The sequence below is a fragment of the Microtus pennsylvanicus genome, chromosome 3 (genome assembly GCF_037038515.1).
Source record: "Microtus pennsylvanicus isolate mMicPen1 chromosome 3, mMicPen1.hap1, whole genome shotgun sequence".
NCBI lineage: Eukaryota > Metazoa > Chordata > Mammalia > Rodentia > Cricetidae > Microtus > Microtus pennsylvanicus.
The window spans coordinates 120696586-120767807 of NC_134581.1; the positions used below are offsets into that span (position 1 = coordinate 120696586).

Sequence of the window (71222 nt, forward strand, 5' to 3'; positions counted from 1 at the left end):
GGCTCATGCAATTCTCGGAGGATCTGAACTTCTCTAAGCGAAATTCCTTTGCCTTAGGGTTCTGAACTCAATCTCACTCTCATTACTCTACAAGAGAATAACTATGAACACACACAGAGCTACCAAAGTTACTTTCAAAGGGTTTGGATGGTGTGAGAGCCAAAGTTACATTTTAAGTTTTAATTACTGTGCCTTAGAGATCCGTGAAACAAAAACGCCTCGGATCTGTGTGCCCCTTGCCCAAGGACAGAGAGTTCCTGAACTGCTGGAGGCCATTGTTTTTGGGGTGATAACAAGCACGTGTTTTCACTCCCCTAAAGAAGTTTGTTTGACCCTTCTGTGCTGGACGTGTTTGATCTCACGGGGGTAGGAGGTTCACAGGCTGGAATGACGTCAGGATGTATGCTTGCCCCCGATTGGGCCTAATGGGAAACACAACGAATTATAGGTTTTCCTTCTTAAACCGCAGCAAACTGTGATTCTAGGCCTTTTCCCTGGAACCTGGGTCTGAATCTGGCCAGAGCCCATCCACCTGACTAGTATTTAATTAAAGCTTGCTTCAATTTTGGCTTTAAATTGTGGTAGTGGTCTTATTCTCGATTGGTGGGATTAACAATAGGAAGGGGCCCAACGGAGAGGAGACAGGACTGGAGACTTTTGAGCCCCGCCAATATAGGACCTTTTCACAAATGAAGTAAGGGTCTGGGAAGATGGCTCAGCAGGTAAGGGTACCTGTTGCCAAGCCTGATGACCGAGTTTGATCCCCCAAGCTCACATTGTGGAAGGGAAGAACGGAGGCAGGCAAGCTGTCCCCTGACCTCTGTGTATGTTGTGGTATGTCTGCACGCATGCACACGCAGAGACAGACATGCGGGTGGACACACTCACTAAATATTTATACTTGAAAAAGTAAGAAAAGGAAAGAACCAGTATCAGCTCTTCACAGCTGGGGAGGGCGTGTGCCAGCTGTTTCTCTTTGGGGCTGGTGGCTGGGGGCGTGTCTCTGAAAGGCAGGCAGGACTGCCTGTGTTGAGAGGTGGACAGAGAGATGCCGAGGCTAGGAAGGATCTGCCTTGGGTAGGTCACCGGATAAGCTGACTGGGAACAGAATTAGGCAGGCTTAAAACGAGGCTACAGCAGCAAAGAAACGCTGGCCCAGAGACCCTCCTGTTCCTAGAAGACACTGTTTATCTCATACCATGTCATATACCAACTGTCTGGACGCATGCTCCTTCAGCCTTCTGGGCCTGTGGATGTTGTGGGAGATTGTTCGTTCACTCCTGGCCGTTCTGACTAGAAATAATCACACAGAAGCTGTATTATTTAAATCATTGCTTGGCCAATCACTTAAGCATATCACTGCTAGCTCTTGTATCTTTGGTTAACCCATTTCTATTAATCTGTATATTGTCACCTGGGTGTGGCTTACTGGCAAGGTTCCAACGTGTCTGTCTGGTGGCGGCTAACATGATTTTGTTGGGGGAGACTGCTCATTTGTTCCCAGATGTCCAGCCCTGAAATAATCACTCAGAAAATGATATTTACAATACTGTTTGGCTAATAGCTTAACCTATTTCAAGCTAGCTCTTATATACTAAACTAACCCATCTCTGTTGATCTGTGCATCACCACAAGGTTGTGGCCTACCAGCAAAGTTTCGACAGGCATCTGTCTCTGGCAGCGGCTATAATGGCTTCTCACTGACTCCGCCTTCTTTTCTCTCGCTCTATCTTTTCCAGCCTGGCTATATTCTGTTAAACCCACTGGCTGAAAGCAGCTTCTTTATCCATTAACCAATCAAAGCAACACCTATACAGAAGGACTTCCCACACCATGTGGATTTTTTTCTTTTTCTTTTTTTTTCCAAGACAGGGTTTCTCTGTGTAGCTTTGGCTGTCCTGGAACTCACTCTGTAGACCAGGCTGGCCCTGAACTCACAGAGATCTACCTGTCTCTGCCTCTCGAGTGCTGGGATTAAAGGCATGTGCCACCACTGCCTGGCATAGCCTGTGGATTTTTGGGTGAAATGGAGAAGCTGGAATCACGCCCTGGTGTTCTTTTCCAAGCCATCTTCTCTCCATTGTTCCTCTGCAAAGCCCACTGAGAGAAGGAATGAAATGTCACCAGCCATATAGTGTGCACCTTAAGACACCCATGGAGAGGCCGTGAGTTAGCCGGGCGCAGCTGATGGCCTTCCTGCCTTCTCCTCACACAGTGCTTCCTTCTTCTTGGTGCTCTCACAGTTGGAGGCTTCAGCAGGACTGAGGACTGGTGCTGTGGCTGGGGAGAGAGTTTCTAGGCCCCCACCTAAGTGGCAGTTGTTAGGGAACCAGCAGCATGGTCTGGGGTGACTGAGAGTGGTGCAGGTGGATGTCTGTGGGGCTGGAGGACACGTGTGGGCTCCTGGGTCCAGGGCATTTCCTACGTCTGGAAAGCAAGATGCCAGTCAGAACATTCAGCAAGGGCCTTGAGTTTAGCGTCTGTTAGTGGCAGATGGCAATATGCACTGGCTCGGCATGAGGACGGGACTGAAGGGACTTAGCTCCTGGCATCCAGTCCTTCTGTAGGGCAAGAACACGAACGGTGGCTCATGGACAGAGGGAGAGGACTCTGAACTGTGCAGGACCTCTAGCCTGTCTGTGCCAATTTCTGTAAAATTTAGGGTAGATACCAGGTAAACAGGTCTGGTCTTTTGGGGCAGAGGGAGACTTTCTGCTTTTCTACACTGCATTTTTTTATGCACAAAAATGTGAGTATCAGATAATCATTTTTTGTTTTCTGCAGTAATAAAATCTTAAAAATAAAACCTAATCACTATACCCTTGGAATGTTTGTGCTGAACACGCATGTTCAAAGGTCACGAAGATACGGTTTCCTGGCCTCAAATGCCTGTCAGCACAAGCCTACACTCCTCTGCCAAGGCCAGAGCAATTGGTCTCCCATTGCTTCAGGCAGCCGAGGAACCACTTTCTCTCTCCTGCTCCGTCTTAGATCCTCAGAAGTGCTGCAGGAACAGATTCCAGAGGTGAAGGCGAATTCTTCTAAGGTGGCTGGCTTCAAGTGCATCTGGCCAGAAAGTGCCACCAAAGCCTCCCCTAACAAGATTCAACTAAGCAATGCTTATTCTTTTTGCCTTAAAAAACAAAGTTGTGTGGATTAGAATGGGGCTTTTTTACCCAGTGGGAAAAAAAAATAGCCATTGTTAACAACAGCAGGTAGAGTTGATGAGAAAATAAAATGGAGGTTTTCCCAAGAGACCAACGTCAAGAAGGAAAATGTGGTATTTGGTGCAGGTCTGCCCCCTATGGACCAGATTCTCAATTTACGGGGTTAACTGAAGGGCTCTGACTGCTATGACCTTGATGCCACCCTTGCCCCTTTTTACTGCCACCTGATGCCACTCCCCAGGTTAAGGCAGCCTCAGGGACTTTCTCCTTTCCTGGCTCCCTTGGCTTGGAATGTGACCTGGGGACTCAGCCATGTACCCGCTGCAGTGAGAATTTTAGACCAGGAAAGGGGAAGTTTTAAGAGACAAGCTTTCCTTTCCTGTCTGGGAGCAGTGTGTATTTCTAGCCCATACTGACATGTAGCAAGGCAGTTTCCATCTTGGTCACATTGGAACAATGATGAGCCACAAGATGTCTAGAGTTGTCTCCCCAGGTTGTGAAATAGCGTGATGCTTTGTCTGGTCTGATTTGATTCTGATGTCTGGTTATGATTGAGCCAAAGACACTGGCCTAAAAGACCAATTACGATAACTCCTTTGGAAATGGCCTGTCTTACTAGCCCGACTCCTGCCTGATCACCAGTGGCCCTGGGCTCTCTTGCTAGACACCTGGCACAGGATGGTGAGTATTTAAACACATTCCTGTGTGCTTTGAGTCCTTTCTAAGGGTCATGTTGGATCTCCTGCTATCAGACGAAGCTTGGTGGGACCATGAAGCAAGCCATGAGGGGCAAGTCAGTAAGCGGCACCCTCCATGGCCTCTGCATCAGTTCCTGCTTCCAGGTTCCTGTCCTGCAAGTTCCTGCCCTCACTGCTTCTGCTGATGAACTGTTATCAGGAACTGTGACTGAAATACACCTTTTCCTCCCATGGTTGCTATTGGTAATGGGGATTCTTCACAGCAAACCCTGTTGGGAGCATTTGGAGTCCTGGCCTCCAGCTGCTCTTCCCTGCTGGAGATCTTTATTTTCCTTCTGATTTGAGTTACTGAAAGCTGTGTCAAAGTTGTTTACCGGCTCTGCTGCACGAGCACGAGCCCGCGTTGTCTTGGCCTTGAGGATCAGAGGATAAGGTTTTCACCTGTTGGCCCACCTGACTGTTGGGTATGTAATCCTCCATGGTGCTATTGAATAGAGGGCTTCTTACCAGTGACTAGAGGTCTGTGTCCCTGTCTCTCTGTCTGTGTGTTTGTATGTTTCAACCTCCAGCCCCTTGCCCGAAGCTCACGAACTGTACGGTAGCAGATAGAGCACAGACAGGCGTTGTGCACCGCAAAACCCTAAAACACTAGTCTTGAGGCGTGGTGGTGTGCGCAGCGGAGCTCCGCTCTGCCTGCTCTCGCCCTGACTCACTGCTGTTTGCTCCCCGCCGAGGAACAAGTCGGTCTGGAAGCCCCCACCGCAGCATGGCTTTCAAAGACACCGGGAAGACGCCCGTGGAGCCCGAGGTGGCCATCCACCACCGCATCCGGATCACGCTCACCAGCCGCAACATGAAGTCGCTGGAGAAGGTGTGTGCCGACCTGATCAGAGGTGCCAAGGAGAAGAACCTGAAAGTGAAGGGGCCGGTGCGCATGCCCACCAAGACCCTGAGGATCAGTACGAGAAAAACACCTTGTGGTGAAGGCTCCAAGACGTGGGATCGTTTCCAAAAGAGAATCCACAAGCGCCTCATTGACTTGCACAGCCCCTCTGAGATAGTTAAACAGATTACGTCCATCAGTATTGAGCCAGGCGTGGAGGTTGAAGTCACCATTGCAGATGCCTAAGTCAACTGTTTTAATAAATTGACTAAAAAAAAAAAACCCCACTTAGTCTTACAGTAGAATAAATGAAATAGCAGGGATGCTGGGCCTCGCTGCAGACAGATGAATTAGGCTTCTGAACTTGAGGCCTGGGTACGGCACTTCCGAATGTTTTCCTGTTGACCGGGTCTAAAGCCATCTTACTGCAGGAAAGCATCTTACTGCTGGGGTAAGCCGAGTTCTTTACTGCACAGCACTGCGGGTTGGTGTGAAACCGACATTACAATATTCTAATGTGCCTTCCTGTATTACAAAGACTAAGTCATGAATGGTATATGTTCCCGTGTGGGTTATCAGGCTTTGATGGCAAATGCTTGTACCCCGCACCACCGCAACCAACCAAGATTAGCCCCTCACCCCCACGGTGACACAACTAAGTGTCAGCCTTTTTCTATTTGTCATTTGTGTTCATCAGTGTAAATGTTCACACGGTGCAAAAGTAAATCAATGTCTGAGTGCTGTGAAAACAGATCTGGAAGCTCTTGGGGTGGATTGCACTTTGAGAACTGATGTGTCTAAGAAACACCGCGGAAAATGAGTTGCAGAGACAGAGCAAGATGAGGCAGTCCAGCAGAATGCCATGTGTGCCTGAAAACTGGCGGGCAGGAGGAGGGAAGGGCCGGGGCAGAGGCACCTCAAGATAGAATGGAACCAGGAATACCTTCATGGCGGCTTCTGTAGGTTTAAGTCGCCCTCAGCAAGCCATGAGAGCATTTTTCTACACGGTTTAGTTGGTGTGTATGTTGATATGTAAGACTTTAAGACAATCCTGAAGCCATTTTGACAATTCTGAATCCTCTCAGCCTCTGTGCCACAGTGCTTCCCCTCCTCCCCTGGGAACCAAGAACCTAACAGCTACACTCGTACATACTCAGTTCCTGAACAATTACCCATATACGTATGTTTTGGTTTGGTCCCCTGGGAAACAGGGTCAAAATGACCTCTTACCTCACCTGATCTGGCAACAGCTCTCCAGTCAATTATTGGTAATAGCCCTTTCGAATAAGCCAATCAGAATAGTCAAAGAACAACCCCCCTTACTTCTGTGGCCCCTTTAAAAGTAGACTGTACCAGCTATTCGGGGTCCCTCGGCTTCCCGAATGCTGGGGGACCCTGTCATGACAGAATTAATAAAATCCTCATGCTTTTGCATCGGCTGTGGTGTATGAGATGGTCTCTGGGGGCGACTCCTTCTCGGTGTTTGGATGCTAGAGTCCAACAGATATACTAAGTCAGGGTCTATATAGTCCTGGCTGTCCTGTAACTCATAGAGATCCTTCTGCCTCTGCTTCCTAAGTGCTGGGACTAAAGGTGTGTCCACACCTCAGCTGTGCTGTGTGCCTTTCAACAGACTATCCCAGAGTTCAGGGTGATCTCTGTAGGTTAAAAGGCAGCCGGAGTCACATGGTAAGGCCCTGTCTCAACGAACGAAAACCCAAGCTACGATTTAAATAAAGTTAAGGTGGCCACGTTACATTCATTAATGATGAAATCCAAAGCAGCAGTGCTGATTTTTCTTATGGGGAAGATCTGCGGGAATGAACGGCTGCTACGTGATTTCAACAGATGGAATTTATCTCCGAAGGAAACAAAATGCTGTAACCAAACACTGTGATTGTCACTTTCATGTTCCATGACTTAGGCCTAGCAGCAAGCTCACATAGAGACGCCACTGTTCACACAGACGGTCCGCAGGATGCCCACACTCGAGCAGCACTGTGGGAACCCGGTCTCAACCCTGGTTCTAGAGTACTTCACTTATTACAGAGCAATTCAGGGAGGGGAAAGTTAACTGGCCTACATACCTGCGTCTATATATCCTATGCAATCTTTTTAAAACCCTTTCAATCTGATCACAGCATGTAAAAAGGAATCACGTTTGTTTGTGCGTGCACATATGTGTTTGGGTGCACACCTGCTATTGTGTGTGTGTGTGTGTGTGTGAGTATGAGTAGGTCAGAGGACAGCATAGGTTGTTAGGTTGGCAGCAAGCACCTTCACCTGCTGGCCCATCTCACTGCCCTACTTTCCTTTGAGACAAGGGATCACACAGCCCAGAATACAGCTGATCCTCTGTCTACTTCTGCAGAACTGGAACTGTGGTGTGTGTCACAGTGTCTTTTTACGCAGAGATGGGACTCAGACCCAGGGTTCCGAGCATGCTAGACAAGCACTCTGCTGAGCAACACTCCCGCCATCATTATGGCCTTCCCATGTGTGTACATTTGCTTGGTTCTTATTCCCCGCCCAGCCTCCTCCATCCCTCCTCTCCTCAAACAGCCCCCCTTTCTGCTTTCATGCCACCTGTATTCCTTTATTTTGTCTTGGTCCCCTCCCCACCTTCAGACCAATGTGGTCTTTTAAATGTGGCACAAACCCGAAGACAGACGCCGTGAGGTCTCCACGAGACACTGAAGATGCGTGAGGTGACAGACACAGTGCAGTCCTGGGGAGCAGTGTCTCACTCTGTAGGCCGGGCTGGCCGTGAACTCACACCCTCTTGCCTCAGTCTCTCAGGTGCTGGGCTTACAAGTGTGCACCACTGTGCTCAACCTTCATGAGTCTGAGGGCATACATGCACGGGGGATATGCTGTCAATCAAAATTTCCATGTTTATTACATAATTACACAGAGATATATTTTTGAGGAATAAAAAGATTTAAAGATAAAACTTGTAAATATATCTTGATACAAAAATGAGGGCATCAGCCATTGAGATTTCTTTTGTTGCAACTAGAGTTATTTACAAGTGCATAAGTGTGTCACAGTCAGGAAAAGCTTGCTTTTCTTTCTTTCTCTCGTTTTGTACTGCTGGGAACGACTTAGGACCTTGCCCATGCTTTGCCAGTGCTCTACCGAGCCAGACCCCAGCCTGGGCACAGGCTTTTAGCATAGAGGGTGCTAGGTGGCTGGAACAGAGCTAACATAAAACCAAGCAGCTCAGATCTGTGCTACAGTTTACATCCTTCAGAGTGCCCTGTGTCACACACCTACACCAGATAACAGACACACAGTAGGGTCCTTCAGAGTGCCTTGTGTCACACACCTACACAAGATAACACACAGTAGGATCCTTCAGAGCGCCCTGTGTCACACACCTACACCAGATAACAGACACACAGTAGGATCCTTCAGAGCACCCTGTGTCACACACCTACACCAGATAACAGACACACAGTAGGGTCCTTCAGAGTGCCTTGTGTCACACACCTACACCAGATAACAGACACACAGTAGGATCCTTCAGAGCGCCCTGTGTCACACACCTACACCAGATAGCAGGCACACGGGGAGCAGGCACACAGTAGAATTTTGGCAGACTGGGAACAAAGCAGAGATACTGCATTTCTTGAACATGTTGCGGTGACACAGTTCCTCCCCTCTCGGTGTGGCCAGGCAGGAGCCCAACAGGCTACCACTGGTTAGCTATGCTTCAATAATGATGTATCAACCTGATCGTACTAGAAAAGTCTACAGTTGCCTGAAAAGGTTCCTGTTTATGTGATGGAATTTTGGAGTTTAATTGAAAAACCCAACCCAACAACAGTCCTACTTATTTGAAGGACTTTAGTCATTTTAGATACACCGAAAATCTTTTATATATAAATAGATATTTACTAATATAAAACTAACTCGATATGTCAATGAGCACAGGAGGGGACTATACTACAGTGGAGATGTTACTATTATTGTCACTATTGTGCATAATACTGAACTGAGTGAGAGACACCATGAGGCACAGATACGCAGCGCACCAGTGGCCATCTCTTCTCTCTCAGGTTGAACTCATGGTAAGAGCAGAAACCATGGGCACGTGCGACAGTGACCTCTCTGCCCTGGCCAGCGGGTGTCTGTCAGCCATGACACACGAGAATGCGCTAGAGAGCGTGAGCAGCCACTGCTGCAGCTGCGATGGAAAGGCTGTAAATTTGCACAAACTGCCACAATTTAAATCTCTAGCAGGAGACAGGCTAGTAAATTCAGGTATTTTAACCTACTAAGTAAGACGCCTGTGCCAAAAGGAGTACTGTCCTGGTGTCCTGGTGTCCCGGGATATTATTTTCTGATGAGCAGAGCGTGGTCTCAGAAATGCCGCTGTCGGAAGGTGGACGGCCTGCGCCCTCAGTGTTTACCACACACCCAGCGGAGCTGATGCTCTGTCTGCAGGTCCGTCAGCTCCTCAACAGTCCTCCAGCTACACTGGCAAGCATATGCCCGGGCTCCTTTCTTCTGGACCAACTTTGCTTTCAGTTTGTGGAATTCCGGCATGTTGTTCCTATGGCAAAACAGGCAGGCTTGAGCACAGTGTCTGTGCTTGGTGTTTCACGACACAGAAGAAGAAAAGTCCTGCTAGGTGGTCTGTCACAACTGTGTTCTCGGGCCGCAGTACTGCTAATGGCAATCTTCGAGATGCGACTGCTCTGAAGGATCACCCGTGTCACTACTCAGAGACGACACGGATGGGAACGGAATGGACCCCTCCCCTGTGCCATAGAGGCAGTGGCAGGAAAGGCGGGCTGCTGGCTTCTATTACTTCTATTACAGCACACTTCTATCACGAGGGGAACAAGCCCTTCTCTATGCTGAGCTCATTTCCTTCACTTGTTTAAATCACCTGTTTATTTATTATATCATCAATAAAATACCTATCCTGAAGTCTGAATAATGCAAAAAGTAACTGAAGTTATTAAAATGATAACTATTGGCTTTGATTGTATTATAAGAATATGGAAGTTACTGTAAGTTTAGTTACTAAAGAAAATCAATTATGATCTTTATGCATTATGTTTATGAACATAAATTATTGGAAAATAAAACTGGACAAGCTAAAAATAAAATATTGGAAAAAACCCCAAGAGAAATGATGAAAGGCAGAGCACACGCTAACGATGCATGACAGTCTCCACACTGCCCCCTGGTGGTCAATGTGTGCTAACTCAGACACTTCAGACGGTGAGAACCTAAGAAAACCCTAGAGACTTTCAGGGCCAAGTCTAAGCTTGGAAAAGTGACACTTCTACCAGCAGTAACCTAGCTAGGGTTATGAAGATCTAGGGCAATAACAGAGTAATATGGTTTTATGAGAATGAAAAACCCAATAAAACTAAGTCAATGAAATGAGCTAAAACATCTCTGCACCGGCTTCTTCCAAGCTGCCCTCTTGGGTACCCACAGCCAATCCCATGGGTTCAGATGAAATTCCTCCCAGAACTTCAGAGAGAGTTTCAACAGTATCTGCAATCCAGTGTTTAGCCCCTTCCATCTGTGAACTAAGGCACTTGTCCTAAGACGCTGCCGGCGATGTCTCTGGTACATCTGCTCCGTTCTGCCATCCTCACTGCTGTGATCCACAAAATGTAACTGTGTTACTGTGCCATCTCTTCATCAATCCTAATGATTCTCCACTGGCCTGCTTTCCCTGCACAGTAGTCCATTATCCCTTAAAAGCTAAGGGATAGAAACCCTTATACCCTATAAACTGATCACCAAGGAAACAGGCAGGAAAATGCCACAAGTTCAACATCTTGGTCTGCTAAGGAAGTTCCAGGCCAGCTATAGCTACACTGCAAAACTCTGTCTCAACATACAAAACTGATGTTTGCATAGGCCTCTCTCCAAATGAAGTTTTCAGCTGTGAGTTGAACTCCTCATTATTGCTGACCCCTACACTGCGCCAGCCCTTGCCATCTCTGCTCTTGTTCAGACTTTTCTGACTCCCACCATGCCATGCGATTCACCTCTCTCTGTGCCTTTAAAAACAGCCCGAGTGCCACGGCCACAGTTGTGCTCAGAGTCTGGATGCTGCAGGTGAAGTGCACCCACCATCCTGCCCTCCAGCTCCACTGTCACCCTTAAGTGCATGTTCTCTGCCCATCTCCCTCTTAAAGCACCCCGACAAGGAGCCAGAGAATGCCTGTTGGTAAGAAACGCTAAGGAGTTACAGGACACAGACGCACCAGTGGCTGGGCCTTGGCTGAGATAACCAGATTCTCTAGTTGTTTCGTTCTCGTTTTCTAAACATACATACTCTTAAGTATCTTGAGGACTCGGGTTGTATTTTTCACTGATTTATGTAACTAGCTAGCTTATTATAATTATTATTAGTTTCAATAATTTAGTATAATAATCCTAGTAATCACTACTTTAAGTAAATTATATGTTAAAATGAGACTACCAAACATCTGGAGTAAAGTGACTGGTGTCTATTTTTTTGTGACAAAGTCTGATCTTGAATTCACTGTCGTCCTGCCTCAGTTTCCAGAGAGTACCCATGTCTGCCATTCTAGAAGAGTGAGACCCCACACATTTCTCACGTCCCAAGTCAGTCACTTACAGTCACTTTGTGCCTGTGCTCGCTTCTGTTTAGATGTCACACACACCTTACTATCCTAAGTCTATAACAATTCATGTTCATGTTCGTGACTTATGAGAATCAGACACTTGTTAGATTAACCAGCAGACAGTGAACAGCAAAACCCAACCAAGTGAACAATGGCATTCTCAGAGCTCTGCCCTGGTGTGGAGCACGCAAAGGTTGTGGGCACAGGAATCAATGAGGCAGTTCTGTGTCCTTATTCAGAACACACCCTTATTTAGGCTGACAGCAAACAGAGGGAAAGGAGGTGAGGAGGAGGGGAGCTAGGCCCACATGACTGGACAAGCAGACCAACAGTACAACAAAGTGAGACACAAAAAGCCGTTGGTACATTTTCAAGATGTGGTGCTTTGAGAGAAAATGGCCCCCAAAGGGAGTGGCACTAATAGGTGTGGCCTTGTTGGAGGAAGTGTGTCCCGGTGGGGCAGGCTTCCCGCAGTATGACAGTCAGTTCAACTTCCTGTTGTCTGCAAGGATTCTCTGCTATTCCTCCAGCACCATGCCTGCTTCTATGCTACCATGCTCCCAGTATGATGATAATGGACTGAACCCCTGACATCTGAGTCCCCTCAACTAAATATTTTCCTTATAAGAGTTGCTGTGGTCATGGTGTCTCTTGGCAGCAATACAAATGCTAAGACACAGGATGAAATTCTTCAGAAACATACCTGAAGAACAGGTAATCACATGATTTGTCCCACATATAGTCATTGTAGCTCACTATCCGGAAATCACAGGCTATACAACGCAGCTGGTCACATGCTCTGGTCAGAGAGAAAGAAAGATGTGTTAAAGATGAGCTGTTTAAATAGGAAAATACAGTGGCATGCTCCAGATACCGAATAAGCAACAGAAAGGTCTGGATTAATGATTGCAATTGTTTGCATCAGAGGACTGTTTATGTGTTTAAGCTTTCTGGCTGGATATGGTGGCACATTCCTCTGATCCCAGCACTTGGGAGATATCCGGTACTGAGTTCAAAGCCAGCCCATCTTTCTATAGTGATTTCTAAGCCAGCCAGGGTTATACTACACAGCAAGACCCTGTCTCAAAAAAATTAAATAAAAAGCTTCCAGGTTATTTCTCACATCTAGCTTATAAATATTTCATACAATACATAGACAAATGAATATTATATGGACATACAGTGTCAGATTGGCAGATAGAAGAATATAATTGCCACACTGAGAAACTGTCTTCAAGAAAGCACCATTTCTGGAGCCATCACTGGTTTGCTTGTCTTAGATTCTAGTGAGAGGTAAACTAAGTAGCACTCACTGTGAATAAGTCATTAGCTTGTTAGAAGAGCAGGGCAATGAGATTAGGAGTCCTGGGAGGAGATGGGTAGGGATTCTGAACAGGGCAGCCTGGACTGGCCTCATTCACAGGGCATATCTGAACACTGTGTACCGACGGCAAGGATGCAATGAAGAGCAAGGTTGTGAGTGTGCTGGACAGCAGGAGCAGGCAGAGTGGCCCTCAGGGACTGTCAAGAAGACCACGTGACAAGCAAGTCTCCTGGAGGTACCATGTTGTAGCATTATGTGCAGAGATGCTAACCATAAGGAAAGTGGTAACATATAGTAAGTTTAAAAAGAATTATGAATTGTTGCTGCAGCAACAGAAACAGCTATTATTTGAAATATTTAATAAACAAATTCAATGGATACATTTAATAAAAACTAAAAGTTGATGAGTTGTTAAGACACACCCAGGGAGAGAAGAGGGAAGAGAGGAAGAGGGAAGGAGGGAGAGCGAGGGGAAGAAAGAGGAGAGAGAGAGCGCGCATGCACCGTCAACTGGTTCACTCCTACATACTAAGTACTTACAAGTGACAACAAAGCAAACAAGATAATTTCTGTGTGACTAGTGAGCCAGTGCAGACGCTGGCTGAGCACAAAGGAATAGCCAAGGAATTTCCTTGTGACTCATTTTTTCTTTTTATATTCCAATTTTGCTTTTGTTCTTTTCGATAGTGTGTTGTTTCAATATATTTTACTAATATACTTTTTCAGTAATATTTCTGTAACAAAACAAACCAATTATTAGACTTTTTACTTTGAAATTAAAATACAGGCTAGGAAGGTGGCACATGCCTGTTGCCCCAGTACTTTTAAGATGGAGGCGGAGATCATCATTGGCTAATGGTGAGTTCAAGGCCAGCCTGGACTGTATGAGCCTATCTCAGACTTTAGATACGTAACTTCTAAACTGAGTAACACTGGAAAACTTTTGGTCTCAAAGCTTCCTTGAGAATGAATATTTCTAAGAGTATCAGTCACAACCAAAAATTTACAGTGTTTTACAGGAACTCCTTTTACACTCTTTGTGGTTGCTGAGGCTGTGCAGTTCCTGTGGCATTTCAACCCAGTTGCATTCTAAGCCTTGAATGATGGTCCCCATGGCTCCCGTAACTGTGTTCTTATGCAGATGTAGTTTATTACATGTTCACAACAGAGTGTTAACTTTAATGCCTTAATACATATGTGCAATTTGGCTGAATTATTGCTATTGTGGGAACCATAATTTAGATTTTCATGACATTTTATGTGTAAAACCCTCAACCATTATGTTTAATATCGTTTTAAATTTAAATTTTATTGGTTTATCAAATCTATTCACACTACTATATTTCTTTACAAACACTGGCTTTCATAGGACAATGTGCAGCTAAGACATTACCCTGCTGCCGTGAGCACTGTGATCCTAACCAGTGCTGGGGGAGGGGGGTAACCCAGCTTTGCAAGGAGTTTACAAATATATCAACCTACAAATAAGGAGAGAACTTATTTGGCTTGAAAAGGATGCCTCAGCTGGGTGGTGGCAGTGCACACCTTTAATCTCAGCAGTGAGGAGGCAGAGGCAGGTGATCTCTGGAGGCCAGCCTGGTCTACAGAGTTCCAGGACAGCCAGAAACCCTGTCTCAAAAAAACCATAAACAAACAAATTCCCCAAAACAGAAAAAAAAAATCAAAAACCAAAATTAGCCACCCTCCAGTCAAAATAAAAACAAACAAACAAACCAAAACCAAAAGGAAAGGATGCCCAGTCTTATCTAGACCACTTGTCCACGACACCACGTTCCCACCACATTCCACATCCTTCCCACCCGCTGGGCAAAGACTTCAATGTCCGCACTCTGCTCAGAGTCTGCATTAGCCCTACACTGGAGCTCAGTGCAGGAATCCAACGAGGGAAATGAACAAGCACATCACAGCTGACTCCCTTTATGCCCTGAACATGAAAACTGTACACACACACATATGTGACTACTCACTTTATGATAAGGTCATGTTCCAACACAACCCTCCTAAGTGAAAATGGCATGTAGCATATGTAACTATCATACATCACAATACAAAATAAGCTTATTGGTTGCTAACCTTGTGACTGGTTCACTGTCCCTGCCCAGCACCCAGAGAGAATCACACTATATACTGGGAAAAGACAAAAATTATTAAAAATTAAAATATGGCTAATGAACTGAATGTGTTAGTCATGTTGGAGTCATTTTAAGTCAAATATCTGTTAGCATAAAATAATATAAAATTATGATTCCAATAAAGAATAAATTTAGTATTTTCCCGTAAAATATGAAGGGACTATATATACTAAGGAGGTGTTTTTATGTTTATTCAACTGCTAGGCAGAACTGACCATTTTATGGATGTTTGTAGTAGGAATGTCCTGAATAGTTCTTCCACATATCCGCCCAGACTCTACAGTTCTTAGTTAAATCCAATCCGATCTACACAGAGGGCTAGAAAGGCTTGATACTTGGACAGTTTCAAAGTAATATTGGCTGGCTAGGTATGGCATCACCTGCCTGTAATCAGCACCTGAGGGGCAGAGGCAGGAGGATCAGGAGTTCTAATTCTTGTCTGTATGGTGAGCTTGAGGATAGCCTGGGCTACAAGACACTTCACATTAAAACAAAAGCCCAAGCAGCAGCTCTAACAGTGGAGCAGCTAAGAGCCTTCCTTTTCACATAATGGAGTCTGACACAAGAATCCGGTTACCAACGTGAGCCCTTGCTTTCTAACAAAGCATCCACTGATGCTGGGACATCACCTGGGAGCCTTTATGTCCAGGGCTGGGGGAAGAAACAGGATTTTGCTATGTAGCTATGGCCGGCCTGGTCTTACTCTGTAGTCCAGGCTGCTCTCAAACTTGTGGCAAGCCTCCTGCCTCACACTCTCAAGTGCTGGCGTTATAGGCATATAACGTCATAGGTTAGTAGACCAGGCTATTTGGAAGGCATTCTTCTCATTCACGTATCTATTTCTGTGTGTGAACGTGTGGATGTCAGAGGACGAGCTCCAGGATTAGTTCCCTCCGTCTACCATGTGGGCCCTGGGCTCCAGGATTAGTTCCCTCTGTCTACCATGTGGGCTCTGGGCTCCAGGATTAGTTCCCTCCGTCTACGATGTGGGCTCTGGGCTCCAGCTTAGGTCACGAGGCTTGGCCGCAATGCATTTCTGTCCACTGAGCCCTCTGCTGGCTCTGTTACTCACTGCCTTCTCTACCACAGACATTTATTCTTCAAACTCTTTCAACTCCACACTCTAAATCTGAAATCTGACTTCCTTTCCTTACAGTCAGTCACACCCAGGTCACAGCTAGCTCCCTTTCTCTTTCCCTACACTGTGGAGAATTCAGCCCCAGTGACTCCTTTTCTGGACCCTCTTCTGCTTTATTTCCCAGATTCCACGTCATCTGGCAGCCTGTGACTTTATCCTGTGGTGCTGTGAAAGGTCTCACGATATCTGCAAGGAGTATGTTTGCTTTTTAAAGGCAAGGATCCTGAGCAAGGCTTTAGAAGATACACTCCTTCTCAAGGGATGGGGTGGGCAGGAGCAAGTGACGGGCATGCTGCCCCCAGAGCCCGCCCTTCCCTTTCAGGCTCTGCACTAAGCCTCACCCTTCCCTGCTTCTCCACTGGTCACTTCGCCTTGGTCAACTAGCACAGGGCTTGGGTATGCATTCACAGCATTTAGATGAAGAAACAAACAAGACAGACATTAAAATGGAGTAAGAAAATGAATCTGAGTAACTAATGTGAACAGAGCATCTGAGACGAGGGGATGTGTGTTAGGAAGGCGCACCCTCCCAGACGGACAGATGCTAAGATTCTGGGAGGCAGCACCTGCCTCAGGGTTTATTCAGGGAAGAAACTGGAGAAAAGAGGAGGACCACACACTTTAGTGAGCACAGTAGTGAGCTTAGAGTGAGAGAGGCACAAGTGGCAACTCGGCTGCCACCGGACAGGAGACAGGCATCTTGAAGGCTGGATGCGTGTGAGCTTTGAGAAGTGGAGTGGGTGGGAGCAGAAATTGCAGCTGTAGTTCCCGGCAATGTGACAAAAGTCGCCTGCAGGTGACACAGCTCTGAAAATGAGTGAGCACAACCGAGCTAACAGGCAGACCATAGCTTCCTCTAAGGTCTCTGCGGGGACACAGCTCTGAAAATGAGTGAGCACAACCGAGCTAACAGGTAGACCATAGCTTCCTCTAAGGTTTCTGCGGGGAGACAGCTCTGAAAATGAGTGAGCACAACCGAGCTAACAGGCAGACCATAGCTTCCTCTAAGGTCTCTGCGGGGACACAGCTCTGAAAATGAGTGAGCACAACCGAGCTAACAGGTAGACCATAGCTTCCTCTAAGGTTTCTGCGGGGACACAGCTCTGAAAATGAGTGAGCACAACCGAGCTAACAGGTAGACCATAGCTTCCTCTAAGGTTTCTGCGGGGACACAGCTCTGAAAATGAGTGAGCACAACCGAGCTAACAGGTAGACCATAGCTTCCTCTAAGGTCTCTGCGGGGACACAGCTCTGAAAATGAGTGAGCACAACCGAGCTAACAGGTAGACCATAGCTTCCTCTAAGGTCTCTGCGGGGACACAGCTCTGAAAATGAGTGAGCACAACCGAGCTAACAGGTAGACCATAGCTTCCTCTAAGGTCTCTGCGGGGACACAGCTCTGAAAATGAGTGAGCACAACCGAGCTAACAGGTAGACCATAGCTTCCTCTAAGGTCTCTGCGGGGATAGGTCTCAGTGCGCGATGACTAACTGCTCTCAGTTCTTTAGACAGCAGGCAGCACTCAGCTTCCCAACTTCACTTTGGTCCTATGGCTACTCCTTCCTGGATTAGTAATCCAGGCTGGCATCACCCCAACTCCCCATTTCTTTTTGTGGCCCCACTTCTATTATTCAGAAGTGTAATCAATATACAATCACTTGACCTAGGTTTTTCTTCTTAAAAATGAATAAAAAGAAAAAAGTGCTTTAGGAACAAGTAGGAAAAAAGATAATGAGCAATTTAGGCAAGTGGGCCTCTGCCGAAGACAGAGTCAAGCGTAGCAGGCAGTGCAAACATTTGCTTACAGTCAGTTTTCCCCCAGCCTGTGAAAACGGTGAAGGAGTGTGCTAGAAGGGACAATGGTTTGCAGTGAGTGGCACCTTGACTCTACGTGAGGGCAGGGTCTTAAAGTGGGTGGGAAGAGACAAGAAATGTCAGGTTTCTGTTTTAGAAATGTAAAGCCCAGCTTGAGAACTCTGTTAACACAGGCCTTTACTTTCTCATGTCTTCTGGCTCCATCAGTGAGGACAAGGCACTGCATCTGCTATACAGCTGCCTCAGTTTACCTACACGAGCCAGCCTTTCACATCTGCACACGCCCCTGCTGCTCTGTAAAAACGTGGGTAGGACTCAAGTGATCCAAGCGGGGCTCAGAAAAAGGCAGCACGACAATCAACAATACATACCCGACATTACAACAGTTTTTAAAAAATATAGGTCTTGCTGTGTTGGCTCAGGCTGGCCTGGCCTTGGATTTCTAGTGATCACCCAGCCCCAGCCTCCCACAGGCTGGGATTACAGGCATGTGCCACCTGCACAGCTCAGCCTTGAAAGTTACTTCCCAAGGATATTAAATGAGTTACCAGTGTCCCTGGACTGGCTGGTACAATGCACAGCTCTCATTGTAGAGTGGGCTGGTGCCAAGGCAGCACACTCTGCCACAGGACAGCCCAGCACACGCACACTGCATTTCCTGCAGCCTACCTCGGCGAGGTGTTTGTTCCAATCCCACATGGAATGGCGCTTCCACTGAGATACACCGGACTGCAACTAGATGTGTTCAGCAGATGGAGAAAAACAAAATTACAACAATAACAAAGAAACATGAGAAGTCAGCTGGTCTCCAGTCTATGTTCTAGTGATCGTGTTCTATGCCTCCCGCAGCAAGCCAACCATTTCAAGGAGGAGATATTTATTACAGCATCACCCTCCATAGGATATAACCTGCATCCAGAAACACTCAAGGAGTTAAAATGAGTCACAGGAAAGTGAGTGCCAATAATGTAAGGAATAAAGTCAATACTAAAGCATGTAACAGAACATTAATTTTGAGAAACCGTTGACACTTTTTTAACACAGCAGAAAATTATTTATAATAGCAATAATCTCCTATTTAATTTCCTTTACACTAAGTGGGCCATAGATCCTAAGCACACCCCAGATATTGCTAGTGGTCTTTTGTCTCAAGGCCAGCTGGCTCTCTGTCCTAATGCCAATGCTGTTGAAATGGCCACAGAATCTACTGGCCCATCCTCACGGTGTCTGCTCACTCAGCGGGGAATTCACAACAGTCTCCACTTACCTCTTACTGAGGCCTTGAACGGAAGCTCTGACAGATGTGTTACTTGAAGATTTAAATTTTTGCTAAAAAACAAAACAAAAATAAAAGACCAAAGGCTTAGAGAACTACTTTATAACAACAGTATTTTAAAATGATGTACTAAGCATTTGGTGGTGTTTTTTCCGAACACCTACAACAGTGATGGCTACTTTCTAAAGGCAGGAGGAAGGAGAGTGCCTGAGGAATTCGCCGTCTAAGAACTGCTCTGCTGCCCCAGCACACCGAGACTTACCGTCACTTTCTACCTCTGCAGTGATTTCATATGAAGGACCTGCTTAAAACTTTATTCTGGAAAAACTCAACTGAAGAGGGGGGAACAACCCCAAGCCCATTTTTAAAGGTTTTGAATGGTACTTATCTAAACTAAAATTAAATTCCTGTACAACTTCGGGATTATTAATTCTGATCAATTGTAATGATATCAAGCTACATATGAGCATGGAAAAGCCGAGCTACCTGGTCATAGCATACAGTAGTTCCTTATGTTCCGATAACATCGCCGACATGAGTAGGCATTTATTAAGTGTTAACTATATGAAGTAGCAGACATCATAAACCAACCACATACTAGGACCACTGCCAGCAAGAGAAAGCAAGACAGGGAAATGGCTCCAAAACTATGCACAGACATGCCTTCATTTCACAGGGCGGCTGAGAAAGTTTAAGAGGCAAAAAATTTCATTTATCCATCTCTCTTAATTTTGACTTGATGTTACACAGGAAACTATTTTGCTGCGCCCATAAAGCTTCCACAGGCGCTCAGGCAGCACGCTCACCCCTTGCATGGTGCAGGATCACAGTGAGACACTAAGCTGGCCACTAACACTGACTGTTGGTTCCTGGGGTTTATGTCTGTGTCCAAGGGCAGCTTCAAACTGCAGTGAGAGTGCAGAAGCCAGGGTGAAGCGCAGGACTCCCAGGACACAGCAGATGCCCTCCTGACAATGTGGGGATGCAAGTCACTACGATTCCCGCTTTCTTTAGCTGGTAAATATTTTATATAGACTTACTCTCTCCTTTATCCAGTTGGAAAACCAGATATATCAGCAAAAACAAAACAAACAAAAAACCAAATACAGAAACTCACATTCACTCAGGACTTACCAAGCCCACAGAAATAAGCTGTTTGTTAAGACAAACATATAGTTTATTGGTACAAATTTATATATGCACCTTACACTGTACTTAAGACATTTAAGCTATACGTGGATACAAAGAACAGGGGTTCTATCTGAGAAGGAAGGCATAATAACATCACGTTGAACATCTGAAGATGCCAGAGAAGAAGGGGAGGCTTGTCTGGAGGGGGTCTTAGAACACAGGTGGTACGAAAACAGAATGGGTATTACAGGGGCAAGGTTTAAGCAGGGTGGCATTGAGGGGTGAGGAGATGAGGAGGAAAGGCAGGCAGGGTTAAGCAAAACAGTGTATGAAAAAGCCACATGGAAACCTACTACACTGTATGCCAATTAGGAAGGGTCAGTTAATTTAAAGAAGTTCAGAGAATAAAATAGAGCAAAATACCGCCATGTTCAGAATGATGGGTATGAAGAGTCCCTCACACAGCAGTATACAGGTGGCTGTTACTTTTGGATGTTTACAAAGCTAAAACAGACGAACATCTAAAGTATTAAAGTACTTACAGTTTAGTCAAATCCACTGTTTTGGGATGACACTAATGTCATTGTAGTCTAGACACTAAAAACGTTCCTGTACTGACAGCCAACTGCTGTAGGCCTTTGAGAAATGCATTCTTAGACACTACCTAAGACATCTAAGAGACAGCTTGACCTGTGGAGGATGACTTCTCCAGCAGCAGCTTTTCCCATTTCTTACTCTTGCTGGGGCGTCAACAGAGACAGTTTCCAACATATTACCCTCTCCAATTGTTTAAGTGGAATAACTTCATGTGTACTTCTCAGAGTTCAAGGATTACATCTGGACGGCTACTCTGCCTTACTTTCGAGACTATTCTAAGTATCTTAAATAATGACAGAATTACTGTACAATTAAAACGTGACTTACAAAAGGTTTTTTCTCAAAGTTTGGCTCCTCAAATATCTCATTAATAAGGCTGTCAAGGTCATCTTCTTTTTGACATGTTTCTGCTGACCTGAAAGAAAACAGGCACAGAATAAACCCTCAGGACAGACAAGTCAGAGAGTGGAAACACCACCTCTGGAGGGATAACACAAGGGTGTTTTTCAGGTATGGACATATGTCACACCCTGCATGGCTTTGGGACTGACCTGATCGAGGTGACTGGGGGATGGAGAAATGACAGACCTACACACAGAAAGGCTGGGATCGGGTGGGTTGTGTGCTTCGAAGGAGACAGGCCACCAACATGTGGAACTCAGTGCCCATTACAGACAGCAAGAAGAGGGGGTGGCTGAACAGCTTCTGTATGTGCTGGCTCTAACAAGATCAGCTGTCATTCCTGAGGGTCTGAGGCACTAGGATCCTTGACATGGCCAACCTTGTGTCACTAATGTACTTTCGGGACTTCAACCAAACCCACAGAATAAGCTGTTTGTTGAGAACAAGATATAGTTTATTGGCACAAATTCACATATGGGCCTTACTATTATGCACTTAAGATATATAAGCCTATGCATTATATTAAAAATGGGAATGCACTTTTCTAAATTATGTCAAGCACTTATACAGAGAATATAAAATATATAGGTTATAAATTCTAACACCATAAAGGGTTCAATTTTAACTCAAACAACTCTTTCTTTCCTAAAGAAGTCAAAGTTCATGTCAGCAAATGATCCAAAAGTAGAGATCCCTCCCCAAAGCCAAAGAACCATTGCTATGTGTCAGAATATCTCAACTGCACCAGGTTCTTCAAGGGTAGCCACCATGCCATTATGAATACAAATGGCTGCCACACAGAACACCCATCTGAGGGAACTCTGGGCTGAGGGTACAGCACACAGCACAGCAATGGGTAGAGTACCTGTTTAGCATGAACACAGTCCTGGGTCCTAATGTCCAGCTAGCACTGCCCAGTCTCCTGCCACTACCCCCCAAAAGTAAATATTTACTATCTGTCAGGCAGCCAGTGTCTTAAGGCTTTCATTGCTTCTGTTTCAGGCGAGGAAAAGACACTGAGATCCAGCAGTGTGTACAAGGCCGTACTAACAAGGGCAGTTCACACACCACATGTTATGAGACAACTGTTCTTACTGTTTTTATGTTGTGGATGCTGTTGATCCACTTCAGAGTTCACTGGACCATTTTATGATTTGTCTTAGAAGATTATTTCTTTGGTTCAAATTCTTTAGAAATGCATTTACTTTGAAGATTATTTCTTTGGTTCAAATTCTTTAGAAATGCATTTACTTTGAAACTGAATACTAGGAATGTATCCCTTGTGCCAAATGGTTGATACAATTACCTGCAGACTTAGTTGTCCCTGCTCTCACTTTTATCCTTCATGCCTTCTCTGTCTACACTGGCATTTTCCTCTGCCTTTCAAGTATGCTAAAGACTTTCCTTCCAAGACAATAGCAGCAGTAGCAGCACAACTCTGCCGCTCTTGCTCACAGCCGGGGCAGTCTACAGCTATCGTCTGATTCACTACCGGTAACCTACATGGCTGCCCAATCTTAGAACTACTGATACCGGGTCAGATAACCCTGTATGTTGAGACAGGGTGCTATTGGACATTACAGGCTGTTTTATAGGGTTCCTATCTACCTCCTAGGTGTTTATAGTATACTTTTTCCCAGTTGTGATAACCAAAAGAACTTCTCTGGCCGTTGCAAAATCATCACTGGTCTAGAGATACTAAGCTAGCTGAAGTCATTTAATTTCTCTGAATTGAAGCAGCATCTCTCCAACTGCTTTCAGGTCTAATGTTCTATCTCTGGCTTTGTCTCCACATCTCTCGACTACAGTGCAATTCTTACCTCAAATCACTACATTCAGGTCTTTCTCAGTTCCAATTCTTCTTAATCTTTCAGAAGATGTATGATGTATTTAACTTTCTGTTTTTGAGAAAGGGTCTTACGATGCAACCCTGGATGGCCTGGAACTCAGAGATCAGTCTGCCTCTGCCTCTTGGATCAAAGGTGTGCGCCACTGGACCCAGGCTATAAAGATGGCCTCACGAGATTTCCTTTTTTTTTTTCAATTGTTTTATTTAGTGTTTTTCTTAAGTGAAGAAATGGGTGGGTTCCGGGGAAGCAAGGCTGAGGGACAAATCCGAGCACCTCAAGTTATTTGGGAAAACAGCAACAAAAGGCAAAGGTGAAATCCCAGCAAGGGAATCTAGCAACTTAGCTTCTGCGTGTTTTGTGGGTGGCCACATCCTCCCCTTCCTTTAGTGCAAAGAGGTATTACTACTGTAAACGATTCTTCTAGCCATCAACACCTCAGTTTGGAATCCACCTGTCTACTTTCAAAGCTCAGGGATAGAATGAGGCAGATACCCACAAAACAAACACAGAACCTCACAGCAGAACCCTCAAACGAGGTCAAAGGTTGTCCCCAAAAGCGCCTCAACTGAAAAGGCTAGACCATAAAACATTCAACACAATGGTGTGTCCAGGACCCAGCCAGGTCACTTACCCTCTATGGCTGATCCACTTCTCCAGCATACAGACAGACAGAGCTCCTAGCACTGCTGTTTCCAACCACTGACACACTCCCGGTCCTTTACGAGCTACCTGTCACACACGGCTGAAACCACTAACCCATCTCTGCCCACTAAGGCTAAGAATACTGCACCTGTGCACAGATGGGAAGCTGCTCACGTGCTCCATCACGCTCACCACCAAGTCCACTGATCCTCGGGAGTTACCAGCCAGCTCTGCACTGATGGGCCGCCACTGCATGCTTCGTGTGTCTTTAGGTCTTTTCACGTTAACCTCAACAATTCGCAGCTGGTTCTGGTTACTCAGTAGTAGTAGTCCATGCGTGCGACTAAACAAGAGCCCCAAACTACAGGGCAGCACATGTGATGGGGATTAAAGTGTAGGGAACGGAGAACTACCAAGGGGCAGCTCTCACAGAAACCTCAAGGAGCCCTTCTCCACCTAGCGCAGAAAGCAACTCACTAACTTTTTTCCCAATTGCCCCTATCCTTGAACCTCAAAGCACACTGGGTGCTTTTTCCTTTGAACTTGGGGTCTCCGAATGAGTGTGCGAAGTCCATGAACACAACCTGGCTGAAAACAGATGGCCCAACAAACGTACACTAACTGTCTGACAGTTAAATTCATGTTACAAAAAAACTAACTTGAAGATTTATTTTTGTAACATCTCGCCCAGCTCAAAGGTGACAACCTCCTCTTGGTCGTTGTCAAAGGGGTTATTCTCTGTCTCCTCAATGAGCTCCCAGAAGTGGCTCCTTCATTGGGCCTGGCATTTGCCTTTCCCAAATGTTCTAGACAAGTGACAAGTTTCCAAGACTCTAGCAAGGGTTCGTGCCGATCCTAAGCCTTCACTTGAAAGGATAATTCACTGATGTTTATTTTTTATTTTTGTTGAGATACCAAATACTTAAGTGTCCTCAAACTTCGACCTGGATATCAGACATTTGCTGGGCCCCATAACTTGGTGCCATGGGCAATGGGCAAGCAACTGGGCTATTTAATCCCGATGTTTACAATGGATACTTATTTGATAATCAAGTCTAATCTTCTCTAACTCCTCCTTTCGCTTACATCAGACAACAGTAAGATGGAATGGTGTCCTAACAACTGGCCTAGGGTTGCCTGGTAACGGGGTGAGGCAGGACGTTTCAGTCCCGGCACCGCAGCCTGGAAGGGAAGGCTGCGTGGTCGGGGCAGTATGGCCCTCAGAGGGGCTTAGGGGAGGAACACTGCCGGATCTCCCGTTGGGTGAGGGCCATCAGGTAGGGTCTGGGCTCCCTCGGGCTCGCTCAGGCGCGGGATCCGAGCAGGGAGGGGAGGTAGCCTGCGGCCAGGCCGCCCCGCGGCAGCGGGCGGCTTTGGGCCCAGCACGTCCGTCCGCCCGCCCGCGTTCACCTGGGATCCTCCTCCTCCTCCTCGGCTCCGTTCCGGTCGTCGCTGGTGGGCCGCTCGCCCAGGCCCAGACTCAGGGGGTTGGGGCTGCAGAATTTGCTCTCGACTTCATCCAGGAGCGCATCCAGGTCTTTCGCCATCTTGAGCGGGCGCGAGCGGGCAGGTGGTTTCCACGGCAACACGGGAGCTCGGCGAGCCCGCCCGCCAGTCTGCATGCCCTGCGCGTGCGCAAACCGCCCTCCGCCAGGGGACGCGAGTCGCCGCGGCGCTGACGTGCTCGCACTCGCGGCAGCGCGGGGGTCGTGGGTTGGGGCCCGGGTCTGCAGCCATGGGTGGGTTCCGTGGGCGCAGCCTGTCCGGGCCGCGCTCCCCTCGGCTTCGGCGCAGCCTGTGGGCCCCTCTCTACCCTCTTCGATCCCGCTGCGGTGCCTGACCCCAAACCCGGCGTCACCCCCCGCCCTGTCCCGACCCCGGGTCGCTTCCGCGGCTGTAAATGTCTTTAATTATTCTGGTGGGAATCGGTAAAAATCTGTGGAGCCAAAACTACGGCCTGTGACAAAAATAAGTTCCTTCCCGTAGTCGGCAGGATTCGAACCTGCGCGGGGAGACCCCAATGGATTTCTAGTCCATCGCCTTAACCACTCGGCCACGACTACTAGCGGTGCTAATTTTGGCAGGGAGAGTCTATGTAGACTCTGCTCTTGCCGTGCTCACCCCGGCCGGGATCGCAGGAAAGCACCGCCAGGGCCGTGTCGGTAAACTGGGCTTCGAACGTTACAGCGCCGGTCGTGGAGAATTCTTAGAACCCTTTGGATTCTGTCACGGGCGAGTCTGGGATGGAGAGGGGAAAGGGAGGGAGGGCTGGAACCGCAGGCGGCTGGCCAGCCTCCCACCTTCCCGGCCCCCTTCCCGGGTTCGCCTTTCTCTCATTAGCCGTTTAATGTGGCACGCATGGTGAGACTGTCTCACCAGGTTGTAAACCATTTCTTTGAAAAGGAATGTAAACCCACCGTATTTTCAATTGCTATGCTCTGAACAGGTCGTTCTCTGTTTTGTCCGTTTTTGACAGTCTCACCATTAGCCCAGGCTAGCCTTAGAACTTGAGCTCCCTCCTACGTCAGCCTCCCTGGTGTTGGTTTGTATCATAGCCCTGTTTTATAAGGCCACTACGTCAACATAGCTAATTGCATTTCTCAGTTCTAAAGTTAAGAATCTGGCACTCTGAACTCTGGAAACATTTGGGCCAGATGATTTAATAGTTTCATTTAATTCTTTCGAGATATTTCTAATTTTCTGAGAGCAAGATGCAGTGGTGCGCATGAGTGAACGGTAGGTGGTAGCTTACCGGTGGCCTTTAGTGCAGCCGTTATTTAAACGAAATTCTCTAAATCTACAGTTCTAGTAAAGGTAATGTTTAGCACACTCTAGCTATCTCTCTGAATGGTTTTCTTGCCGCTGAGGCTGCTTACATCATAAAAGTCTTAAGAACTATGGGTTTTTCCTGGGCTTGGACCTGGCAGGCAATCTGTTGTCACCAGGACTGCCTCTGTGGATTAACCTGTGGTTGTGGCTTTGCGTTCATCCTCACAGGGGCCCCGGGATGGTTGAAGCTGTAGACAGTTTTTTACACACCTCCACGCCCAACGCATTTCTTTTCTCCATGCTTTTCAGCTGTCCTGGCAGCTCTTTTTTGATTGCTCTCCCCGCTTTTCTCAGACTCATCTTTTCTTACTTCTAATCCAGAGGAAACTTCTAATCCACCATTTTACCTTCGAAGTCTTTTTTTTTTAAACGGAAAAGCCTTTCTAAAGATGTACTTTATTTATGTATATGTGAGCATGGCTGTGTGAGTGTGTGCACTCGTGTTCAGGTGTCTGGAGCTGGAGTTCTGGAGTGGTGGGCGGCAGGGTGTTTGGAGTAGGACTGCGGTGGGAGGAGCAACCTCCACCTTGGATGTCTTCTCATCAGTTTTATAAAACGTAAAAAAAGAACAAGGTGTTTTGTACACTCTCATGATTGTACATGGAATTGACTCCATCAGAACAGAGGAAGAAGCCCCTAAAAAGGCCTCGCTTAGGGCTGCTGTGAGGCTCAACTGTGAGAGAGTCTGCTCTTCCTGAGGACCTGGGTTCGATTCCCAGCAGTCATTTTGTGGTGTGACTGACACCTGCCACCAGGTCTAGGAGGATCCAACATCGTCTGACCTTCACAGGTGTTCATGTGTGTGTGAGTGCGCGGGCGAGAGAGTTAAAAAATAGTAGAGCAACTTTATTCTAGGGGAAGTAATAACTAGTTGATCTCCAACTGATAGAATTAAATTAAGGATTTGTGAATCCTTGTCCCAAGGTTTTGAAAACATTCTGATCTTCATATTTCATTAAGGAGACTAGACGAGGGCTGCAATCTAATTCACATGGTGAAAGGAGCATGTAATATATCATTATATGTATTTAGTTTCCAAAGATGCTTAAAAAGGTTTTTATATTTTTGAGAATCTCATACAGGATTTTTTTTATCATATCAATTCCTGTCCCTCATGCAACTTCATGCTTTTTCTTTCTCTTAAGAAAACAAAAATGAAAGAAGAAGCTACTGAAAACAATGTGTATGTATGGTTTGTGTTAGCCACCTTCTCCCGAGCATGAAGCCTACGCTAGAGTATGGTTGATGTACTCAGTGTCGTTCCATTGAAGGGAACGGATCCCCCACCCAGCAGCTGTTATCTTGAAATGTGCTCTTGCGGCTGCTCCATGCTGGGACTTGGTCTGGCTTGATTTTGGGCAGGTGCCGTGTGTGCTGTCACAGTCTCGAGAGTCAGTGTATGCGTCCACCCCGTTGGGTCTGGGCACCCCCTCTGGTTCTTAGACTCTTTTCTTCCTTGTACCGGCTATTTTATGGCAAGTTGACGCAAGCTAGAGCATTGTTCCCAACCTTCCTAACGCTGCAATCCTTTAATACAGCTCCTTAGGTTGTGGTGACCCCAGCCATAAACTTATTTTTGGTGCTACTTCATAACTGTAATTTTGCTACTGTTATGAATCATAATGTAAATATCCGTGTTTTCTGATGGTCTTAGGCGAAAGGAGGGAACCTCAACTGAGAAATTGCCCCCACAAGATCCAGATGTAGGGCATGTTCTTAATTAGTGGTTGATGAAGGGGGGCCCAGTCCATTGTGGGTGATACTATTTCTGGGTAGATGGTCCTAGGTTCTGTAAGAGAGTCGGCTGAGCAAGTCACGAGGAAAAAGCCAGTAAGCAGCACCCCTCCATGGCCTCTACATCAGCTCCTGCCTCCAGGTTTGAGTTCCTGTCCTGACCTCATTCAATGGTGAACAGTAGTTTGGAAGCATAAGCCAAATAAACCCTTTCCTCTCTATGGAGGTTTAAAAGAAAATGATCCGCATAGGGAGTGGTACTATTAGGAGGCCTTATTGAAGTTTGGTCTTGTTGGAGGAAGTGTGTCACTATGGGAGCAGCTTTGAAGTCTCTTGTTCTCAAGTTATGCCCAGTGTTGTAGTTCACCTGTTACCTTCAGCTCCTCCTTCAGCGCTGCCGTAGCACCGCGTCTGTCTGCAATGCCACCATGCTTCTCTCCATTCTTGCCGCAACAGTAACGGACTAAACCTCTGAAACTGTAATCCAGCCCTAATTAAATGTTTTCTTTGTTAGTGTTGCCATGGTCCTGGTGTCTCTTCACAGCAACAGAACCCTAACTAAGACACCCCCCGCGGTTCAATTGGAGGTCCCTCAGAGATATCGGGAACTAGGGAACACTGAGAGGTCGTCCTAGGAAGGTGAGGGTGAATTGGGGTATATGTTTTGTCCTTTGCTCGGGTTTCGGTTCCAGGCCGTGCAGGCAAGGCAATCCCCCCCCCCCCCCCCCCCCCCCCCCCCCCCGCTCCCGCTCCCGCCGCCGAGATAAAGAGGTAAGCGGACGTTCCCGGCCCAAGCGGACATATTAAGGAGTTAAGATGGGAGCTGTTGGCAGTATCTTTTCTTCTTTGTTCAGAAAAGAGTTAGTAGTTAGGGAGGAGTTTGATGATTTAGAGTCTGTGAGGAAGTGGATGCCGCTATGAATGCAAGACCCCAAAAGGTGGATGGAAGAGTTGTGGAACCTAAGGGAGCTGTGCCAAGAGAGGATTCTCAGAGACCAGGTGCCCACTTAACCGTGAAGAAGATCTTTGTTGGTGGTATTAAAGGAGACACGGAGAATGTCATCTGAGAGTTTATTTTGAGTAGTATGGGAAAATTGAAGTGACTGAAATCATGGCTCACAGAGGCAGTGGAAAAAAGAGAGGTTTTGCTTTTGTCACCTTTGATGACCATGACTCTGTGGACAAGATTGTTATTTATTTATTTATTTTTTTGGTTTTTCGAGACAGGGTTTCTCTGTGGCTTTGGAGCCTGTCCTGGAACTAGCTCTTGTAGACCAGGCTGGTCTCGAACTCACAAAGATCCGCCTGCCTCTGCCTCCCAAGTGCTGGGATTAAAGGCGTGCGCCAGCACCGCCCGGCTCTGTGGACAAGATTGTTATTCAGAAATACCATACTGTGAACAGGCACAACTGTGAAGGAAGAAAAGCCCTATCCAGGCAGGAGATGGCTAGTGCTTCGTCCAGCCAAAGAGGTCAAAGTGGTTCTGGAAACTGGTGGTGGTCAGTCATAGAGGGCGGACAGAGTTAGCTGTGCCAGCAGGAACTCTGAGCGTCTGCAAGAGCTCGAGACCAGCTAGCCACTCACTTCCCTTTCTTCCCCACTCGTCCGTACTTAGATCTTTTTTTGTCTTTGGATTTCGTTGGACTTCTGCTTCGTTCTCTCTTTCTACTCCTTTCCCCTTCATAAGGATCTGTCTGGTACTTGGGTTTGTGGCTGTTACTATAGTGACCATCCCTTTCTCGAGATGGGCTACGACTGCGGTTCTGACGTCGGTCTCTCTCTTCACTTTTCTGTTTCTCCCAACAGCTTTCTTCATCTTCATAATGGCCAAAGCCCCTTTCCCTGTAGATATCCTGATTAAGATTTTTGATTGGCATATATTCTTCATCTTCCTTTTCTTCAGAGCAGGGACGGTTTTTCTTTTTGTGTTTTTTACGGGTGTGTAAGTGACTTGACTTTGAGTCTTCTGCCTGCTCGTCTAGTATAAGATCATATTTTGCATCCTGTTTTGGCTTTACTTTTTCTTTCAAAACCAAATTGGATGGTTTATCCCGTTCCTTTTCATACTCCTTGAAATCATTCTTGGTGTATTTCCCACCTTTCCCTTTCCATTTAACCTTTGCCACAGACTGGCTAAAATCCACATGTATTCTCCTGTCGTCTATAAGTACATTGTCCACAGACTGGCTAAAATCCACATGTATTCTCCTGTCGTCTATAAGTACATTGTCCATTTTCTCGCAGTCTTCTTCCTTTTCAAATTCAGTAAAAGCATAACAGAGGGACTCTCCTGTTTTCCAATCTCGGATAACTTCACAACTTCTTATTGGCCCAAATCTCGAGAATATTACCTCCAGGTCCTCATCTGTGGTCACTGGATTCAATTTACACACAAACAAAACATTTTCTGGAGGTTTCATGTCTGCATCAGGTAAGTCTCCCACCATCTCTAGAAGAATAGCTTGAGTTTTAGCCTCTTTTTCTGCCTTTATTTCTTCTACTTCTTCAGCTGATCTTCCTTTGAAGTCATCAATTTCTTCATCTGCCCCTATTCGACCACTATCTGATTGTTCCCTTGTAGGTTCTGGTGATCGATCAGGAATTAATAAATCAGGAGGGTCATCAAACGGATCATCTAAAATCACTGTATGATTTATCCTGATATCTTGATATGGTACAAAATCCTTGTCAACAAATGTCTCATTGATTTTCTTAACTATGTCCATGCCTTCTGTCTCCTCACCAAACACTGTATGAACACCATCAAGGTAATCTAGATTTTCTCCTGTAGTAATAAGAAACTGAGATCCATGTTGATCACTGCCATTGTTCACCATGGACACAGCGCCTTTCTTGTGTTTAATCCGTGGCACTTTTTCTGCCTCAAAAAAGCTTGCTTGATCACCATACAGTTGTCCAAATATAGACTCTCCTCCTCGGCCAGTCCCTGTAGGATCTCTTGTTTGTATGATAAAATCCCTCTGTACATTGTGAATAAGGCAATAATTGTAATTTTTTTTTTTTTGCACAACTTCAGAAAATTCAAGCATGCACACGGCCGCTCCTCGGTGTACAAGTCGATAACCACGTCTCCCAGTGTGGTCTCCAGGAGAACCGCCATGGTGCCGGCTTCTTCTCCTTCCCGTTATCCTGAACTAGTTCCTTGATGGGCCTCTTTCTTCCTCATAACCTTGCCTTTTCATTGCCTTTATTAAGCATGGTGTATGCTGAGGGCCTAAGAAAAGAACGAAGAAACGATTTGAGCATTGAGTTTGCGGCAGCTATAAACTTCATTAAGAGTAATATTCCAAATACTCACTTCAAAATAAATTAAAATATTTTCTGGTAGAAATAAAATTACTTAAAATAACAATACTATAAAAGGTTAAATGGAAAGGGAAAGGTGGGAAATATACCAAGAGTGATTTCAAGGAGTATGAAAAGGAACGGGATAAACCATCTAATTTGGTTTTGAAAGAAAAAGTAAAGCCAAAACAGGATGCAAAATATGATCTTATACTAGACGAGCAGGCAGAAGACTCAAAGTCAAGTCACTCACACACCAGTAAAAACACAAAAAGAAAACCCGTCACTGCTCTGAAGAAAAGGAAGATGAAGAATATATCAATCTGTCAATCTATGGGGACGTGATCTCTTAGCAGAGATGGGGGCAGTCTTAACAACACAACCTACAAAGGTGTCCCCCCTGAAGAGCCACCTTGGTGATGAAAGCTACGGATGGCTAGCCTGTTGGCTAGGGTGAGAGGAGCTGTTTGTGTTTTCCCTCCAGGAATGGACAAGCCCATTTGGGTTTGTCCAGAGTGATATATGTTCAGGCTGTGGAAAATGATGGGAAAGGATCCTGTGATGAGCCTGAGAATGACACCTGTCGTTCTCTTGATGAGCCTCCTGGTGAGTCCCGATCAAGCGGAAAGCACTGTGTGAAGCCTGGTAAGGAACCCCCTTGTTCTGACCAGTGAGCCAAGCTAGTTCTTTGTATTCATCTTTCTATTTCTCAAACTATACAGCTGGAACTGCTTTAAGCAATATGATGATAGAACAGGCTTCTATTAATCAGACCTTTTCCTTTGTGAATGCTTTATGCTTTGTTACATATTTTGGGCTATGAATATTACTTTAAAGGAATCCTATACTAGTGAATGTAGTTCCTATCTTTCTTTTTTGAAATATTTCTCTGAGAGCCCAGGTACTATTAAATCCGTGTTTGTTTTAGTTTTCTTTCTTTTTTCTTTTCCTTTTTGTAGTATGGAATAGCACCTTTTGAGGAAAAGATATGCTTGGTTGTTCTTTCAGAAACTGTGGCCTGAGCGACTGCTGGGATGACAACCCCAGGGCTGCCTTGTTGGTTCAGGTACCAGCCATCATACCACTGCCAATTACCAAAAAGGCTAAGCAGACTGAGATGACCCTGTGTCGAGAGAAACGAGATTCTGGAGAGACAGCTGCAGTGGTTGCTGTCATCGCGGTGTCTGCTGCTGCAGCCATGGCTGCAGGACTGGCAATGACACAAACATCGTTGGTGTCAGACACCGTGGATAGACAGGTGAGACAAGTCAACGATGCTTTCCAGACTCAGAATGCCCTGAATGTCCACATTAAATTTGGACTTTCGAATTTAGAGTTAAAGGCCATTTTCTACAGCTCTTTGAAGTGGTTGAAGATTATCTATCTATACTGAATATAATCTCTTTGTATCTAAAGAACCTGATTAGTCTAATTATAAATGACAAACTTAGATGACTATTGATCTATATAATTCTTAATACCTATCTAACTTAAAGACTAAGACAATATAAACAACTGTGCAATAAACGAGGACAATATGACCTCCAAATATAAACAATGTACAAATATACATCGCAATATGGTAAATATATATCAATATATAAACAATATATAAGTATCTTAATCAGAGATAGAAATCAAAAGCAAATCCTCTTCTCCAAAGTAACATACCTTTTGGCTTCAATTTTGAAGCCAAGGTATTTTCAAAATACCTATGTTGGATTAATTCAGCAGCATTCATAAGCAAATATCTTTTAGTAGCTGTTGCTCCTTCCTCAGCATTAAAACAATTCAAAGAGAGCATAATAACATATAGTATCAAGATTCTCTGTGTATTTTTCATCTTTACATGGCTTTATTTTAACCTCTATTTGTTTTATTTTTACTTTTTGAGACAGAGATCTGCCTGTCTCTGCCTCCCCAGTGCTGGGATTAAGGTGTGTGCTACCACACCTTGAAGTCACAGAGGTTTGTCTGCCTCTGCCTCCCAGGCATTCAGATTATGGGTGTGAGCTACCATGCCTTAAAGTCACAGAGGTCAATCTACCTCTGCCTCCCAAGTATTGGGATTAAAGGTGTGTACTACCACACCCAACTATTCTCTCTCTTTTTTTTTTAAGAACTTTAACCTTTAGCCTACACAACACACTGTAAACCATTTAGAGGTTTTCTTCGACTTTGATTCTTTTACTGTATCTCTTTTTCTGACTACATGAGTCTTTAATTTATCAAGCAATATGGTTAGAATTAAAGCCGTGACTTTGATGGCTAAATCCAGCCCACTTCTTAGCTTTCCAGCCTCGTGGTAGAGGCACCAGCTGTAGCCATGTTACCACCACAACTCCATGGCATTTCAAGGTCCTTGCCAGCAAGCAAGCTGCAACCGTGTGTCCACAAACAACACTCAAAAGCTCCATAGTCAGGGCTGCTTGCTTGAAAGAGTCAGAGTTTGCCCTGGCAGGACAGCCCAGAAAGCCGGCATTTTAAAGCGGCACAGCTTTTTTCCTGCTACAGCTAAAAACCAAAAATCATGTGTTCAGCTTTTTATCAACTGTTTAAGTGTTTTGTGGAAGGACCTCTTAAAAGAGCTGCAAGGTTTTGCAGCTAAAGCTGAGTCAGGAAGCCTCTCTTAGATGAGAGTGCTTGCTTGCCTCTAGCAAGCAGAGCAGACCTGAGAAATTGCTGCTACCAAGAAAACATGCTTTATTCTTTCCCAAGCTTTCTCAGGCTTTCTGTGGATGTAGTTAAACACGTGGGTGCCAGATGAAGGCATAAGTCACAAACAATCCCACACCAGTTTGGAATTATGATTAATAGAATGGTTATTCATTTAAAGGGGGAAAACTTACAGATCACTGTCCCAGACAACTGTCCTATGTAATCAGGAAGGGAGCCTAGTCACTGGAAGCGGAGCAGGAAGCCAGACAGCAAGTGGAGGGCAGTTGCTGCTTTTTTAAAGAGAGAGAGACCACGCCCCAATGGGTTGGTATCTTAGCAGCTATTGGCTGAAGGAGCAGAAGGAGCTTCCGCAACAACCACATAAACAAACTGAAATAAAAAAAAAACCTACATGATCATTTCACTAGGTGCCAAAAAGTCTTTGACAAAATCCAACACCTCTTCGTGATAAAGGTCTTGGAGAGACCAGGGATACAGGAACATACCTGAACACATTAAAAGTATTATGCAGCAAGCCAATAGCCAACATCAACTTAAATGAGAGAAATCGAAGTCATTTCACCAATATCAGGAATAAGACAAGACAGTCCACTCTCTGTAGCAATTCAACACAGTCCTTAAAGTTCTAGCTAGAACAATAAGTGAACCAAAAGAGATCAAGGAGATACAAATTGGAAAGGAAAAAGTCAAACTTTTGTTATTTGCAGATGATATGATAGTATACATAAGCAGCCCCTCAAAATCCTACCAGGGAACTCCTACAGCTGATAAACACCTTCAGTAATGTGGTGGGATACAAAATTAGCTAAGATAAATTCAGTAGCCCTCTTATATTTAAATGATAAATGGGCGGAGAAAGAAATCAGAGAAACAACACTCCCTATAATGGCCACAATAATATAAAATATCTTGGGGGTAGCTTCAACTAAAAAAGTGAAAAATACCTGTATGACAAGAACTTCAAGTCTTTGAAGAAAGAAATTGAAGAAGAAGCAGGAAATGGAAAGACCTCCCATGCTCTTGGGTAGGTAGTGCAAATGTTATAGCTCTGGAGGGAAAGCATCATGACTTGTCGGGAAGTCAGGCCATACCTGCAGCTGTGAAGGGAGGTATCCTGGAAAGGTATCCTGAGTTTCTGGGTGTCAGGCTGTAACTGAAGCTGGGCTGTGATGGGGAATAGTCTCTCTGCAGGATGTAACAATCCTGCTCCTCTTCCAAGAGAGAGCTGTTGCAGCTGAGCTCTGCTCTGTCCCCACAAGGGAGCTTCTCAGTAGAGGTATCCCATTTCTTCTTCTGCGCTGTTCCCCTAAGGGAAAGTCCCAGCAGAGGTATCTGTTTCTTCTCAGCTCTGGTCCAAGATGTTATTGCTTCGTCTTCTCTCTGCAAAAGGGGAACCCCCTGAAGAAATGTAGCGATCTCCTCTGGATCCAGCAATAAGTTGTTACATCTGCCTGTTCCCAAGGGAGTTTCTCAGCAGAAGTATCTATTACTTCTTTCGCTCAGCTCGGCTAAGGAAAGAAGGGAATGTGCCAATAGAGATTCTGCTCCACACCAGCAAAAGATCTTCACCCAAAACTCTTTCAACAAAGATTTATCTGGGAAGGAGAAATTTAGGAGAGTGGCTGCTTCTTGCAGGGTGGAGAAGGACAGCCGATAACTGAACAGGCAGAGGGACTTATATAGGGCTTCTTAGGGGTGGAGTTTTTTCAGGGAGCGGATTTTCAGGAGGGGAATTGGTCAAATTTTGATCCCCTTGAGCTTGCACAAGCTCAGATTGACTAGTTTTCCTTTCAGAAATTGGTTGGTTTTGTGTTCAGTTGGCCAGTGGCAGATTTGGCTCTGGTTTTAGGATCAGGGTGTATTTCTTTGGTTATGGCTTCAGGGCTAAAGTGTTTCTTTCACTGGCTTTGGGTTCCAGGGCCAGGGTGTGTTTTTTGGTTCTGGGTCTAGGGACAAAGTGTTTTTTTTTTTCACTCACTGGCTCTGGTTCCAGGGCCCAAGTGTGTTTCTTTGGCTCTTGTTTCAGGGTCTGGGTGGGTTTGTTTCACTGGCTCTGGTTTCAGGGCTAGGGTGGGTTTCTTTGGCTGGCCCTTTTACCCTACAGGTAGGATTAACATGGTAAAAATGGCAATCTTACCAAAAGCAATTTACAGATTCAATGCAATTCCGATTAACATGCCAACACAATTCTTCACAGATCGCCAAAGAACAATACTCAACTTCCTATGGAAAAGCAAAAAGCCAATCGCAGTGGGTTTTTGATCCTACTGCACGTACTGGCTTTGGGGGAGCCTAGGCAGTTTGGATGCTCACCTTTGGAGACCTGGATAGAGGTGGGCGGTCCTTGGGCTTCCCACAGGTCAGGGAACCCTGATTGCTCTTCAAGCAGATGAGGGAGGGTGACTTGATGGGGGAGGGGGAGGGAAATGGGAGGCGGATGAGGGGGAGGAGGCAGAAATCCTTAATAAATAAATAAATAAATAAATAAATAAATAAATAAATAAATAAATAAAAAAGAAAAGCAAAAAGCCAGGAAAGGTAAAACAATCCTGTACAATAAAGGGACTTCTGGAGGTATCTCCATCCCTGACTTCAAGCTCTACTATAGAGCTTTAGTAATAAAAATAGCTTGGTATTAGGACACACACCTTTAATCCCAGTAACCATGCTAGTTTGCCATAGAAACTGGATGACAGTGGCACACACCTTTAATGCCAGCACTAGAGAGGAATATAAGATGGGAGGAGACAGCTCTCAGTCAGTCTCATTCTGAGATTCCTGGAGGCAGGATCTCCATTTTGGGCTGAGGTAGTGGTAAGAGCCAGTGGCTGACTGTTTTGCTTTTCTGACCTTCAAGTTGAACCCCAATATCTGTCTCTGGGCTTTTATTAATCATGCTTCCTTGGTCCTGCCTCATCTTGATAGGCCATGCTTTGTTGACTCCCTTGGGAAGCTTTATCCTTTATGAGGAATGGATGGGGGGTAAAACGGAGGTGGGGGAAGGGATGGGAGGAGAGAAGCTAGGGGAAATTATGCTTGGTATGTAAAATAAATAAAAAATTGCCTTCCTGAGTTTTTCATTTAAAATTTTATTTTAGTTTGGTTTCCTTTAGTTACTCTATTTCTCTCTTAAACTGTACTTTTATACTTGAATTGTTTTTATTATTTTCTTCAACTGGGATTTCATGGTCTTGAGCCAGGGATTTACTTATATCTTCTTTAACTTTCTCGAATGTATTTTTACTTGCTATATTGAAGTCCTTGTCTTGTGCTTCAGCTAAATTGCTTTTATCAGGGAATATTATAATAGAAATGTTTTCTGGAGAAGACTTGTTGTGTTTTTCTGTGATGGGATTTAGGCACCTGGAGTTATGATGTTTGTGGTGTGTCTTAGGGTTTCTCCTGCTGTGAAGAAATACCATGACCAAGGCAACTCTTATAGAGGAAAACATTTCACTGTGGTGGCTCACTTACAGTTCAGAGGTTTAGTTCCTTATTGTCATGGTGGAAAGCAAGACAGCATGCAGGCAGACGTGGTGCTACAGAAGGAGCTGAGAGTTCTTACATCTTGACTCCCAGGCAACAGGAAGTGATCTGAGGCACAGGGTGTGGCTTGAGCTTAGATGAGACCTCAAAACCCACCTCCACAGGGACACACTTCCTTCAACAAGGCCACACCCACTCCAGCAAAGCCATACCTCTTAATAGTGTGCTTCTTTCAAATCACTTCATGTTGTTTCTTGGTGGTCATATCTGGTTTTGCCTTTGTTGGGTGGACATCTGATTCTTTGGTTGCTGTTATCCTAATTTTATCAGGTTGTAGATCAGCTGAATAATGCTTGGTTTTCAATGCAGGGGCCATTCTGAGTTTCAGGGTTCATGCTCAGATTGGTCTCTGGTATGAAGTTCTGGTTGGAACTCTGGGTTCAGACTTAAAGCAGTCCTGGATCAACTCAGCATGTGCTGAGGTGATAGGCTAGCATTCATGGGAAGGGGAGTGACTTTGGGGGTCTCAAGTAGGGTTTGGGGTCTGATTCCATGGAAGGTTCTGGAAGTGGAATTAGAGGTGTCCTGAGTCTCATGGGAATGGAGTCGGCCTGGGAGTAGAGGCTGAGGCTGGCTGCAGGTCCAGGGGAACCTTAGGAAGACTGGAATGGAGGAGGAAAAGGAGACAGGTAGCCTACCTGGGTCCCAGGAAGAGAGCGGGATGGAGATAGTGGAGAATCCCAACGGCTAGGAGAAGGACTGAGGGTGGTGGCAGACACATAGTCAGGAGCGCCCTATGTCTGTGTCGTGTGTCCAGGGAAGTACTTTTGCAGGAAGGTGTCCAAAATAAGAAAACAAGTCCCGGTGGACTTTTCCAAATAACTGGAGAATGTCCTGAGCCTGTGTCCAATGAGTCAGAGGTGGTGAGGCAGCTGGTTTTGTTGTCCCTTGTAGCTCCAGGCCAACCCCCTCAGTTACAAGGTGTTTAATAATCCTCCTGACTATTCACATAATGAATTGCAAGGCCTCTTTGAATTCCCACATACTTAGGTTTAATTTCCCAGCCCCACTGTTCTCCTGACACCACAGTCCCGCTAAATAAATGGCTCCTGCTGGGTGGCATTGGCGGGGGAGGGAGGCATTGGTGGGGGAGGGAGGCATCTGCGGGAGGGGGGGTAGGCATCCTCAGGGAGCTGTTGCAAGGCCAGCGTCAGATGCTAGGGAAGGTATGGGGCAGCGTGTTAGCAGCTCTTTCAAGTGGTTCTGGATGTCGTGTAGGCAATGTCACGTAGGTAAATTCAGTCCAGAGCCTGCAGGCTCTCTTTATTGGAATTTGTACATTCATCTCTCACAGCTGTGGAGAGTTTAGACTAATCACAATTCTCCCTGGGATACTATCATCCTGGTGATTTGAAAAAGAATCAGGAGCCTGCAGGCTTGGAACATCTTGAGAAAACCCTGGGTCTGAATTACGTCCTCACACGTGGGGGCCACTACTACCAGCATCTCTGTGGAGAGCTGCAGTGCTGAAGCCAAGCATTTCTCTGGCGAGATTTCAAATGGCTTGAGAAATCTGAGCGCTCTCTCTCTCTCTCTCTCTCTCTCTCTCTCTCTCTCTCTCTCTCTCTGCAGAACAGATTCTTTCCCCTCCGTCAACCCTGTTGCTGTCAGTGTCCAGTGTTAGAGGCCAGAAACGAGCCTGCCTGCCTGCGATAAGGATGCCAGGTTAACAGCCACCAGGAGCGGTCAGGGAGCAGCCGCGCTTTGATCCCCAGACACGCTGAGAAGGCCTGCACCTCTGCAGTCTCTCTGGTCTCTGTACATTTCTCTTTAGCAGTCAGGATAAAGCCTCTCACTTTCACTAGACGTGCTCGTGCGTGGGACCCTCAGACACCATTTTTCACTGCCCCCGTGTGTCGACCTGGGAGGACTAGGTTCCTGGCTGGCACTGGGGAGCAGCAGTTCCTGACAGATGAGGGCTGGTGAGCGTTGGTCACCTGTTCAAAAGGCAAGCTTTCACAGATGTGCTAGGAGTGCAATACAGATTTTTTTTACTCCACCCAAATGAACATTTTAGCCCCAACCACATAACAAGCAACATACAGGGTAGCCCTAGGAGGCAGGAGGTAAGCGTGTACCTCAAGACATCAATTCTCTGAGAAGTCAGTGGTCTGGCCTCTCCCTGAGGCTTTTGCATTGAAGAGTTCTTTTCAATTTGTTTTGCGAGCATAGCTCCTTCTCCATGGGACATGTGTGTGTGTGTGTGTGTGTGTGTGCGCGCGTGTGTGCTTGTGTGTGGTGCTGGGGACATAGGGCCTTGTGCATGCTAGGCAAACTCTATACTGCTGAGTTGTATCTCCAGCCTTCATATTAGGTTTTGCTTTTTATTTTTTTTTAACCCTTAGAAAGTCAATCAGATTCTAGAAATACAGGAGCCAGAGAGGAATCCCAGCCTCCTATTATAGTAAAGACGGAGTGAGAACCGTATTGGTGGAGGTGCCTGGAGATGTCTCCTAGGCCTCAGCTCGGGAGCGAGAACTGTCAGTTACAGGCCGTGCGGCCTCTCGTGGAGAGTTCCACTGTGCCTTACTTCTTCCTCAGCCTCTGCGTGGTCATCAAGCTTTATGCTTTAAGGAAGATGTTGTGTATCTTACAGTGAATCATCCAAGGAATATTTGGGGGCTGGGTAGGTATTTGGGGTAATGCATACATACCTTCCATCTCACAAATGATGTAATCTAAGGCCAGAGAGGTAAAATAATTGAGACATTCTTTTTTTTTCCCCTTGGAGACGGTCATTGACCATGCATCGCATCCTCTTATTTCAGGATCAGGCTGTTCACTTGGGACAAGATGGTTTACAGTGGCCACAAGATAGATGACATCAATTTAATATGAGATTGCCATATTTTGGAATATTACTTCTGCATCTTAAGTCTGATGACCTGTGCCACTCAGCTATACCCGTGGTCCTGGAGATTAGGGACTGGGTAGACCTCATATGATGGACATAAACAGGAGCTCCTGAAAGACAGGAGCTGTGGCTGACGTCTGTAGACCTCACATGATGGACGTAAACAGGAGCTTCTGAAAGACAGGAGCTGTGGCTGACGTCTGCGGACCTCATATGATGGACGTAAACAGGAGCTTCTGAAAGACAGGAGCTGTGGCTGACGTCTGCAGACCTCATATGATGGACGTAAACAGGAAGACAGGAGCTGTGGCTGACGCTGCAGACCTCATATGATGGACGTAAACAGGAAGACAGGAGCTGTGGCTGACGTCTGCAGACCTCATATGATGGACACACAGGAGCTCCTGAAAGACAGGAGCTGTGGCTGATGTCTGCATGAGTTTTCCGTGTTGCTTAGACATGAGCAGCACATATGTGGCTTTTGAGAACCTCTGGACTGAGAACCCATTTTGATACTATTTAGGCCTAATGGGTGGTGAGTCCCCATTTTATGCTGACTGTGGGAATTGTGGATCAGAGCCTTACTGATAGGAACTGAAGCACAATTAATAACACCTCAGGATCTACAAACCACTTATGAGTGAGTCCATATGATAATTGTCTTTCTGGGTCTGGGTTACCTCACTCAATATGATGTTTTCTAGACCCATCCATTTGCTGCAAATCTCAAGATGTCATTATTTTTTTCTGCTGTGTAGTACTCCATTGTGTAAATGAAAAATTTAAATTGTGTAAAGAAAAAAATTTTCTTTATCCATTCTTCGGTCAAGGGGCATTTAGGTTGTTTTCAGGTTCTGGCTATGACAAACAATGCTGCTATTAACATAGTTGAACACATGTCCTTGTGGTACGATTGAGCAAAGAAAAACCAGCCTACAAATCACAATCCCAGAGAAACTAGACAACAATGAGGACCCTAAGAGAGACATACATGGATCTAATCTACATGGGAAGTAGAAAAAGATAAGATCTGAGTAAACTGAGATCATGGGGACCATGGGAGAGGGTTGAAGGGTAGGGAAGAGGAAGAGAGGGGAGCACAGAAAAATGTATAGCACAATAAAAAAACAAAAACACCCCTCAGGGTCAGAAATTGGGGTTCAACCTGGAGATCCGAGAAGCAAAACAGCTGGCCACTGGCTCTTACCTCGACCTCGGTCTGAAATGGAGATCCTGCCTCCAGGAATCTCAGAATGAGATTGTGTGAGAGCTGTTCCTCCCATTTTATAATCCTCTCTCGGGGTTAGGATTAAAGGCGTGCACCACTGGGATTAAAGGCACACACCACCCGATTTCTATGGCAACTAGTGTGGCTACTGGGATTAAAGGTGTGTGTTATCATAGCCTGGTCTCTAAGGCTGACCAGTGGGGCTGTTTTACTCTCAGATCCCTGCAGGGAAGCTCATTAAGACAGAAGGTAAACACAAAATAGCTTCAGTAAATCCCTGAAACTGATCAGATTAACTAGGCCCCTTTTCCCTAAGCATAAACAATGAAGACTTTGGAGAGTCACCCTCAGACCAGCTATACTGCAGAGAAGATTCTGAGGCCAGACCAGCTGCCTGAAAGAAGCAGACATCAGCCTACCTGCCTGTAAGAGTTTTTATCAACAGAGTAGCTTGGAAGGTACACTCCAGCCTGAAGAGCTGCCTGCAGGCTGTGCAGTGCCCTCAGGTTCTCAGCTTTGTGAGCTGTCAATGGTGTGGGCTTTGGTGACTAGATAGAGCATTGCCAAAAGTGAGCCGCCTTCGCCTCGTCTCCCCCCCCCCCCCCCTTTCCTTCAGTGTGCTGCCCTGTGTTCACAGGTGGAGTCAGCAGTGGGCTGCCCCACCTAACTATCAGATCTCCTCAGTGTGAACAGCGCTCTCCCTCTACCAGCGACAACAGCTTTCCCCAGGACTCTTGGAGGAATGATGGATTCGTGCAGATTCCCCAGCAACTTCACCCCTAAAAATCAATAAGTCCATCAATCATTGTAGGGCAGCTGAAAGTTTACAGGCCCAATATTTCTCTTCTGCTTTGTTTTATCTTAATCATGTTGCGATCCCCCCCCCCCCCACTACCACACCCTCAATCTTCTCTGCGCTATTCCCTGACTCTACTTTAACCTGCTAGGACCCCTCTCTTCGGTAACTTGTTCCATATGTTGCATACGTGGGGTGCGCCGGGACCCATGGCTGCTTCTGCTTCCTCATTGTTGTGTGACATCCCTCCGTGTTTGCGCCATTGGAAATGGCTCAAGTGGAAATGTGCTCTGCAGCTCCCATCCGGGTGGGACCCTTCTCTTTGGCATGATTGGTGTGGTCTGCAGTTTAAAGAGTTGCGCCAGGGATTTGTGGGGTTTCTTTAGTGCAGTGGGAAGCAGCTACTCCATCTTCACAGCTCTCCTGTTTCCTCTGAAAGCCACGTAAAGGAAGGCACTACCTGGATAAGAGAGAAAATGCCAGTGCCATTCTCGCTGGGGTCCAAAGAGACCCTTTTAGCAGAGGATATATATCTATGATTTTCCCGTTCATTTTCCTCTCTGAACTGCTCTGAGATACCAGCATTTGAAATGGAAGCCGATGGTTTTAAAAACTGCCCTTTCTTGTTTCCTAAACAATCCCAGCCACATCTGCTCAGGTTTTTTTTCTGATCCTTACCCACTGCCATCTCTCCCTCTCACTTCTCACGACTAATTCTGCCTCCCATCCAGGTGGCTCGCGGGTCTCTGTGATTGAGATATGTGTAGGCCGCTGGCAGGCCTTCCTCTTGGTTCTCGTCACCTCCTCCCACCTCTCTCCGAAGCAGGAGAGGTGGACTCTCTCTTGCCCCGTTTGTTCTGAGGCTGCCGCGCCGCAGGTCCCAGGAGCTTCGACCCAGTGTCCAGTGCCTGGCAGGGCTTCGGTGATGGAGAGTTACACTTCTTTGCTGTAGGTCTCTGAGGCCAACATTTCCTACACAGCGGACGGGAAGCTGCCTTCAGGAGGGTTTGCCAGAATCTGGGTCTTGGAGCCGGGTGGTGGTGGTGCACTCCTTTAATCCCAGCACTAGGGAGGCAAAGGCAGGCGGATCTCTGTGAGTTCGAGGCCAGCCTGGTCTATAAGAGCTAGTTCCAGGACAGGAACCAAAAGCTACGGAGTAACCCTGTCTCGAAAAAAAAAAAAATCCCGGGCTTGGAACTCGGAGGATGTGGTTAGCCCAGAATGGCTCTGCCAAGGCTCGTGAAGAGGAGTGTGATGTATAGTAAGTTCCTTCTCACAATGTCAGCTGCTTCCCAGTGTTCTAAGTATGTCCTCTGAGAAATGTCCACACAAGTCCCTAAGACCACTGTAAGCAGGTTTCTATTTTCCTTTATTATTAATTTTGTGCATACATGTTTGTGCGGGTCCATGGCTGTGTGACGGATGTGGAAGCCTTAGGCTGGCGTTTCATGTCTTCCTCAGCTGTTCTCCAGCTTGTATTTGGGACAGGGTCCTTTCACTGACAGTGGAACTCACTGAGTTGTCTAGAGTAGGTAGCCAGGAAGCGCCAGGAATCCTGTGTCTCCTTCTCAGAAGGCATATTACAGGAGCGAGCTGTTGTGCTGGACTCTACATGGGTGCTGGGACATCCTTAAGACCCTCTCCCTTTCCTGACAGAGCCATCTCTCAATCCCTAAAACTTTAAGAGTTGCTTATATATTTTGGAGGTTACTTTGTTACAAAAATACTTCACAGTTTACTTTCTCCCATGCCTTAGGTGGAGGCTGGGCTTGTAAAGTTTCAGAGGGAAGCAAAAAGCATTTTATTTTTGACACTTTATAATAAGAATCACCAGAAGTGAAAACTTTGCTTTACTGGGACAATTGATTCTAGTTATCTGGGCTGAAAAATCAGCTATGATAAGATACCAGCCTCATTGATGCAAAACAACATTGTCTCAGAGTTACCACACAGACACTGTGGTCCAGAGGCTGCATCGCTAGCTGGCATACAAACTTAGTAAATGTGTAAGAGTTTTCCCACACGGTACTGATTTTGGTAGCATGGGCACTGTAGGATTGAAGGGGTCACAAAGAGAAGCTGACACTTGGCATCATGTGGCAGGATTGGAGTTCCTAAAAAGAGTCGAGGAGGCCATTGGTGAGGCTGTAGCTTCTGTATAAGTGTAGACCTGGGCATGTTGGGAAGGCGAGGATATTGGGATGACTACCAAGGACAGCGGCAGAGGTGGCGTGTAGCTGGCCCAGTCTGTGAGACAAGTTGGATGCGTGCTATGGACACCAGAGCTGATAGTGGGGACCATCAAGTCCATTGGCGCCCAGAATGTCAGGAGTAAAAACACGTGTTGACACTCAGGGCTTATTTTTTTTTTAAGATTTATTTTTTTTAAGATTTATTATGTATACAACATTCTGCCTCGATGTATGCCGGCATGCCAGAGGAGGGCGCCAGATGTCAGTACAGATGGTTGTGAGCCACCATGTGGTTGCTGGGAATTGAACTCAGGACCTCTGGAAGAGCAGCCAGTGCTCTTAACCTCTGAGCCATTTCTCCAGCCCCCTTTTTTTTTGGTTTTTTGAGACAGGGTTTCTCTGTAGCTTTGGAGCCTGTCCTGGAACTAGCTCTTATAGACCAAGCTGGCCTCGAACTCACAAAGATCCGCCTGCCTCTGCCTCCTGAGATTAAAGGCGTGTACCACCACCCAGCTCTTTTTTGTTTTTTGTTTTTCTCTTTTTGAGATACATTAGTCTCAAATTTTGCGGGGGGGGGACTGGGAGAGTGGGGTGCTGTGAGCCCGGTGCTCATTCTCAGCAGGGACCGACAGGGCCCTGTGGGTTTTAGAGACTCTTATTCTGGCAGTTCCCACTGGTAGTGCCTCTGATGTAGGCGGTGATTGCTGGACCTGTAGTCTTTGCCTTTCCTCTTAGTCTCTGGCTGTTGGAAATCTGTCCTTGTGCTGGCGTCAGTTTGTCCCTCCGTTGTGTCTGCTTCAGACAACCCCAGCCTTTTCTCTTCCTCAGGGTTTGTAGTTTTTATGCCAGAGATACCTGAAAGTGCTTGCTTCACCAGACTGAACAGAGAGGGTATGCTCTGTGTTTTCCCACCTCTTTACTACCAGGCTTTTCTGGCCAGCGCCTCATCTTTGCTATGTGGAGGGTCATGTCATCTGCAGTGTCTAGAGAACAAACAACAGACTCTCCCTGATGTCCCAAGGTGGACACCCCCTCCACCACGTTGTCCTAGACACAGGAGCATCAGTTTCCCCTGTCTTTGGTAAAAGGACTCTTGGGGTTCTCATAGCTTTCTGTAAACAAAACCCTGCATCCTGGCTTCCTCTGCTGTTGTGCGTTGTCAGAAGTTGGCGATAGGTTCCCGTTAGAATAAGGTTTTGGTTGTGCCCTGGCAAATCCTGCACGATGGTCTTGACATTGCCATCTCAGCTTGGGCTCTGGCCAGGACAGTGAGGTAGGAAGAATTCTGGACATCCTGCTTCACTGCAGCTAGGTTAGATTCATGAGGACAGGGCCAGGGGGAGATGGCGTCAGGACAGCCAGAACCTTGCGGTCTCCGGGCTTCCTGTGAATGTCCGGATTCCTTAGCAGACACCTTAACTCGTTTCTGACTATTGACAGGATAAGTCAGCTGGTTGAAGAAAATCACATTGAACCCCAAATCAATGACAGTACCCTTCACAGGTGGTTGTGTGTTGAAAAGGGGGACATTTAAAAGGGGAGTAAAGATCCAGAAAGAGAATTTCAGCATAGAGTTTGTTTTTGTTTTGAGTGGGGCAGATGACACCCCCTCTCCCATTATTGCTGCTGAGACTGGGCTGGGTCAGGACCTGCGAGCTCTTAAAAGACTTGAAGCTTGCTGCTTCTCTGTAGAGGGGTCCTCTTCTATGCCCCCTCCCCGCCCTTGTTTGAAGTACTTCTGTCTGTTGACACTATGCCGTCATCTGTCTGACTCGAGGACATTCTCTGTTGGCCACTAACCAGGACGGAACAGACACAGAAATGATGCCCAATTTGAAAGGCATGCTTGTGTATGTGTGAACAATACAAAACAGCAACAGCACATGGCTTATTGCCTCAGCACCACTCAGTGTGATCCTGCCGGCTGTTCTTGGGCTCTTCTTAAAATGACCAGTAGGGGGCACTGCAGGGCGAGATTCCCAGCACGGTCTTGATTTACCCATATTCAAAGAAAAATCATTGGAACGCGAAGTATGGGCTAAAACATATGTATTTTAGACACAATGATGCTTGCTGAGAGATTATGTCATTTTGGGGGACATTATTAGCTAAAGAAGGAACTTTCCCCTTGGATTGTGGTTACATTCTCACTGCCTGTCACAAAGCTGTGAAGTCCTGAAGTGCCTGTGACTCTGATGCTTTTGGGTAGGCACCGAAGGAAGGTTCTGGCAGACTTACACTGAGGGACTGGAGGGGGCCAGGGACACGGGAACGGAGTGTTCTGAAGTGTCAGGACACAGCTATCTTCCCTGCTGACTGGGGTGTTTTGTTGAATTCAGACAAATGAACTTAAAACCAGCAGCAATGTTATCGTAAAACCTGAAAGAAGGGACAAGCAGTCTTTTTTTGTCAAGGAAATGAAATTGAGGTGCCTGTGGGAAATAATGACAGACTTTTGAAGAGGTGTAGGCACAGAAACAAAAACCCAAGGCAGATGTGAAGCTGAGGCTATCATAGTTAAAGTAAAATTACGATTATATTTACTAAAGCCACCCCAGGCTATTATAGTTTTTTTTTTTTTTTTTTTTTTTTTTTTTTTTTTTGGTTTTTCGAGACAGGGTTTCTCTGTGGCTTTGGAGTCTGTCCTGGAACTAGCTCTGTAGACCAGGCTGGTCTCGAACTCACAGAGATTCGTCTGCCTCTGCCTCCCGAGTGCTGGGATTAAAGGCGTGCGCCACCATCGTCCGGCCAAGGCTATTATAGTTTAAACAAAATTATTATTACATTTACTAACCCCCCTCCGCCCCGTGTGTGTGTGTGTGTGTGTGTGTGTGTGTGTGTGTGTGTGCGCACACACACGGGTGTAAATCAGAGTAAATCAGATGACAACTTTTGGGAACTGGTTTTCTTCTTCTACCATGTGGGTCCCAGGGACTGAACTTAGGCCATCGGCTTGGCAGCAAGCACCTTCACTCACCGAGCCATCTTGCTGGCCCAGTTTCTGAACCTGAGAATATACCCGTGGGATGCATGCGGAGAGCTTCAGATAGGCTGATGGGGGGAAGCGTGCCAACCTGGCGCCCATTTCTGGTCCCCACCGCTTTCTGGAGATGTTTTTGTGTGTATTCATACATACGAATGAATCACTCTCCTGATTTTAGGTTTTTATTTGGCCATGACTTGTGAATAGTGCTACTATAGTTTTTTGTTTTTTTTTTGTTTTTTTTAATGTTCTATCTTTGTTTTTTAATTGTCTGACAACACTGTTTTGTCTCTAGGCAGGCATCTGGGCTGTTTTCAGTCTTCCAGGCTGTACAGGATGGTTTGTTAGGCATCGTTGAGGAGGAAGCCAGTGCCGGGAGGGCACCTCAGTGTAGGATGCTTTGTGGAGCTCACTCGAACAGAGACAGTGTGCTGACAGAGACCTGAGAACAGAACCAGTGTGGTCTCAGCACAAATCCAGTCGGTTCTACTCTGCCTCAGTCTCATGGTAAAGATCTTCAGGCTTGTTTACCTTCATCCAGTCCTTCGCCCTTCCTTGTTTCTCTAGAACTCGGAAATATAAGCTGTGTTTCCATCTTTATTAAGCAACAGTGTTTTTTTCTTTTAAAATCAGAAACTAATGAGGAACTTTGATGATGGCAAAGGAAAGATAATTTTTATTCTATTTTTTTTGGTTAATATATATATATTTTTTCTGTGGAACCTCTGAGGCCAAGAAAAGACAGACAGCATCTGAAGAGCTGTGTCCACATCTATGACACCAATGGCCAATAGGATTCTTACAATTCACGTAGGGTTCCATTGAGATTATACCATTTACCTACCTGCTTCAAGATGGATTATGAAGTTAGACTCCTTCCAGAAGGAAAACGATTTAGAACAGGAATAGTAGGTCCCAGTGAGGGAGGAAGGAGTGAGAGAAGTGAGTAAGAACGAGGGACACAAAGGACAGAAGACATTGCCATGATGTTTGGATTCATGCTCTGAGCTCTTCCTTTTGTGAGCAGGTTCTGGAATATAAGAGTCTCTGGGGTGAAAGGGAAGGCGCGGAGCTGTGGCTTGAAGGCTGTTGGAGAGCTGGTCACAGTGTGGTGATGTGAGATTCTTTAAAAGGTGGAGCTTAGTGGGAGGCACACAGGTCCTAGGGGTCATGTTTAGAAAGGGACCTGAATTAGTTATAGGGTGAGCTGTCATGAACACAGCCTCACTCCTTCTCTCTGTGGCCTCTTATCCCATGATGTGATCTCTTGATTCAGCACATGCCCCTGCAGCTCCTGTCCTGGCTGGTTTTGTGTCTCAACTTGATACAAGCTTGAGTCATCAGAGAAGAAGAAGCTTCAATTGAGGAAATGTCTCCATGAGATCCAGCTGGAAGACATTTTCTCAATTAGTGATCAAATAGGCAAGGGCCCAGCCCATGGTGGGTGGGGCCATCTCTGGGCTGGTGGTCCTGGGTTCTGTAAGAAAGTAGGCTGGGCCTGCCAGGGGAAGCAAGCCAGTAAACAATTCTTCTCCATGGTGTCTGCATCAGCTCCTCTCTCTGGGATCCTGCCCTGTTTGAGTTCCTGTCCTGACATCCTTCAGTGATGAACAGCAATGCTGAAGTGTGAGCCAAATCAACCAACCTGCTTTTAGGCCATGGTGTTTCCTTGCAGCAATAGAAACCCTCCCTAAGACAACGCCATTTGCCATCAGCCATCCATCAGTGGCTGAGCCAATGGGGTCACCTGATTTGGAGTTTTAGCTTCTAAGACTGGCTAAATAAAACTTTTTCTTTATAAAGTAATGAACCTCTGGTGTTTTGCTGTAACAGGCCCTCAGACCTTAGCAAAACTGACACCGTTTCGACCTCAAAATCCATCGTACCAACCCCAACACCTGCTGAACCAGGAACAAAGATCTAATCCACTAAATGCCCAGTCCATAGCTCCAAGAAAGTCCCTAAATGTATGAATCTTGCCTTTTGGCTTCAGTATTTCTGCTTCTTGCTAACTGAAGTGTGACATCCATGATGTGGTTTTTGTGCCCAAAAGGCTCAGGGCTGCATGATTTAGGCAAATTCCCTCTGCAGTCACTGGCTAGCAATAAAGACTTTCTTCCAGCATTAAGAGAGTCTGTATGGTGGTCTCTGGTGGGCTTGCCTCAGAACAGTGTTATTTATATTGTGGTTTAGATCTGCCATACCCACAGAGGCTCATGGATTGGGGACATGTTTTCTAATTCAGCAATGTCGTGGGGTGGGTTTTTTGGAGATGACTGGGTCATGAGAGCTCCGACTTTGACAATGGGGGTATCTTTTTCTCAGCCTCCTCTTTCTCTTGATCTCTCTCTTCTTTCCAGTTGTAGGAAGTGAGTTGCTGTCTTTGTACCCTCTGCCGGGCATTCCATCTCCACAGGCCCAGGAACAGAAGAGCCAAGCAACTGTGGACCGGACTTGAGAAGTTTTGAGTAAGCATAATCAATATTTCCTCTTTTATGGTGTTTTTATTTTGTTTGCCTGTTTGTGTTTTAGACAGGTTCCACCATGTAGCTTTGTCTGGTCTGGAACTCACTGTGTAGACCAGGCTGGCCTTGGACTCACAGATCTGCCTGCTTCTACAAAAACACTGCGGTGGGGGGGGAAGCATAAGAGACTCTCAATATCAGCAATCACTATTCTACAACGGTCACAAAAATTGCTCTCTCCAAACTTAAAAACTGTCATGTAGGAACTATATTAAAATTTGTCCATGGACAGGAGAAACTAACATGCCTTTCCCTTCCCTAGGTCTTTAGTAATGATGATAAAGGTTAATATTTGATGAGCAATTATTATTGCCAATTACTGTTCTCAGTTCTGTTAGCTCACTTAAATGTTGAAACAACCCTGTATTATAGAGATCAGTATTCTATTTTTGCAGTCGAAGAAACAGAAAGTTTAAGCAATTTGTCCACAAATCACACCGCTAAGAGTCTTTTATGCTTTCCCCTCGCCAGTGTTTTTGTTCTTAGGCTCCTTGGGCCATGGGTCTCTCTGATCTGGTGTGCTCTAGATCTGTGAGGCAGTGTTGCCTAGTGGAAGGAACGTGTAAGGGACAACAGAAACCCGTTTCCAGGTCTGTCTCTGCTGTTTCCTGACAGGAGACAACCATGCTATTATTATTTAGTGTGTACATTTGTCCAGGTTTCACAAATTCTCCTACTAATGTCCTTTTACATCCAGCTTCTGTCTTAGGGCCATGCATCTCATATGATGGCTTTCCTATCTCCTGTTGCTCTAACAGAGTTTCCGAATCAGATACTTTCGAATCAAAGGGCTTTAGTTGGTGGAGGTGGCAGGTCTAAGAGCCCATCTGTTGGTCCAAGGCAAGGACCTTCTGGAAACGCCATGGTGATGGCCGTGATGCATGCGTAGGAAATCCAGAAAAAGATCACCATGTGGGAAAGGAAGCAAGAGGCTGAAGAGGGGGAAGGGCTTATTCTTTATTGAAACTCACCATCATAGGACCAATCCACTCTTTTCAGACGAGCGTCAATCTCCTCACGAGGGTGGTGCCTCAGTACCTTAGACCTCACTTTAAAATGTTATTTGTTTACTGAATATTAAAAATTAAGTATGACTATATAAAATTAAACTATAATTAAATAGCTTCTCTCCCTCCTTTTTCTTCCTCCAACCTTTACCATGATCTCTCCCTCCCACCCTTCCCCTGCCCTCCCACTCCCTCTCATTGATGGCCTCTTTGATTATTATTGCTACATATATATTAATATATTCATTAACATGTGAATACAGCCCGCTGAGTCTGTTTAGTGTGGCTCGGGTGTGTATGATTTCAGTGCTGATCACTTTGTGTTGGATAACTAGCCAGGGGCTCATCTCTGAAGGAAGCTAATTCTCCCTCCATCAGCAGCCATTAGCTGCCTGTAGTTCTTTGTCTGGGGTTGGAACCCTAAGATTTCCCCTTCCGTGTGAGCATGTCTTTTGATGAGGTCTTATCCAGACAGGCACACTGTTGTACTGTGGGCACACCTGCCTTGTCACTTTCCAGGGACACAATCTCACTGCAGTCTTCCTGGTCTATTGGCTCCTACGGTTTTCTACTCACCTCTTCTAGCTGTTCCCTGAGCCTTAGGTACCGGAGCTGTGTGGTAGATGTATCTTCACATGATAGATGGACTTCACAGGATTCCCTGCTCTCTGTATTATGAGCAGTGGTGGCTTCTGTCATTCTCTCTGGCTCCACTGATGCAGAGTGAGTGTCACACTTGTCCGTGGTATAAGGAGAAAGTTTAAAAAGTAGTTACGAAATATGCTGGTCAAGTAAGGGGGCAGTACTAGATCCTTCTCTAAGAATGATGATCTCACTAGTCCTGAGTAGCTGGCTAGATTTCTGGTTCCAGGCACAATTTTTCTCCTGTTGAGTGGTCGGCCACATATTTATAGTGTTTCCCACTTCTCCATCCCCACAGCAGTGCTCAAATTTCCAGCATATGAACCTAAGGGGGACACACCATGACAATTGCATTTCCTTACTTTTCTCAATCTGGATCAGTTCCTTGGTCTTTATTTTCTGTGATATTGATCCTGATATTATTGATGATGATTGATCAATTATTTTGTAGATTGTCTTTCAGTTTTTATTTGTCTGGTATTTTCTCATAATTTATTAAAGTGCATTTTGGGTAAGAATATCATAGATATGGAAAACTTAAAGGAAATGGACAATTTTCTGGATAAGTATCACATACCAAAATGAAATCAAGACCAGATAAGCAAATTAAATAGACCTATAACCACTAAAGAAATAGAAAAAGTCATCAAAAATCTCCCAGCCAAAAAAAAAAAAAAGCCCAGGACCAGGTGGTTTCAGCACAGAATTCTATGAGCTTTTCAAAGAAAAACTAATACCAATACTCCTCAAATTGTTCCAAATAATAGAAGCAGAAGGAACATTGTCAAATTTTTTTTATGAGGCTATAGTTACCCTGAAACCTAACCCACACAAAGACACAACTAAGAAAGAGAATTACAGACCAATCTCCCTCATGAACGTTGATACAAAAATAATAAAATATTGGCAAACCAAATCCAAGAACACATCAGAAAAGTCATTCACTATGACCAAGTAGGCTTCATCCTAGAGATGCAGGGTTGGTTCAACATATGAAAATATATCAATGTAATCCACCATATAAACAAAGTGAAAGAAAAAAAACCACATGATCATCTCATTAGATGCTGAAAAAGTCTTTGACAAAATTCAATGACCCTTTATGATAAAGGTCTTGGAAAGAGCAGGGATACAAGGAACATACCTAGACATAATAAAGGCAATATACAAAAAGCCAATAGCCAACATCAAACTAAATGGAGAGAAACTCAAAACAATCCCACTGAAATCAAGAACAAGACAAGGCTGTCCACTCTTTCCATATCTATTCAATATAGTTCTTGAGATCCTAGCTAGAGCAATAAGACAACAAAAGGAGATCAAGGGGGATACAAACTGGAAAAGAAAAGTCAAACTTTTCCTATTTGCTGATGATATGATAGTATACATAAGTGACCACAAAGATCCCATTAAAGAACTCCTACAGCTGATAAACACCTTCAGTTAGGTAGCAGGATACAAGATTAACTAAAAAAATCCAGTAACCCTTCAATATACAGATGATAAACAGGCTGAAAAAGAAATCATAAAAACATCACCCTTTGTAATAACCACAAATAACATAAAATAACTTGGGGTAATTCTAACCAGACAAATGAAAGACCTGTATGACAAGAACTTTAAATCTTTGAAGAAAGAAATCAAAGAAGACATCAGAAAATGGAAAGATCTCCCATGCCCTCGGATAGGTAGGAGCAACATAGTAAAAATGGCAATATTACCAAAAGCAATCTATAGATCCCACACAATCTCTATCAAAATTCCAGCAAAATTATTCACAGACCTTGAAAGAACACTCAACTTCATATGGAAAAACAAAAAACCCAGGGTAGCCAAAACAATCCTATACAATAAAGGAACTTCTGGAGGCATTACAATCCCTTACTTCAAACTCTACTACAGTTACAGTTCTGTAAACAGCCTGGTATTGGCATAAAAACAGGCAGGAGGACCAATGGAACTGAATCGAAGACCTGGGTATCAAACCCATATGCCTATAAACACCTGAATTTTGACAAAGAAGTTAAAATTATAAAATGAAGAAAAAAGCATTTCATATTCAGACCTGTCCTGATTTCCTTCAAAGATGAACAGTGATGTAGATGCATAAGCCCTTTCTTCCTCAACCTGCTTTTGGGTCACGGTGTTTCATAATAGCAGTAGTAATCCTGACTGAACAGAGTGGAAATCTCTGATAGGATTAGAAGGATTAGTAGGTGTGGCCTTGCTGGAGAAAGTGTGTCACTGGGGGTGGACTTTGAGTTTCAAACTCTGCCTGTGGATCTGTATGTAGTTCTCAGCTCCTGCTCTGGCACCTGCCTGCAGCCACCATACTCATTGCCATGATGATGACAGACGAAGCCTCTGAAACAGGAAGCAAGCCCTTAGTTAGATGCTTTCTTTTGTAAAAGTTGCCCTGGTCATGGTGTCTCTTTAGAACAATAGACCAGTGGCTGAGACAGGGAGAGAGGTAGGATTATCAGAAGCAAGGTTGGTGCTTCAAGATGAAAAAGAGGAGTTGTAGGATGTTAAAGTTGTGATGAAGGAACCCAAAGGTCAGTTATTTGGAGAGAGAGTTTGATAACTGATGCCTTAATAGACTATGACATCCATTACTGAACTTGGCAAGGACAAGGTTATGGGTGGGATGCTAATGAGTTCAATTTCTTTTTTGGAAGCTTGTAACTGGAGGTTCCTCTCCCACCTGCCAGTTTCCGAATAACCACTCTGAGGCTTACTATGAATTACAAACTATTTAGCCTATTAGCTCAGGCTTATTATTAACTAGCTCCTACAACTTAGATTAGACCATTTCTATTAGTCTATATTTTACCAATAGGCTCATGGTTTGTTGCTTCACATTTTGCTTCCCTGGAAGTTGGTATCTCCCTGACTCTGACTTCTTTTTCCTATTATCTTTGCTTGGAGTTCTTGCCTGGCTTTATTCTGCCTGGCTATTGGCCAAATCAGCTTCTTTATTAACCAATGGTAATAAGACATATTCACAGCATACAAAAGGGCATCCCACATCAGAGCGTCTCCTCTATTTCAGGTTGGCTGCAGACTTGCTAGGTAGTTGAGGTTGACTATGAACTTTTCCTTCTGCCTCTGCCCCCTGAGCACTGGGATTATAGATGTGTGACACTCACCATGCCTTGTTTATGTGGTGCTGAGGATCAAATTACATGCTAGACAATCACCATCAATTAAGATACATCCCTTGTTGTCAGTGAGGTCAGTTTTGACCATGTTTGTAGTTGTAGTGATTGGGAGCATATTATCTCATAAGTGGCTGCATCTGGAACTTGGTAGGACCCTTTAGTAGAACGAAGTGGAAGATCTGTGCTGGTTGCATTTGAAGGGACAGATATGGATGACATAATCAGAGCATGTGCAAGAGTAAGAATGAAGCCAATGAGGGCCCAGGGTTAGAGGAGGCTTGAGGGATTGCCAGTGTTAGGTGCGAGGAGCCAGGAGAGAAGCCAAAGATCCAGAGGAAAGCCAGGAGAGTCAAGTCATCAAGGGAAAAGAAAGTTGGAAGAAAGTAGGACTATCCAGCTATGCAAAGGCATCAGAAGTCAAATAAGGTGAGACCTGAGCTGAACCGCCTTAATTGGATTTGGCCTTCACAAGGGCATAGGGGGTTTTATTGAATTTATGAAATGAAATTTGTGGAGCATCAGGGAACAGATTGAAAAGTCTACTTTCAAGATGCTTTCCCTGGCTAGTTCTGTGCCCTCTTCCTGAACTCATTAGAAGGAATTGAAATGCATCTTTTCTGAGCTGGGAGGTCATTCTGCCCAGACCTCACTGAACAGTGTGTGTGTGTGTGTGGGGGGGGTGTTAGGGCCCTCTGGCCATGAGATGCTCAGGTCCAGTGTGAATCCATATCCTAACCCAGAATGCTCTTGCTGTGCTGGCACCGAGGCCCTTAGTTTATAGTAATTATAAAATGCTATAGTCATAACAATTTCTAATTGTTCCTAGCTTGCACAGTTACTCTCTAGTTCTGTAATTCATTAGTGTATAGTTTTGCTTCCTTTGGTCCTAGATGATAAACTACTACTCCTTTACCCTCTCTGCCTTACGGTTGACCTTTTTCTGTCATGGGCTATTTTAAGGAGGAAAGAAGTTAGCAGAGAGAAAAATGTACTGCGTGACCGTTGTTCAGTAAACGTCATGGAGGAGGGGTGGGAAAAGTGCAAGAGCTGGAGACAAGGGGGAGGCTGGGAAATGCCATCCTCTGGGCACGGCATGGCTCTCACACTAAGGAGCTCATATCAGCTGTGACTATATCCGTAAGACCTGTGTAAGGCCGATTCAGGCAAGGTTCCATCATGGGTGGGAGAGGAACTCCCAAGTCACCACTCCTAACTGAGGAGCTGTTGTCAGTTGATAGGGGAGAGAGAATTATTCTTCTTTAGTGGTATGACCGCTGGTAGACTACCCATGATCCAGTGCAAGACCATATATGTTACTAGAAAATATTTTTTATTAGCAAAAAAGAAGCCATGAAGTTGGGAAAGTGGGCATGTTGGGAGAGAACTGGGGGCAATTATAGAGCACAATGAGAATGAATCTGATCCTGTTTCACTGTATGCATGTATGAAGTTGGCAAATAATAATAAATTTAGTAAGAAAACAACAACAAAACAAACCCAGCGAGACAGTCAGAAGACACGAAGTCAGAAGAACAGAAGAAGGACTTACGAGTGAGCAGACGTATATTTTAGTCAACAGCATTCCTTTTTAGCTTTAGTGTTTAATCAGGCACCTCTAAGAGCCACATGGTTTGGACATTAGCAGACAGAGTGTGCAGCTGGAGGAAAAGCTGACCCTGGGGCTCTGCATGTGGGCAGATGCTTCTCTGAAATCCCATGTTCCTGAGTCAGTAGCCACAGGAATCCAGTGCTGTACACATCTTTATCTTTAGAATGAAGAGTTGAGGGGGAACTGGAAGGCTTTAGTGTAGTGGTGTCATGTGACTCTACCATAGAAAGGCCTCCGAGAGACCAAAGCAAGACTATGTCCCACCTGAGCTTGGTGAACCCATGCGTTTATTGGGATGAAGTGACTCCAAGGTAGTTCCTAATTGGGAAGTTCTCTGGGTGACTTGAAAGCAGCTCTGGTACTGATGAATCCCACCCACTACATGAAGGACTCACAGGGAACTGGACCATAGGAGTCCCCTGGGTGAACTATGAGCCATGACATTTCTGAGGAGCACTGACCCTTCAGTCAGCTGATATGGGATTCCCCTCTGTATGCTGTAAATACCATTGATTAATAAAGGACTGCTTTGAACCTATAGCAGAGCAGGGCAGAAAGAGCTAGGTGGGGAAAACTAAACTGAATGCTGGGAGAAAGAAAAAGAAGAAGGAGAAGCCATGTAACCCCACCAGAGACAGACACTGGAACTTTAGCCGGTAAGCCACAGCCATGTGGTAATACACAGATTAATAGAAATGGGTTAAATTGATATGTAAGAGTTATCCAGTAAGAAGCTAGAGTGAATGGGCCAAACAGTGTTTTAAATAATACAGTTTCTGTGTGGTTATTTTGGGTCTGAGCAGCTGGGAGTTAACAAGTAGCCTGCTGCTACAGTCAGCCTCTCCCTGCCTGTCTTAGTTAGGGATTCTGTTGCTGTGACGTGGCAGCATGACCAGAGCAGCTCTTACAAAGGAAAAGCATTTGTCGGGGTGGCTTACATTTTCATAGGTTTAGTCCATTGTCATCGTGATGCCACATGGTGGCCTGCAGGCAGATATGATGCTGGAGCAGGAGCCTCTGAGAGTAACAGAAAGTGGTTTGTCTCACTGTGCATGGCTTCAGCATATATGGAACCTCAAAGCCCGCCTCCACAGTGACACACTTCCTCTAACAAGGCCACACCTCCTAGTAGTGCCACCCCCTTTGGGGGGGCCATTTTTTTAAACCATCACACTGCCTCCATAAACTGGGGGAGAAAAGTGGCTTCATGAGCCTTGAGATTCTCTCTTCCTTCCACAAGGACATGTTAATAGGCCCCATTGACATCTCCTGCAGCTGATCACACTGATTCAAGACGGGGCTTTTAATGCATGTAAAATGAAGGGGAATCATGCACAGGTAGGTGCTAAACATGTTTAACCAGCCAGAATCCCTTTGCCTTTTGTTCTGATTTGGTTTCCTGATGCTTTCAGCACGGAACAGAAGAACTAAAACCAACTTGAGGAGGAAAGGGTTTATTTCAGCTTACACGTTAGAGGTCATCATTGTGGGCACCCAGGGCAGGAACTCAAAGCTGGGACCTGGAAGAAGGAACTGATACAGAGCCCATGAAAAAAATGGGGTTCACTGGCTTGCTTGGCTAGCTTTTTTTCTTTCTTTTTTTAAAAAATATTTTTGTGGTTTATTTAACTTTATTTTATGTGCATTGGTGTGAAGGTGTCAGATTCCCTGCAACTGGATCTTCAGACAGTTGTGAGCTGCCATGTGGGTGCTGGGAATTGAACCCAGATCCTCTGAAAGAGCACTCAGTACTCTTAACCACTGAGCCATCTCTCCAGCCCTTGGCTAGTTTTCTTATATAGCCCCAAGCTCACCTGCCTAGGCATGGTGCTGCCCCAAATGACTGGACCGTCGGACATCAATTATCAATTAAGAAAATGCTCCACAGATACGCTCACAGGCCAATTTGATGGATGCAGGTTTTCAACAGAGATTCCCTCTTTCCAGCTCTGTCGAGTTGACAGCCAAGACTAGCCATCATACCATCCTAGAAACACACACTTACTTTTGAGGTGAAGCCTCTTCTTCTTGGCTGGAGTTGGCCAGTTGTATTACCCTGCACAGGTCGCCATAACAAAATACCACACTCTGTCCAATGTGAACAGGGCTAATTCATTTTCTCATAGTAGCAGGGGCTGGAAAGTCAAAGATGAAGGACCCAGAGGGTATGGTTTTCTGGTGGACTCGTTCTGGCTTGTAGCTGTCCACTTTGACTTCATATGGACTAAAGAAGCTTCTGAGTGTGAGGAGTAAGGGAGGAGATGCAGAAAGGTAACTTCCTGGGGTCTCTCGTAAGACTTGTATTATCTGATCACCCCAATCTCGTTTAAACTTAATTATTTTCCCTGCAGCAAATACAACCACATTAGAAGTTAGAACTGCAAAATGTGAATTTTGGGGATGGAAAGACACAAACTTTTAGTCATATCAAAGTCATTTTTGTCTGTCCTTCCTTCCTTCCTTCCTTCCTTCCTTCCTTCCTTCCTTCCTTCCTTCCTTTCTTCCTTCCTTTTTTTTTTTTGCCCTTTTGATATAGGGTTTCTCTGTGTAGCTCTCTCTGTCCTGGAATTTTTTCTTTAGACCTGGCTGGCCTTGAACTCAGAGATCCACCTGACTCTGGCTGGGATTAAAGTATGCCACCCGGACTCAAAGTCATTTCTTGTGCTTGAGAATTAGTAACTCTGTGTGACTTTCTTAAGTCTACTGTGTTGGTCAAAACAGCAGTCTGTTTGACAAAAGCAAGGGTCCATTGTTTGCCATCCGTTTCCCCTCCCCCTCTCTTAGACTCTGGGACATTTCTTGAGTCACCCTCTCAGACAGGCAGGTGCCTGGAGGCTCACTGATACCATTATCCATAGTGATCAAATGCCAACCTCAGGACTGGTTGGGTGGAAAACGGTTGGCACTGCTCTTGCGGTCCTGCTCCATGCTGCAAGAAGCCAGCAGTGATCTTCTCATCCTGATCTTTTTATTGCTAACTCCACATTCTGAGGTTCCTGCTCCATGCTGCAAGAAGCCAGCAGTGATCTTCTCATCCTGATCTTTTTATTGCTAACTCCACATTCTGAGGTTCCAGTTCAGCTGGTTGGCAGTTCTGCCTCTAAGACCCTCACCATCTCTAAGGTTCTTAGTATGTGTGCTACACCAGGCACAGGGGCAATGATAAATTATACTAAGCCCAAGATCTCTGACCTAGAAATTGATATCCATGGAGTCTGTTAGATGGAAATTTGCATAAAGCTCTCTCCAGGATAAGGCTGCCCTCAAATAGGGTGCACCGAGCCCCACATGCAAGCCTTACATGTGAAGAAGGGTGTGTAAATATGACTCTGACACACTGCTGGTCCACACCCATTTTGTTTGTGTTCTGCCCTGATAGTCCCCTCTGCACCTGGAAGTCGCTCAGAATGAAGTAAACCAAAGCACTTTCCAGAACTGTTTTTGTGTGTTTTTCAACTGCAGATGTCGGGGAAACAGTAAACTCTTGTTTTGAAGCCTTTTCAAACAGAGCTTTGATTCCACGCTGTTGAAATGGTTCCTGTTTATGCTTCTTATTGGTGATAGTTAAACTAGCTGGTTTTTGTTTCCTCTGGAATTATGGTTTGCTTTTTTAAAAATGATCTCCCTTTAGGAGTTTACCAGTCTCTGGAGCACATTTGGTAGCAGAGGAAAAAGGTGTTCAGAGAAATTGAATTTCTTTTATGTCTATGGAAAAAGTGGCCAGTTGCCATTATAAGATAAATCTAGAGCTTTCTTTTACAGAGTTCATGGACTAGTAAAATCTGAGCATACTAATCTTTTTTTTTTTTGGCAAAGATAGAATATATGCTCTGGAAAGTACCTATAAAATTAAGTCGAGATACAAGATAGCCACTTAATTCTAGCATTTGTTATGGGATTGTTACCCTAATAGTTTTTGCTCTTGTGATCTAACAAAAGGGATATTATCTTTACTCTTGAATTAGCTGGTCAAGTATGACAACAGTTGCTGAAGTGTAGATGGCTTTCTGAGCTGTCTGTCATTCTAGCAGGTAGATGTTACCATCTGACAGCATTTTACCAACTTTTCTCACACTTCCCAGTTAACAATGCTTCAGCAGAGAGGGGCAAGTCGCAGTATGTGTACTTGTGGCTTCTATATCAGGGCTGAAGGGACAATATGATAAAAGGAATATTTGGAGATAAATATATATGTATTTAATTCAGACCATTATGGTGAGCAAGCAACTAGACTGCTCTTAAACACTAAAAAAGGAAACCCCAAATATTAATTGGGGCCCTTGAGTACCTTTATTTGTATGGCCTGTGGACAGTCAATCTTCATCAGTGATCCCTTGTTTAATCTGTATTATCCTTTCATTCTGAATAAAGTTAGCTTGTTATTCTATACATATGTGTGGGCCTTTAGTTTCAGTTCTTTGTGTAAGAGGCCAAGAACTTGGAGACTCTTGACCCTGGCCCTGATTACTCTGTAAAATATTTGGTAAAATTAGATGGAAATAAAAATAGAACAGCAGGTTTTCCCTTAGAAAAAGAAGTTTTTGCTTCTTAGAGTTTATAGATTAGTGAGTGGGAAGTGGTAATTACAAGATTGAAGGTGAGCAAGAAGAAGTGTGAAAACTAATCATTGTTTGTGTCTATCTATCTATCTATCTATCTATCTATCTATCTATCTATTATCTATCTATCTTCTATCTATCAATCAATGATCTATCTATCTATCTATCTATCTATCTATCTATCTATCTATCTATCTATCTATCTATCTATCATCTATCTATCTATCTATCTATCTATTATCTATCTATCTTCTACCTATCAATCAATGATCTATCTATCTATCTATCTATCTATCTATCTATCTACCTATCATCTATCTATCTATCATCATCATCATCATTATCACCATTATCTATCATCTATCTATCTATCTATCTATCTATCTATCTATCTATCTATTATCTATCTATCTATCATCTTCTATATATCAATCAATGATCTATCATCTATCTATCTACCTATCTATCTATCTATCTATCTATCATCTATCTATCTATCTATCTATCTATCTATCTATCTATCTATCTATTATCTATCTATCTACTATCTATCTATCTATCATCTATCTATCATCTATCTATCTATCTATCTATCTATCTATCTATCTATCTATCTATCTATCTATCTATCTATCTATCCATCTATCTATCTATCAATCATCTTCTATATATCAATCAATGATCTATCATCTATCTATCTATCTATCTATCTATCTATCTATCTATCTATCTATCTATCTATCTATCTATCTATCTATCTATCTATCTCTGTGAAGAACTGTGCTGGAATTTTGATGGGAATTGCTTTGAATCTGTAGATTGGTTTTCTTTAGATCGCCTTTTTTGCTATGTTAATTCTACCTGCCCAAGAGCTTTAGAGGGCTCAGATGCCTCTACCCTGGAAGAGCAGAGAGAGTACCCAGGTGCCCTTCACCCTGAGACTTTATTCAAGTTTTGCCAAGTATCCTAGTAATATTCTTTTAGAAAAAGGGTCCAGGATAAAATCATGCATTCCTCTGAGTCATCATCTTCCTAGTCAGTCTGCAACAATTTCTTGGTCTTTCCATGTTTCTTGTGATCTTGACTTTTTTAAAGATTAAAGGCCAGTCATTTTGTAGAATATTAGTCAATCTGACTTTGCCCAGCAGTTTTTTTGTTTCTTTGTTTCATTCTAATGGTTAGACTCACATTATTTGCTCTGGGCTGGATGTCGCAGAAGCGAGTCTGTGTTCTTCATATCAGGTCACGTGGCAGGGTGCATGGGATTGGGTTTGTCCCTTTCCTGGTGCTATTAGCATGGATAATTTGGTGAAGATTACCTGCCAAATTTCATCCATGTTAAAATTCTCTCTTTTTCTTTACATTTAGTAAGAATTTTGTGGAAAAAAAGCATTGAGACTCAGTAGATCCCATTCCTTGTACTTTTAGCAATTGATTTTTTTGAAGCACTAATGTTTGTGGCTTCAGTTATTGCTATTAGGGTTGCCAAATGGCAGTTTTATAGCTCCACAGTTTTTTCTCCAATACTTAGCTGCTATCCTGCTGCAAAGAAGATCTCTGTATATTTTCATTTCTTTATGTGAATGTGGACGACCCAGTTCCTGTTTTATTCAATGAATTAATTCATTATCATCATTATTTGTTCTGATGCCCAAACTATTCCTGACTTAGCGGGCTTCTTTGGATAACTCTTTACTTGCTTTATGAAAGGATTTACTAGGATTCTCCGGTTTTTCTCCCATCTACTCTTGGGGTCATCTACTTCTCCTAGTGGTCATTTCTTCTTTTTCTCTAGAGAGTGACATGGCAATAATCTCCCAATACTAGATATTACGTTGTAGCTTTTCCCAGGTCCTCTGGGAAGATAGAACTAGAAACATGCTTTTATAAACACATATGCACACGCGTGTATTGTATTTATTCTTAAATTCATCTCTTTATATTGGAAGTAATCAGCTCACACAGCTGCCTTCAATTCCAGTCATGTGCTGTTGAGCTCATACTAGCCTTTCCAGTTTCTCCTTTACGTGAGAGATCTAATCTCCATGACCTTTAATGCATTTATTTCCTTGATCTCTCTGAATATCATTGGTCTCCTGGGTGTTAGCCTTCTGCTCATGTACCTCCTGTACCCTGATTGACAACTTCCCTTCTTGGAATTCTCCTCTATAGAAGGAAGGCTTGAAATATTGAAATTTAGTTTCAGCTTAGATTTTCCTCACAGCTATTTCTTTCTTGGCCAGTCATGATTTGTCTTTGAAAATCCTTTGGGTCATAATTTATATTTTCACCTTTTATCACTTTCTTGCAATGCATTCTGTGACCTTAATCTTTATTTTGTGAAATAGTATTTCCTCTTCTTTTCCCTAAGCGTAAGTTCCTCAGGTTTAAAAGGTACTCTGGAATCTCATATTTCAGTCGTGGTGTACATTTCTACTATTTCAAGTTCAGCTTGAAACTCAGCCACCGTGAGACTCGGCAGGACTCACTCACCTTCCTGTGGGAACTCCTTCAGCCAACAGCCTCTTCCCCTTCCCTTGCCTCCTGATTTCTACAGAGTTTGGCCATGGCCTCTTTACATTTCTGCTCGTCCTTTGTGATCAGCCACACGTGCCTGCGCAATACACACTTTCATAATTATCACCTTCCCTTTCAAACGCCCACATTCTGTCATGTGACCTCTCGTATGTGACTGTCAGGGCTTTATGCTGCGCCCCAGCAGTTGACATCAGGGCAGAAGCAATGTCTCTGTCCTGTTCGAATATTCCTGATTCTCCTTGGCCCATGGCTGACCCTTGCTCTTTGAGGAATGTGAAGGGCTGGAACCCAATCAGAAGGAGCAGTTGCTCCAAGTGACTGGTGGGAGTAAGCAGAGGAGCTTGGGAGAGCAACTAGGAAGCCAGGCGGTTAAAGAGCCTGTGGCCAGGGCCACAGGCAGAGCTGACTTTCTGTCTGTGTATTTATGGGTTTTCTTTTTCTTCTTCCAGATTCTGTTTGGATAAAGTCCTTTTCTTTCCGTCTGCCTTATTTTGATTGTTAATGTCCCCTAGGTTATCTATGTTGTATCTCATCCTTTCTAAAGACTGAATGATATCCCTACACACACAGACCCTTGTGTCTGTGGTATGACTACTGTGTAGAGAACCCCAGTGAGGGCTGGAGGTCATGGTTGTCTCTCAGAGGTGGGTGTTGTCTTTTCTTTAGGTGTGACACCAAGAGAGGAATGGCCGGGTCACGTTGTAGTTGCAGTCTTAATTTCTTTAGGAATCTCCACATTGTTTTTCATAATGGTGGCAACAGTTGACATCCAGCTGTGTACAAGGGATTGGACCTACTTTGTCCATCAGTGAGACTATGTCCATGATTTACTTGTATATGCCTGATATTCTCTTCTGAGAAAGAGAACCATCATGTGTCCAGAGCTGTTGTACATTGTTTCTGCCTGGTGCTTCCTGGTCTCCTTGTGTCTGACTTGGCAGCATCTTCAGACTGCTACCACCACCACCACCATCTCATTGCAGTCTGGAATACATTTTATTCCCTTCTTTTCCCTCGTATTACATAAACTGTCATTTTTCAAAGTGGTCCTCAGGCACTGTGTATCACCCAAGAATCTTATAAAAAATGTGTATTCTAGGACCTCCTCCAGATAGGCAGAGGCAGACTTTTGGAGATAGGTCCAGAAATTTGGATATCAATGTTCTATGCAAGACAAAAACAAAGATGTTATTCTTTCCTCTCTGTCCTTCTAGCTCTCTGATGCCTCTTCCTCCCACCCACAGATTGAACTTTAGGAACTACTATCTACCGTATTTCAAACCATTGATAGATAGTATATATTTAATTTTCAAAATGGTTATAAATCATATTTTTTGTTTTGTAGTTAAGGGACTCAAATGGTTTGTTTAGGATCAGATAGCTAGTAAGTTACAAAGCTGGGGGCAGAAGCCAGATGGTCAGTGAAAAAATCATCTTAAATGGTGAGGACAAAAGCTTTAAACTGTCTGTGAGGATTGTATATGTTAGTAGATTAGCCACCCAGCTCAGACTGCAAGGCTCTTTGTAGTAGCCACCTGTAGACACAGGCTAAAGTCTGAGTTAAGTGTTTGGCAATGAAACTCCAATACCATTCCATTCCTGTGATAAGAAATATCTCACTGGGAGCCTTGCGTGAAGGAACAAGTGATGAGTTCATTACATCTGGGGCAGCTGTAGATGATCTGTGTAGAGGAGCAAGGGGGAGATTCCAGTGTTGCTGCGGTTGGGACTGAACTTAAATGATAGGGGGAATCTCAGTTCATTTTCTGCTGGCAAAGCATCTCCAAGTGAAAGTCCTTAAAAGACTTATAAAAACTTAAAAGGCCCTTTGACATCAAATAGCTCTTACAAATTAATCAGAAACATATGGATTAAATTTCTCATAAAATACATTTAGGTTTAAAATTATGGGAAAAAAGCTCAGGGCAAAATGTCTTTTAGGTTTGTCCAAACCCAACTCCAAGTTCTTTGTAAGAGTTGGAAATACTTTACCAGTAAGGATGGCACTGAGCGCAGGTGTAGCATCTTCAGGTAGACCTGAAGGCTGGGCTCCAGTCTCCCACAGTGACTGTGGGATTATGGAGGGCAGTGCTGGACTTGGTCCAGGATGCTGGGTGCTGGCATGGGAGTGGCATGAGGAGATGGTGGAGGACAGTTTGGAGATGAGGAGGTGGTTTTCCTCTCTGTACAGGTTGCCTGGTGGTATTCTTTTCTTTTCTCAGCACAAGACCTCTCTCCCCTTTGTAGAATGTTCTAGAAACAACCTTCCTGTAGAGAGGTCTGGTTGGTGAGGAGAAGACCCACATTTTAATCAATCTTTGCTACTTCCCAGCTCCCATTCTGTACTAAATGCCTCCATGACTCACCTGAGCCTCATCTCCAAACTGTCCTCCTTCACCATCTCCTCATGCCACTCCCATGCTACCGTCAGCACCCTGGACCAAGTCCAGCACTGCCCTCCATAATCCTCTACATTTACGTGGTCCCCAGAGAGCCAGGCTCTCCTCTGAGGCCAACGTAAAGCTAAGTCTTTAGAAGTGCACCATCTTCCCCTTCCCTCCCCTTGAACACTTCATACAACACCCAAAGTTCTGCATCTGCCTCAGTTTGTTCATTTGTGGGAAAGTCTGCTCGCAAAGGTGTTTCGAAGCTAAAATGTTCAGGTGTTATCCAGAGGCTACAAAACAGGACCCCTAATCAAAGTGTATGAATCTAGCTGTCACAGAGTTCAGGATACGCGTTTGGAGGTCCATAGTAAGTGTTTCTAGGTATTTGAAAAGAAGTTAGCACCACCTTCTCACTATAGCTCTGCTAGTGATTTGTCTCTGTAGCGCCTTCCTATCACATTTGTGTTCACATTTACTGATGTGACCTTGAGCACCGTGTATCAGACAGAACACATCTGATGTGCCTGAGAAACTCCCTTCTATCACCGGGTTCGTGGCCATTTGTTTGCTGGTGTGACTATCCACATACTCTACTTCGTGATGGATTTCAGACGAAAGCGAGAGGGCTAAAAGGCAGTCATTTCGTGTTACCATGAGAATTCAATTTGTTTTATTGTTCCCGAATTTATGGCTCACTGTAATTTTCTTATACATCACAGCGTTACACATTTTGGGGGCATATCTGTAAGGAGAGAAGCCGTCCATGACTGGAAACCTTTTGTTAGAACCGGATTACATAAGCTCATAGCAGTGCGTTGCCTACGAAGACAGTTTGCGGTCGTCATGATAACAGAGGCGGTTGCTGGACAGAGAAGACAGCAGTGTCTGCAGAGCTGCACCTGCAAGGAGGCCGTAATTTCTGCGTGGCTGTCACGGACAATGTGAATCATGGACTATTACCTTTTTAAGGGCTTCATGCGTTCCATGTTATTTGTTATAGCTCCTGTAGGACTTACTCGAGAATACTCACATGGATTGAGATGGATGTGTGTTTAGACACACAGATGTGTATATGGTAATAGACTTATACCCATATATTATATGCACACACATTGTGCTTGTAATTTATTGCAAAGAAAATAAACAAGCTCAATGTTTAAAACCTTGCAAAACCAGACAAAAGGAGGCTTTACACCTGCCTGTTAAACTCAGAATGGATTCCTGGAAAGATTCTCAAAGCTGCTGCCCGGGTTTTCAAGGGGAACCCTCAATCTTGTTAACGAACCGTAGCCAAGGGCCAGAGTTCCCCCCTTGTGGTCCTATTTGTCATTTCGCTCTGGGCTCTGCTGAGCTGCACTCAGCCCCAGCCCCAAGTGCCCTTGATGTGACTGATTCCAGCAGAACCAAATGAGGCTTTTACTTTTTTGCATTTTCCTGTCACCGCAAGTTGTGTATAATCCCATTCTCTTGGTACCAAATGATCCCCTGCTGCAAATGAGACACTTCTTGAGTCATTGCAATACCTATCGTCCAAGCAATAGGATGTTTAAAAGCTCCACACAGTGACAGTTAGACTGACCTAGGGCAAATGATAAAAATATGTCATTTGATTGTCTCTTTTTGTGACACTACCTCAACCATTCACAACACCCCCAAGCCCATTATTCTTTCTCCATTGGTTACCTATTGCTAAAATTATGCTCAGAAACAATCATATAACATATACAGCATATTTAATATGTGTTGTTCACTGTGAAGTTAGCTGTGTGCAGTCGAGAAGGCACTATTGGCAGGGCTTTCTCTAACCTGTTTGGTTAGTGGGGTAGTCATGATTTGAGATGGGGGAAATGCTTGTGCCATGAATCTTACGTCTTCTATCAAGTGAGCCAGGTAGGGTCAGATGTGAGGTTGGCAGAGCCGCAAGAGGGAAGGGCAGCTTTATGGGTGAAGTTCTTTAAAGTCTTAGTACACCACAGTTTACCAGCAACTCACTGGCCAAGGTAATCAAGCGGACAAGCCCAGAACTGGAGTGGAGAGTGTTGCCAAATCACTTGACAAAGTGCATGGGTATGGGAAGGGGTGACAGATTGGCGCTATGCTTTTGATAAGTGACAAACTCTTCTTCCTATAGACCCCGCCTCAGGAAAGGAGCCACACCCACAGTGATGGCTTTGTGTAGAACTAACATATCGTCACTAGTATGACTCTCCCCATCTGTAAGTATGAGAAAATGTGGGGAACAAGAAGGTCACTCTGTGTGGACTAACGGTGCCACACATCCTTGGTTATCCCTCATCCTAAAAGGTGGCTTTCTGTCTCTATACCCTTTGATCTGCGTCAGTCCTACAGATGGGCCAATGGACAGAATGCCAGAGAGGGGGTGCTTGCCCTAGGCCAGCCTTGTCTGGCCCCTTCCTTGGAATGTTTGCTCTCAGGACACCTCTGTTCGGAATGCAGTGGCCACGAGATGCCAAGGTGGGCCGTCTGGTCAAAAGACAACCCAAGTACCAGCCATGTGACATCGCCAGTTCTGCTCACGTGGGCCCCCGGGTCAACACCGCTCACGTGGCCTCCAGGTTACCACCGCTCCAGCCGGAATCATGAGGGCGAGGAGACCTTCTCAGCTCAGTCATAATCAGGACAGATGAGAAACGATTAATGTTTTTGTCACTAATAATTGGAATGGAGCATTATATAGTCATAAATAGTAAAGCCAATGCATGGTTAGCATCCTAAGCCCCGGGGCAGGGAGAAAGGTGTTTATAGCTATTTCTAGAGACTTTGAAAATGAAATGGGATTATTTTACCTAAATTCAAGCAACTTTGTAAATAGTTACTTGAAATGGGAAACCCCTCTTTGTTAAGGGCTCTAACGTGCAAGGCAAGAGCTACAGAGACTATTTAGAAATGTCTTAGCCCTCCTAGGCTTTCCGGCATCGGCAACTTGGGCTCTGTTCTCTATTCTGAACTCCAGAGGGCGCTGCAGAGCCCTTTCCCGAACAAGAAGTGGGTAACTTTCCTCTTGCCTCCTAAAGCAAGCATGCGTCCTTTCAAGCCGTGTGTGAGAAGACAGATACAAGCGTTACTATTTTGAAAGCTCAGATGTGAGGCTTTTGTGTGTGTGTGTGTGTGTATGTGTGTTTGTGTGTAGTGACTCTCATTCTTCTGTGATGCCTGGCATGGTTCAGGGTCCAAGTTGTTGAAAAGTAACCTCTATTTATGACATTGGGCTTAACTGTGAAAGAGAATTGCTATTGTATCTGATAATTTACCCCCTAACTTCCCAGGTCAAAAAGGATCTCCAGGTGTGTTGCTGCATTGCACGGACTCCTCAGGTTTTGTTCATGTCTTTGCCGCAGACAACTGGGGAAGTTTACATGCGTCTAGCAGAAAATTCTCGTCTTATCATTCAGAATAGCCACACAAGGACCTTGCGAGAGAGGAACAGCAAGCCTGGCGTGGCGATGGTAGCTCTGGATAAAGGCTTAGGGGAGGACTCCCAGCTACTATGCCTGGGAATCATCTCAGCTTCCCTGGGTCTCACACTCCTTGTCTATAGAGTAGGAATGGTGCGTAGATCAAAGATGGCAGTGCTGGGAAGCCCCCTTCCCTTGCACACTTGTAGGCTGTTACCATTGGGACCACCAATGGTAACTTTTGGAAACTCCTTGAGGCCTCTCTGCATATACAGAAGAGAAGAGGGGGTGTCGTCGGGAACAGGTGCCTTAGGAAAATGAGGACATTTCGGATCCTTACCTCCTGTTCCCCCTGCTTCCTGTGTTTCGTTGATAAACAAGACTTTCATCTTCTGAGCGGTTAGGAGCGGTCAACTCTCTCAGGACAGTCCTGGCATTAGCGCATCCTGGTCTGGACCCATTCCCTGTGAAGGGAGTGGGCCACCTAGGGTTCAGGGTGCAGGCTGAGGAGAGAATAGCCGTTGGCCAGATGATGGCCCTGCTGGCACCTGTTTCTGTGGCAAGGCCGTAGGGTGAGGGATGGCTCTCTAAGAAGGACGGCACGGCATCTGAAACCTGGGAAGGGGTGTTTGAGTGCTGGTGACCCACCTGGTGACCGTTTGAAGTCACTGAGGTACTTCTCAGGTGCTATGGGGGTAAGCAAAGCTTACAGCATGTCCCCCAGAGACAGTTCCTCACAGTTTTTAAACCCATGTGCATTTTATTGGAAATTTAATCATACGTTTCAGATTTCTTTATCCTCAACTCATCAAAATATTGCTTTGTGAGAGGGATTCGTGGTCCAAGAAGCTTTTTGAGTTTTTCAAATAAGCTTTTCAAGGGTTTTTCTTTCTCTTATAAACAGGAAGCCATGTATTGCTGAGCACAAGTAAAGTTAAAACCCTAAAGGTTCCAGGTTGATTTGAAACTCAGAAGTCATAAACATCAGGACCCTTCTGCGGGGAAATGGATTTCCCATGGTTATTCCACAGGAACGTACAGAACACCAGCTGGGGATTTCAGGAGTCCTTGCTGCCTCTCCAGTGTTGTTGGATCCCCTGGAATACTGAGGACAAACTGGAAATGCTGCAGTCTTGTCTCCTTAAAGATTGTTTGCTTTTATGCATTTTCAATGTTTTCCTTTCTACAGAAGTTGAGTGAAGCACAAAACCACTTCATAGGTGAGGTTTTATTTCATGTCAAATTTTTTATTAGCACTAAATCTATACCAAATCAATAGACAAACAAATAAATAAAAAGATGGTGCAATTAGAAGGGGCCATTTGCAAGAACATTTTGTTTGAACTGGCTATGCATTTACGAAGTGTGTAGGGCAGGAGGTGAGTTCATTGGTAGAGGGGTGTGTGTCAGCCTTTGACTTCCTGGCTTTACTGAGGAATTGATGCACTTTCCACAAACACCTAAATTCTGAGTCTAAACACTAGATCTAAATAGAAGTGTATAGTTCCTGTGTTCTGCATGCTCTGTGTGTG

At 44.9% G+C, this 71222-nt stretch overlaps 3 protein-coding genes and 1 non-coding gene across 5 annotated transcripts; 1 reads left to right on the forward strand and 3 right to left on the reverse strand.

Annotated features, from left to right (window-relative positions):
* The first annotated feature begins 4559 nt into the window (after positions 1–4559).
* LOC142846455 (small ribosomal subunit protein uS10-like) lies at positions 4560–5184 on the forward strand. The gene has a single exon (XM_075966994.1). The coding sequence runs from the start codon at positions 4632–4634 to the stop codon at positions 4992–4994; it is 363 nt and encodes a 120-aa protein (XP_075823109.1). The 5' UTR covers positions 4560–4631; the 3' UTR covers positions 4995–5184.
* A 2438-nt stretch (positions 5185–7622) lies between these two features.
* On the reverse strand, positions 7623–25333 carry Cfap418 (cilia and flagella associated protein 418). Of its 2 annotated transcripts, XR_012910074.1 has the most exons (7): positions 25110–25333; positions 21133–21220; positions 19069–19130; positions 18471–18536; positions 12075–12170; positions 8129–9306; positions 7623–8076 (listed from the first exon to the last, which is right to left on the reverse strand). XR_012910074.1 is itself a non-coding variant. In XM_075966993.1 (6 exons), exons 1-6 carry the CDS (start codon positions 25319–25321, stop codon positions 9153–9155), a joined length of 678 nt encoding a protein of 225 aa, XP_075823108.1. In that variant the 5' UTR covers positions 25322–25333; the 3' UTR covers positions 7623–9152. The 2 variants fall into 2 exon arrangements, 1 of the variants encoding a protein (XP_075823108.1); XM_075966993.1 differs by having other exon boundaries at positions 7623–9306.
* A 347-nt stretch (positions 25334–25680) lies between these two features.
* On the reverse strand, positions 25681–25762 carry Trnas-aga (transfer RNA serine (anticodon AGA)). Its single transcript has one exon. It is a non-coding gene; the product is annotated as a tRNA-Ser (tRNA).
* Positions 25763–29791: 4029 nt separating this feature from the next.
* LOC142847319 (peptidyl-prolyl cis-trans isomerase-like 4) lies at positions 29792–31384 on the reverse strand. The gene is given in 3 exon segments (XM_075968033.1): positions 29792–30445; positions 30488–31285; positions 31288–31384. Coding segments are annotated over 3 exon segments (1497 nt in total). The 5' UTR covers position 31384; the 3' UTR covers positions 29792–29842.
* Between the last annotated feature and the right edge of the window lie 39838 nt (positions 31385–71222).

What these genes read in the sequence shown, in the direction of transcription:
- LOC142846455 (XM_075966994.1), top strand. Translation starts at nt 4,632, where the DNA reads ATGGCTTTCAAAGACACCGGGAAGACGCCCGTGGAGCCCGAGGTGGCC.
- Cfap418 (XM_075966993.1), bottom strand. Translation starts at nt 25,321, where the DNA reads ATGCAGACTGGCGGGCGGGCTCGCCGAGCTCCCGTGTTGCCGTGGAAA. An exon ending in ACTTTGAGAAAAAACCTTTT is followed by an intron (nt 19,131 to 21,132) that starts GTAAGTCACGTT and finishes TTTGTTTTTTAG; the next exon opens with CAAAAATTTAAATCTTCAAG. An exon ending in GTTCAAGGCCTCAGTAAGAG is followed by an intron (nt 18,537 to 19,068) that starts GTAAGTGGAGAC and finishes GAACACATCTAG; the next exon opens with TTGCAGTCCGGTGTATCTCA.